This window comes from Amblyomma americanum, chromosome 10, assembly GCF_052857255.1.
Source record: "Amblyomma americanum isolate KBUSLIRL-KWMA chromosome 10, ASM5285725v1, whole genome shotgun sequence".
Lineage (NCBI taxonomy): Eukaryota > Metazoa > Arthropoda > Arachnida > Ixodida > Ixodidae > Amblyomma > Amblyomma americanum.
Genome location: NC_135506.1, coordinates 26,708,231 through 26,780,319, shown reverse-complemented (window position 1 = coordinate 26,780,319; position 72,089 = coordinate 26,708,231). Strand labels below are relative to the sequence as shown.

Here is a 72,089-nt window from a genome sequence, read left to right as displayed (position 1 = left end):
TAAAAGTAAACACTATAAATGCAAAATAAATATACTATATACATTATTTACACAAACAGTCAAAAAAGTCAGTTGTCTTCGCGGCGCGCGTGTGCTGATGACGGGAAACTCGGCAGTCAATGGTCACACGCGCGCCGCACTTTGCACGCAACAGCTGGTGTGGGGCGCCCAGCTGTTAGAAAGTTGAAAAATCTGGAACGTCGGCAGAACAGAGGAAGTGCGGGGGGGAGCGCAGAGGGGGAGACAGTTTAAAGCGAAAAAAAAAAGGTTGCCAAGAAAGCAATTAAAGCAAGTGAGTTTGGAGAGAGAAAGAGAGAGAGAGAGAGAGAGATAGAGACCGCGAGGATTTTGGGTAGATACGGTCACGAACATAGGCGCCGGCACCCTCTGCTCTTGTTGACTATCTTTTGGTTCTTAATTTTTCATACTTTCGGCGCAAATTTTGCTGGCGCACGCCTCGTCGTATGGCCGCTCCGCGCTGTTCACGAGTAGCGTGGAAGTGGAAAGAGCTTAGAAGGGGGCGAATATTAAACTCCTCCCCATTTTTTCGGCGCAACCATCAGACCCCACCCCCCGAAAACATGCCTCTAAAAAGATCTAGACGGGGAGCGAGGGAGAGAAAGTGAGAGAGGAAGAGAGACAGAGTGCGAGTGGAACAGCGGAGAGACATGCTCTCCTTTCTATCATCCTCTCCTACCGCTCACCTTTGCTTCGCGACTGCTCTCCCTCGCCGAAACGTCGCTGGGAGCGGTCCCCCTGTTCTAGTCGAGCTCGCTTCGGAAATTGAGGGGGGGGGGGGGGGTGTTCGGGGTGCCTTCTTGCGACAACGCAACGTGCAAAATCACGACTGAAACGCCGCCCGAAAAACACGTAAGCGTCCCGCGCGCCTCTGGCGGAGTGGAGGTTAGACGACGCATGGAAGTAGGGAGGGTTACGGAGAGAGGGAAAGTAAGTTGGTGTTCACGGGGACGGGAGAGCGTTGTTACTTAGAGCCTTATAAAGTGGAGAGGGCTGGGCTTAGTAAAAAATGTAGAAAAGAACGATGCCTGTATTCGTAGGTGGAGAGGGCTAGAGAGCAGCGAAAGGAAGGGAATTAAACCGTAACACTCTCTCCCACCTCTATTTCTCTCTGAGCAAGCCTGGGTTGTGAAATCAGAAGAAAATAGAAAGAAATGCTTCAACAAAGACGGCCGAATTGGGATGCTGTTGTAGAATTACGCCACGTGAGAGATGCGTGCGGAAAAAAGAAATACTAAGATTGAACGCCGGGCCGCTTCCCGGTTGGTCGTCACCGGATCGGGGCTGGATCTCCACCCGAGGCCCGAATCCGGCATTCCATTTTGAACCTCGGATTGGAACGGACGCTTGATAGCGTGGTGGGTGAAGTCGGCGGCTTGGGTGCTGGTTCTTCAACGGGTGCTGGGTTCGACTCACGCCCTGCTGGCTACTCTATGGTCGGCTGTCTTACGGCGACAGTTCCGGGACTGCCGTATCCTCGTCAAAGTCATCATTGTACTCTGCTCAGTGTCTGAAATCGGGCCAGCCAAGCGAAAGAAGGACGGAGTGTTTGACAAACCCGGATGATTCTACGTTGCTAATGCCGGCGCTAAACACCGATAAACCACTGACTGTTTCTAGCCATGTTAAGAAAATTGAGTGGACTGTGGCGGTGGTGAAGATTCGGTGCATCTTCTCGCTCATTCAGGATCGACGACTTCGGCGAATATGTCGTTGCAGGGACGCTTGAACTGTCGGACGCTGTCGCGAACATTGCTGAGGTTCAGACGCAAGACAAGCCGGGGATGCCAGCGACGTATCGCCAGTTGTGTTCAGCGCTGTCCGCTCATTGTACGTGCCAATGAGGTAAGCTTTGTCCACGTTTTTGCTTTGCTCACATCTCTTGCTGTGGTCGCGCTTCGTAATTTCTCCAGATCGTCACTTAAACTGTGTTAAAGCATCGCGACTATTTTTGTTTCCCCAAGGACATCGCGTGCTCTCGCGTTTTTTGTCTCGTCAGAACTGTGACCGCGAGAACCAAAGGAAGGTTCACCACGGTGCAATTTCTGTCCAGAAGTAAATAAGGACAAGTGTATATAATGTCTGTCTCATCACAATGGAAACTGTGATACGTGACACATGCTTTTCGGTCGACCATATCAGCTACATCATCTGTTCTATGCACACAGAACGTGTATTTTCTGAGTAATATTTACTCTTGTCTCGCGCGTATATTCGAGCACTGGGATTCTATTGTGCGCATGCTTCAGGAAGCGCCGTGCAAGGCAAAGGAAATGAATGAATTTATCGACAAATCGAGACAATGGTGTATTTGGCTACCGGTTTGTTCCTCGAATGTAACACTGAAGGAAAGAAAAAATAAGCCTGCCGAAATGATCAATGAGAAGAGAACATAGTAAAAAAAATAGGCCGTGTCATCGAATTGGTTAATTGCTTGTTCTCGATACTGCTGCGCCGCGCGGTTAATCTTTGCGGTAACAACGGCAGCAAAAATGTTTTACTCTGCGGTCCGCTTCATATATATAGCGGGTCGCAGGATGAAGCCATAGGAGAGATTTTATTGTTGGGTCCTCCTCCTTAGGCCTCCCAATAAAAACAGCTTCATCGTGTGACCCAGTATTCGTGGCAGCACAGCCTGGATAAATGACGTGACCCACCGGTGACCCACAAAGCAGTGAACGTGTTAGGGTGTGTTTGTGTACAGGCGTGAGGAATATGAGATGGAACGAAGCTTGACATTCATTTATTGATTACTTCATGATTATTAGTGACAGGCGCAGTTTTTTTTTCATTTTCTAGCTAATTTTCCTCTTGGTGTGGAATATCCAACAGTAATCCTCAAGTTTAGCGAAGAAAAAACAATAAAATATGAAATTTTGTGCAAAAAGTTCGTTCCCTCTTATATTGTTCACGACTGCACACGACAGCACAAGAGAGCCTATAACGCCGCACGCACCGATTTAATAAAAGCAGCACAGAGTATCGAAGAAGTTCATGGGTGGAAGATAAAAAAAAATTGTGTCAATGAAGAGCCAACATAACTTAATTCACGAAAAGCGCGGTCTCGTCTTCAAAAGTCGCCCAGTATATACGAGAGGTGTTCGCTGGTGTGCGAAGCATCAATTTGGGCTGCGAAGCTGAGCCGATCGTTGGCGGAAAAAGGAAGCGAATGAGATTGCCTGAACATTTCGTTCAACACCCCCCCCCCCCCCCCCCCCTCCTCAGCTCGCGCCCCCGTCTTCGTTAATGGAGCGGAGCTTCACTCAAGCGCGAAACTAAGTCAACAGGTGTTGACGCTTTGCTCGCTGTAATGGACCAGAAAAAAAACCGTCTGTTGCTCGCGCGAACTGAACCGGAAAGAGAGAGGTGGGAAAAAAAAAGTAAAGGATGTATTTATCGTGTGATGAGCCGACGCAGTGTTGTGATGCGGGACACGGTGAATTAATTGTTTGTTTACTTCGATATAGGACTACGGTCATGGCGCCAATGTTAAGTAAACCCTGCGCACTGCAGCAGCGTCTGGTTGGTAGAGCTTCTGGGATGAGCGCTTGAATGATCTTTCAGTGGCACCTCTTCACAATCATTCTAAACTTGTCGATGTGTACATTTCAGAATAAAATTTAGAAAACGACAAGGTTATTTTTTTTTTTGGGGGGGGGGGGGGGAGTAACCCGTAAGGATGTCAGCGTGGGCAAATACACAGACTACGACATAGGGTATTAGCGTAAACGGTGAAGTAACCAGCGTGCTGCGCGCAGTTCTTCAAATATGCCATCACGTACAAGCAGACGCAGCAAACAAATGTAGAGACAATTATAGCCCATACAGCGTCAGATTAGCCAAGCCACTCCAGTTTTCTTTCGTAAAAGCATTTTTTTTAGTTTTTTTTTTGCTAGATCCGGACTTTCGAAACTTATTCTCAAGAGGGCCTGTCGATCGGTTTCTGGTGATCAGCTGTCAGCTTTCCTTGAACTATATACTCGTTTCTTGGAGAGTTGATGAAGACTGATGTGAAACATGTTATAGTCGGATACAACGTAAGTCTGCAGTGAATCTCCGCCCACATTTAGCACCGGCGCACAATATTCCTCCACGATAAAAACGTCATCCGTTTTCGGAACTTCTCTTGTCACCTTAACAAGAAGCTAATCAGGAGAAAAAGCTTATAAGGTTTGCAATTTTGACATTTGGCTTGTTTAATAAAGTCAAACATTAAAAGATGATTTAGTTTAATTTTATAACTGGCTGGCGAGTAATAGAGTACGCCGCGGACCAAGCTCAGTGTTAACAACTGCAGACTTTTTTTAAAAGTTGTATCCTACTATAGTGCGAAAATAAGACGGACACAAAGACCAATGAGACAGGGCTGGCGCTACGCTTCCAACTGGCTAATGTAAGACCGCTGCCTGTAAATATAGGCTGCTAGAACGCATACGCAGCGTGCTTCCCGAAATATAAGAAGCTAATCCCTTAGCGTCATCTGATAGCGAAAAGTTTCGAAGTCTTAGTCCTACAGTCAACGCCTGTTCCCTAGAGAATGTGTTGAGTAGGCTCAGTATCTGAAGTTGCTGGAAACATTCTACATATGAGGCCGAGCAATCAGAGTCTAACATTCTAGTTGAGCATTCCGCAGACAAATATATGCCATATCGTCCTTATCGTCCATGTCATATATCGTCCTTGCTTTCTCATTATCATCTCTCGCAGTGAACGTTATTTTTGAATTTCGCGAAATATCAGGCTTTGTTTGGCGTGTGATAGCCCTAGCTTCTTATTCGGCAATAAAACTTGCAACTATCTAAACCTAACTTGCAAATGATAAATCTATATATAAGACAACACTAATATCCAAAACTTGCTATATGCAAAGTTTAAGATTATAACTCAACGCAGAAGTCAGTTGAATACAGGAACGGAGAATCGCATCTTGCCTTCAACGAATGAGTATTCTGTCTTAAGGAACTACTGGAGCTTCCCTGCCTAGAGCTAGTGCCCATGTCTGTCTAGTTATCTTGCAGTGTCATAAGGCCCCTGAGGAAAGTGCGAAATTCAATAACTATTACCTTAGCATTTGTCTGGGGAAAGATCGAGTGATGTTTGCATTAGACCATTTCATTCACAGTGAATTAATCTGGGCACACCGGCACGAGAAAAAACAGTCGTTCTCTAGAAAAAAAAATTACCTACTTTATTTATTTGTTCAATTATACAAAATACCCCTAAAGGCCCTCAATTGGAGGGTTTTACATGGGTGTTGGGGGGGGGGGGGGGGGGGGCGGTACAGGCAAGTAATCAAAAGAAAGAAATAAATAAGCCAAAAATTCAAGAAGCTACAAACCAAAAACATAAAAGCATATGGATCCTTGTAATAAAAATACAAAACCGACATAATTAATCATTGAAGCATGAACGGCAAGAAACAGAAACATTGACAGGGAAGCAGACAGTAAAGTTAATACAAGTTATACAATGTCTATCCACAACGGCATGAAAATAAAACAACGAGGATCATCAAGAACAGAAATAAAAGACAAAAACCTAATGCACTGGTAAGTTAACAATGTACTAGAAGATGTTACGCAGAAGTAGTGGCAGATATTAGTTTATAAAATTTCTCCGGATCAGTGGTGGCAGCAACATCTGAAGGGAGAGCGTTCCAGTTGGTTATAGTGCGTGGTAAGAATGAATGTGCATAGTTAGATGTACGGCATGACAAGCGCTTAACTTTTGAAAGTAATTTTGAAACGATTACCCCTGAGTGCCGCTCTCTTTTTCTTCGGGGAGAAAATAAACAAGGCATTAGGCTTAGTTTTGAGTTACGACTGTTATCTATGCTACAACACAGACAAAACTGAATATACGGAACACACACGCGCGCACCTACACGCACATAGTACACACAGGGGAAAAGAAAAAAAAAGTGCGTAGGAGTAACGAGCGCACTGTGATGCGGAAAGCGCGATGTTTTACGGGTCCGGATGAGTCGCTCCTGACAGCAACCCAAAACATTACAAACGATCGCACCAATTCGCAGAGACAGATGGTTTTAGAGGAGGGCACCCATCGGCGCCAGAGCGTGGCGGAAACCAGTTCATCTCTACCTCCGAACTGTTTGCGGCGCCGATTGAGCGCCCAGGGCTCTTCGCGCGTTGGATTACGGCTGCTGCATTTGAACAGGGCTGTCTCTCCGGTGCGTGTAAGTGTTGCTTGTGCGCGGAAGTGTGCGTTTTGCGAGCACGCTTTGTTTCCGGCTCTCATTACGAGTCACGCGCGAGCGCTCTTTTGTTCCGGCACGCGTTTTTTGTTTAGCCTTCAACATAGCGGTGTGTTAAAACTTAAACAAAGACAATAGGCAGCTGAAGAGATTCCGCGCACATGGTATGCGTTGAATATCAGGATGGAAAGGCGGCTAGGTCTTTGTCTATGTTGGACATCATTTTTCACCGTGCTGATGAAGAGCCTGAACTTCGGTGACAGATTATTCTTTTACTCTTCGAAAGTTTACAATCAAGGCAATTATATAGTTCTCAGATAACAGCGAACTTTAGAATAATGTTGTAAAATGTTTTCTTTAATTGCTGTAACGTTACTTGTTTCAATGGAACGTTGCGCTAATGTTACAAATAAACGGAGGACATTATATGTAGTATCGTAAACAATATATAGGTTCTAATCTAATGCTGAAATAAAACATATGCTGGCGCTCTGTTCTAAATGTTAATATACCGTTCAAAACTTAACTATGAAGCAGCGTTACAAATATACTTCCAGCGGTGGAGCACAGAACTTTTTTCACTGAATTTGCGCAATAATGGTGTTCTTCAATTAGCAGAATTTCGCAGTTAAATTTCTTAGATCGCCGCTGTTATAGATAGCATGCATAACAGCAAAGTTTCATTAGAAAACTTTGGGACACTCTTGGGACACTCTTGAAGCTATCTATGCAAGCTTGAGGCCATGAAATGTGAGTATATGAGATGCGTATATTAGCTAGGCTCTAATGTTACGCTCAGTTGTCACCCCCGTTGTCACTTGCCTTTTACAAAGCGTTGACTTGAGTTGTTTACTGCCACAACTGGCGGGTGTGGTCTTGCGAGGTCCCCTTACCATTTTATAGAAAGTTGCATATATACATAGTGTTAATGGTAACGTTGGGCGAATGTTTTTGAAACGTATATAGAAATCTTAAGAAAAAAACGATATTAAGACAGTAAAATTTGGCCAAAAGAAAAGGTAACATTGTTTTAAAGCTGATGTGTTACCTCGGTTTTGTTGAATTTTATGATGCATAAGCAATAGAGCTTTCCAACCACGAAACAGCGACCGCAAGTATTTTGTTTATTAATCAGAAGCTTTGTAGCAGACGATATTGTTTATTTAAAATGTTCGCTGGTTTCTTTACGAAACCTAGTAATAAGCGAAGGGCTTGCACGTGCACCAAAGAAAGACTCTGTTGGCAACATCGTGAGATTTCTTTTTGTCTAAAATTCTCATATGCTTGCCAGTAGTGCGCAAGCAGGTCTAAAGACAAAGAACATAGATTCTGTACGGTCGCTCTATTTTCCCACTTTTTTTTTTTCTCGCAGAATGGCTGAAAGAAACAGCCGGTTTTTCTATGCGAAGTGCTCGTATTTCATGTCTGCGTATGGTTAGTACAAGAGAAACACGCAGTACAGCGCATGAAGTGAATGAAAGATTTGCAAATGAATTTTCTTGATTACAGATACTATTCAATACACAACCAAATATCTACTTGGTTCTCGCGTATTCGGGGACACCAGCGTTAACTAATAGCGACTTGCTGTCAACAGAGCGTGCAGAGCTTGCACGATAGGCACTCGTCAATGAGAAGAATTAAAAATAAAAGAGAAAGAATATTTCAGTGAGGAAGAATAATTGTAAGCCAAGTTCATCACAGTCTCTTTCCTTGAAAGCCCACAGGTTTGGGCTGCTAGCAGTGCAATGAAGCTTATTTAGCTTCTATACTCTTTCCGTGGTTAAATTCGGAGATATCTGATGACTTTCTGCTGGTCCAAGTGGTATACCGAGTGATATGCGCCAGAAAGTTGCTAATTAGTTATATAACATTATATCTCCCAACACTGAACGCCATTCTCGTATTGTTTTGGTGTTCGTTCAGGCCTTTGCTTTATTCACGTAATTCTCTCTCGTAGGCTTCCTGGATATTTTTAATTGATATCTTTGACGTTAGCAAGGGTGGCTTGACGTAAAGTGTGGAGCAACCTTGCGCGCCCAAATGCAGTTTGACCTCGCTTTCGTAACTTACTGTCCGAATGCCTTTCAGCTTTTGCCTTTTTGAATGTCATAGCAACAATCCCGACTGTAATCGGAAACGAACACAAAGGAGACTCTTTTAATCATTGTATACCTTAAACGGGACGGTGCGGTGTACCCTAGTGGACGCCGAAAGTCTTAATACCCGAATATCATACAATTAAATCCCCGCTCAATAGCGAATAAACAACCAAGTAAAAGAAAAAAATAATGTCGTTTTTACCCGCGGATATTCATCTGAATAAACACTTTTTTTGTGGCTAATCACTTTCTCTATCCGTTGAAAAAGGTGAAAGTCATGCACGGTTTGTGCGTAACTAAGAGAAGCGCCAATGTTGTTTCAGATAACTGAATCAGTTTTTGTACGTGTTGTGGGTTATTCACCTTCAAATTGGCAGTGCGGAACGAGAATATAGCGAGGCGGGCATCCCGTATATTTAACTTTTATCACCGTCGCAACCAGGTAGCGTGAAAGGAACTGTTCGTGTGTACGATAAATACACAGGGCACCTAAAATTGCTCGTGGAGTGAGTAATAACGTATCTTTCAGGAAGTTATGCGGCATATTGACATTGCTGGGAGCTTAGCAATTGCTGCCATGGCGAACACTGGCCGCCGAGAAGATGAACCATCGCTGGAACCACACTTAAGCAGCGATTCACACTACGATCCAGCGAAAACAGGCCAAATTTCAAGGATAATATGTCCTAGAAAATACGCTTGAAACTCCAGCTTATATCATATCTATCAATTATGTATCCAAGTCAAGAAAACGAATCAAATGCAGCCGCTCTATTGAAATAGCAATATGCTTAGTAGATTTTGGCAGGGATCGTGTAAACTGTTCTACAAAGACTCCTAGAATATTCACTGTTTTTCAGTTCAATAGCGAAAGCGGCACTGCTTTTTACATACCCAATTCGACATGCCACTATAGTTTACAAAAGTATTAGAGAGTAAGAACAAATCAAACAGGCATAGAACTTATTGTTACCGTTGCGGATGTAGCTATTATCTGTCGGCTTACTTGAATTGAGTCTTGCGCCAGAACTGGCTGTCTAATAGAGCCAAAATCGTACGTTCACCTTCTTTATCCGTGGGCAACATCGGTGGGGATTTCATGAAACTCAGGTCAGCCCAGGGATAGGAAGAGGCGTGGATATCGCAAACACGTTACATTCGGTTTTACCCACGAAATAGCCTAAACCACATATATAAAGCGCAGGCTGAATGGTTGTTTGAGGGTTGTTGGAAATGCAAGTGCTTGGGCCTGTCCCTGTAGTAGAAAATGTGCGATTTGACAGAATATCTAAAGGGCCATTTAGGTGTATTAAAGATTCACCGACCTGCCTCGTTTGTCTATCATGCTGCAGGATTGGATATAACCCTCAGAGTTTTCGCTACTAATGTCTAGAAACAAAACGCGAAACTTCGTAGCACATAGCAACACATAACACACAATGTCCGAGTGTTCAATGAGCGGGCGTTCACTAACTCAGATAATATAAGAGGGAAGCAGGATATATATCCGTGTGTGTTGTTTGATTTGGAGAGATGCCGGCGTACATTATGTGATCACTGGTACTCGAGGCTTACATTCAAGGTCTGATAAGCCGGCTATCGTGCCCTGTCATAGAAGATAAGCAACGCTCCGCACGGCAGTGAGCCATTTTTCTATTAGCTGATTGTCCTTTGGGCTCAAGAGTGGGACCGGACGTCCCCCTTGGGCAGTGTGCATGTTGTTCGAGCAACCTACAGCTTAATCCCCTTGTCAGAATTCGGTAGGCAGAAGAAAAATTATTGTCATAATGTTTAGGAACACCGATTGTTGCATCCACTGTAGCAACATAACCAGCACAGAATGCTTCGGAGCTCCATAACAAACGGCGAGAAACGATGCAGCAACAAAAGGCGTTTAGGCCACTCTAGCAAGCTACGCAAAAAGAAAGCAGTGGGGAAAGACGGCGGTTCGTAACTGACGTCATTTCTGGTGCCTTGTTACTGCATATGAATTGCGCACGCTTGCAGCAGCGCCATCTATAATCGTCTTTTGTATTCATTTTTGTAGCCTATGAAGGACTTTTAACGAGCTGTAGCTGTAATCACACGTATCTGAACGCTCCTAAATGGCATTTTCCAGTAATTTGCGCGGAAACAATGCATGGGCTGAGCAAAACGTCAAGACACAGAAAGCGGATACCGAAGAAGCAACTTTATGATCGATGACATGCAAAATACGGTAGCAAAATGAACCATGCCAACTTGTATTGAAACCATAGAGTTTCTTACTATTACCCAGAGGGAAAGCTGGCGCCCCGCCTATGGCAGTTTGCATGGAGCTTCCTCGAGATCACCTGTACCACCATGGGCGCTCTAAGCATCATGGGGCGGAGAGCTGCTGACTGCAGAACTACAATTTTTGGCCAAAATAGAATGAAAACACAAGCGTTGTTCGATAATAAAGAATGTCCTATCATTCAATATCACGTCTATAAATCGCAACAAGTGAGCAGAAAAGCATGTAAATGCAAAGTTTGCTCAAAATAAGCGATGGCTTGCTCTCCTATTGGCCAAGCATAGCAGACCCCAAAAGCCAAAATTTTGTGCTTAACAGGCGCACTGTTAAAAAGAAATAAGTTTTTGAAAAAAAAATGTTGACTTCAACATTTTAAAAGGTTTTTCAACGGCATTTCGGAAAACAAAAACCTTTTATTGGCGTCGTGTGCTGTTGCGTTTTCGCTACTATGGCTCTTGCACACTACTTTTACGCCGAAGTCGTCTGCGCGGAGCGCGCCGTGGATACGGAATGGGACATCTCAGTAACGGCACTCTGTGTTCCTAAAAAAAACCTACTGTCCCGCACCAAGTAGCTCATCACCTCATGATGCTTTGCGCGCCCATGGAGGTTCAGGTGCAGCGCCGCCAGCTTTCCCTCTAGTTAATAGTAAGAAACTCTATGATTGAAACCAAATAATAAGCAAATAATGCACCTGGTGGTTAATTATTAGAAGGTAATAAATAACACGCTACACTTTGCCAGCCTGCAGGCGCGTTTTATTCATTAAGCTTAAGTGCAATGCTATGAAGCCAGCCGTTTTATAGAAGCCTAAGTGCTGGACAGAGAGGCTATTTAATACAACGCGGTCAATTTTAATCGTCAGCATTTGGTCAGTTTTGCCGAACTTTCAATTTTCTATCACTTTCAGTCGCGCTCGTTCAAATAAATGAAAATCCACTGGGGCCACGTTTGCGTCCATTCTGCCCAGCTTTTTCAGAAGAAAATAAATAGAAGTCACTGTGCCTTCTTTGCTCCTTATGAATACATCACCTGTGAAGTCTAAAGTCAACGCCAAGAAGCCGTGCCTACAACGTCACTGTGAGCGACAGAAAAAAAAGTCACAGCAGCTTGAAGCCCAGAAGACGGAGTGGACGTTAATTCGCGCCTGAATGCCCACGAAGCAGACTCAGGACACCCGATAGGAGAAAGATGTGGCGCACACCCTGCATAATCTGATGGACGTTTCGGCAAAGCCGCGCAAAGAGTACGAAAAAAAAAGGCCCTGTCATGCCATAACGCTTTGCTTTTACAACGCGAATCGAAAGGGAGGAGTGGACGGCTAAATGCCATGTCCACGCGGATCGGATATGCTTCAGGAAAGGAAAAGAAGGAATGAAGAGAAGGGCGTAGGAAAGAAGAGAAGAGTAGCCACTGTGGGTGGGTGCCCCCTGCATGAAAGTGAAAGGCAGGAGCTGACAGGTCGGCGAAATGGCCCCTTGTCGACATGTTGCCCCGTGGACATGAGGGGTTCGGGTAGCCCGCGGCTAGGCTGGCTTGGCGGGGGTGGGCTGGCTAGGGCGATGACGTCTTTGAATGGGCCGGCGACAACCCCTGGGGTCAGCGAGGGGTCAAGCGTGGGATGCGTTTTTTTTTTTTCCCCTGGATGGAACGGGAGGGTCTGCGGGGGTGGGGCGTAGGAGGATCCCTTTGTGAGCCGATCACTCATTCACCTGTTCGAGCGCCTTTGACCTCCACGCGATGGCTACTATTTCTGTTCATCTATTAAAAACTAGGTGTCGTGGTGGTCGTCGGCGACACTTCTTGCGCCATCTACCGTATACAAGTAGTATTAATAACGGGCACAGCGTCAAAATTGTCTCAGAAGATAGGGAAAGCGCTGAAGCAAGGCCAAAGGGGCAGTTGATGGAATAATAATAATAATAACAGCAAATTCGATTTTCTTTACAAACTTCATAGAACTTTTATATACTTTAGAGCTACACTGAAGCGTTCGCAAATGCCTCACCCCTTCTTCTGTTGTTGTTGTTGCCTGAAAAGATGATGGCACTTCTGTTATCTCCTGTCATGCTGTATGAAGAGCGCTAGCTTGCTACTGGCGACAGGACTAGATGCGAAGAACACATTAACAGACGACGAAGCGCTTCGTCCTGTGTTTGTGTGTACCAACTGTCCCCAGTTGTGCCGGTGTGTACCAACTGGGCCACGGACAGCTCGTGCCAATGGCTAAGCGTTTCCACATGCACGTGTACGGATGCATGTTGCACGTGCACCGGCGTCGTCTCTCGGCCGATCGGGCGCTTGACCACGCTGGTTCCTTTGCCATCTAGCCCGTGTGCTTGCTGCTTTGAGGCTTTAACTGCGGAAGACGCGTGGACTAAAGGGTCTGAACACTTAAAGCGTTCCGCTTGCAGCATTCACCGAGGACGTAACCCTTCGAATAAACATGTTAAAGGTCTACATCTCTATCCTCAGGCTTTCTGAGAATATTCTGAGCATACTTTTTAGTTTAGAGGCAGTGAAATCGGTTTATTTTTATCTGACGCGACAATGCTGTCTCAAAACAGTGAATGATATATATCCTTCGATGTATCTACATCAGCCATCAGTGTATATTTACATCGATTTTTCGACTAACTACCGGAATCTGCAATAACCGTTTTTCCACGCACAAAAAAACATTTTTTCGACAAGAAGTGGACGAGCAGTGGTTATGCACAAAGAAAAAAAATATTTATTATAACAAGTAACCTCTTTTGTTGTAAAAAGCGCGTAGAACTGGAAAAACGGCTGCATTATGTAACGCTTTCCAGAGAACCGCAAGTAGCATCCCTACTAAGCAGGGTAGCATCGATGCTACCCTGCTTAATATTTGTGAAATGATTATTACAGTACCGCTCTTTCGTGTGTCGCATCTTCGCTGAGAGGATCATGGTGGAACATCTCAATGTTTGCAACCGCCGTCCGGTTCAGTGCGCTATATCTTGCTAATAAAAACCTTACAGCCTCGAACGGTAGCCAAAGAAAACCTAGCTTCTTGCTTTCCACGCAGTTCTATGAACAGCTCTGGTCCACGAAAGCGCGCGCTTTTGTTGGAGACCCTCGAAAAGCATGCGGAAGAAAAAAAAAAACGACGTCACAGGCGTCAAGATTGGAAGCCGGGAGAGAAGCTTCAGCACCGCAGCCACCGCCGCGGTGTGCGCGTGATCCATAAAGCGCGCCACAAAGCGACGCAGACAACACGCCGCGAACGAAGCCATCCATCATGTTCCTTAGCGTTCGGGCGTTGCGGCGATCCCCGATTGCGCCGCCTGGATTGCGCCGCCTGAACTATAAGCGGGAACACACGCCGGCGTCGCTCGACAAGTCGGCTGTTCGTTGTTCGCCCCCTTGTCCGCCAGAGGGCAAAAAGAAGCTAAGGCCTAAATTTGGTTATACAGTACGTAGCACGCTGTATGCGCGCGGCGGCCGACCCAGAACTGTCGGTCGTCGTGTCAGCCAACCGCCGCCAGCGCCGTTGAGTCTCCGCAATGTGTCGTCAACGCTCTTCTGGGCCTACACCTCCCTCCCACCCCCCTCCCCTTCTTCTCGGTCTGCTACGGCTGGCTGGCTTGGTGTGCGCTCCGTTTCGACGACTTCTTTTTCTCCACGCTCGCGTGTGTTTAGGCGGGAACCTCATTTCAAGGACGATGAAGCAGACCGGGCGCTGTGAGCTGTATGCTTAGCTCTCAGCAGGAGGTCGCGGGCTTGATGCTACTGGTATTGCTGGGGCAGGAAGCCGGAGATGGCGGCTCTTCCATAGACTTGTCATCTGCTCACGTTAGAAGCGAAGAAATCAATCAACGAATGAAACAAACAGAAAATGAAAGTTTTAGTTGAAATAGGCCCGCAGAGCACACGGAACAAGAATCATGAAGTAGGTCGCCTGAAGTCCGGAAGCCGACGAGGAAGGGTAATGCATAATGTAAGCAGTAGAGGGTGAGAGCGGGGAAGGGAAGAAGACGTCAAGAGAAAGAATCTGCGTAGCGTTTGGAAGAGTTGCCGCACTCTTATTTTTACGTACACCGGTTCATTCATGAGACGCGACCTAGAATGTCGTGAGTAACTGAAGAAGACCGCATTCTTCGGTGGTCGAATATATGTTGCTAGAATGGAAGCGAAGCCACCGCCCATAGTTTCTGATGGGCTGTGTGAAAACCAGCTAGAATGTTGCCTTTGCTGCTTTTTTCATGCTGGTTCGATATTGAAGAAAAAAACGCATACACCAGCGTACGACTCGGGGGTTGCATTTCCCGCATATGCTTTCTTGTAGGTTAGCTTTTTGCTTGTGTATAGTTTCGGTTTATGAGGTTTAAAGTCCCAAAGCGACACAAGCTATAGGGGTCTTTCGATTTCTATGACTGCTAGCAGAACACGAAGTCGAATGATGAAGCTCTCTTTGATGAAGCGTGGTCTTTAACAGCTCGTTCGAGCGTAAATTAATTTTTTTAGTACACTACTTAACTCTGCATTCGTGGAGCCACTCTCTACATTATCCCACAAAGGCAAAATACTGGTGCGGAGCCACAGAGTGCATCATTTTAATTCAGAATTAATTGCTGCATCGTTCTCATGAAGTCGAGCCCTTAATTTAGTAATCGTTATCAGGAATTTGGGACGACTCCTGGCTAGCGCCGCTAATTAAGCCTTCCGATCTATGCCGGTTCAGTGGAAGAAGTCGTGTTTTTTGGTATAACCAATCGTATAAATAGTGGACTGGGTTGCGCCTTCTGTGGTAATGAGAGCCTCACATCAGAGCTCACATCAAAAGTGCACTCATGAATTTTTTTTTTTACAACAGTAACATTCCAAGTCTCAAGGTGGTGTGCACTTTCTGACCATGGAATAAGAAGTTGCCTATGCGATTTTCTTATAATTTCACTGTGGTTGTTAGAATTGGATGACAGCCCTTACGTTCTAAATATGCCTGACTATATCAGTTTTGGGCCATTAGACTGTGAACGAATTAAAAAATTACCTTCCTGAGAAAAACAGTGCTGGCAGCCAAGCAACATATCTTGCTAGAAACCTATAAAAACAACAGCCTGCAGAACAGTGAGGTTGCTGAGAACTGAAGCAGATAGTTTGGTTCCTGATACAGAAAACGAATAACAGGAGGAACTAAAAAAAAAGCCATCATGTGGCAACGGCAGTACCCTTCACTGATGTCGATCTCTTGGGGTCTTCGTTCCTGAAAAACTGAAAAATACTGTTGTTAATTCTGAATTACTGAACTAAAGTTCATATTCGCACGAAGTTGACCTCTGCGCCAGGCATTCCTTCGCTCATAACCTCTTCCTCCTGCTTTCAAAGCTTTTCGAAAGCAAACCTCAGCTAATTTCTCTTTCAGCTGCCGCGGTGTCTCACTGGCTATAGGCTGCTGGCCCGAAAGGCGCGGGTTCGATTCCGGTCGCGGTGGCCGAATGGAGGTGAAATTCTAGAGGCCCGTGTACTGTGCGATGTCAGTGCACGTTTAAAGAACCCCAGGTGGTCGAAATTTCCGGACCCTTTCACTATAGCGTCCCTCATAGCCTGAGTCGCTTTGGGACGTTAAACCACCGTGAGTCAGAATTTCTGTTCTAGGTTAAACCATTTTTATGGTTCTTTTTTAGCTACATTGATTTTTTCTCGGCATGAAAAGACGCATTTATTGTTCAGAAAATCGTATTCAAAAATTGAACATTCTACTTTCTGACACTCGCTTCAGTTCTCATGTCAAGACCGAACAGGATTCCGTGATCACAGTTTAAAAGAGAATGGCGGTGTAACTTACCCTCAGAGATCCGCGTTACAAACATGTTTTGTCGTGATCGCAGGTTACAAAAAGGACAATGGCAGCGGTTCCTGTAATTAAGTTTTTTACAGTGTTTAGCTTGCAAATCTACCGATAGTGGCTAACTTCAACTTGGCCACCATGTCTGTTCCAGACACGCCATGTCTCCAGACACGCCATGTTCCAGGCACGCCATGTAAGTGCGCCACGTCTGTTCCAGACGTGGCGCACTTAAAAGCTCGCGAAAGGCCTTCAGTACCTATCTATTTGTACTCACGGTATGATTTAACTGCAGCGAACCAGACGAAGAGCAGACGAGATTCCAGTGGGACTCCCGGCGTGCCTCGTGGAATCGACAACGACGCAGCGCAACGTCTTGATGGGTGCCGATCCTCCTTCTCAGCTTTTGATTGTTGCTCAGAAGGCGTGGTCTTTGACAAGCCTTCGAGTAACCATCAAACTTTGGGAAGTCGCAAATACGTCCGGCCTCCCATCTCCCATTACACCCAGCGTCGTTCGACGGTAAGTCTGCGGAGGACATACTGCTGGTGAGGCTCCCACGCTCTGCCTCATCGTCGAGTGAAAACATCGGTGGGTATTAGGAGCTTTACGAGGGCGAGATACAAGAAATAGTAAACACATTTAGATTGCTTTGGCATGGCTTCACTTAGTGCATGGTCGTTCATTAGTTTAAATGGACACTAAGGACAATTGCATGTAAGACACCTCTAGCATACTGTGCACCGTGTTACCGTTACCGGATTACCAGGAGCCCCATGCACCCCCTCCCCCTCCCGCCAGTGGTCACGCACTGATTGGTCCTCATACGGCAGGCTTGCGCGCAGCTGCCGGGTACCTGGCGCCATCTGGTGGCCTCAAGGCGATCTGCGCATGCGCATTGACGGCGCGCGGCCTCCCGGTACTCCTCTAGCGGTACCGGTAACACGGCAAACGGTATGCTAAACGTGTCTACTTATCACAGCAAAAATTGATTCTTTGGCGCTTTCTGGCTATGTTGGTGTTTGTCCGACAGCAATAAACGCATTACTCGCCGGGTAAATTCGATTTAAAAATCTTCCCGCCAGTTGATTCAAACTCGTGACGTCTTTGTCGAAAGGGACGAGCTGCCAACGCTTTGAATTCGATGTCAGTGTAGCGTGTCGACGCATGCATTTCACTCACGAATTCAGCCTGTGGTGGCGACATCTGTATTTTGCTTTTTGTTCTTTTTTAGCTTACAAAAGCTCTTTTTTTCATTGACAGTCGACCCAGGTCGACTTAATTGGCCCTCAGTGTCTCTTTAATTAAGCCATCTAGGCTTAAACTTTCTTATTAAGCTTTGCAACTGAGAGGCTTCACATTGAAATGAAAGTTGATGACGCTCTCTTTCCCAGGAGCGCGTCAATTTTCAGTACAGTTCCCACGAGCAACGACGCGCCAGTGTTGACGACATTAACGCCACACCATATTCACAGCTTCTTCGTCGGACGGAACGGGTGTTGCCTTCGGGTGTTCCCTATTTCGAGACACAACCAGTGGTGCATACGTATACGGTGAGTGCAGAAAAGCAGGACCCCTTGTTCCCCGACAGCCACGAGTGAAGTGTGCTCTAGGAAGCTCCACGAGTGACTGCTGCTGAAGAAGCATCCCGAGATTCAAAGCTATGTTTATTTATAAAAAAAATTGAGCTCATACGATTCTCCGTCTATTTTTATCCATTAAAGAAGCGTCGGCATATACTTGTTTTCATGTAATATGGCTGTTAGAAGTTTCTCCTAATCTCCTAGTAGCAATAAACTAACACACAAAACTAACACACCGCAAAAAACTAACACACAATAAACTAACACACAAACAAACGCAATGAAATAAATGAAATTATTTCAAATAATTTTCTCAGTACACAGACGTACAGAAGCAAAGAAACATTTTACTACAAATAAACGCGGCCGAATGTCTAAGAACCAATATAAGTTCTTTTTCTGGAAGGCAAAGCCTCACTGATCCCAGTTGCCTTCATTCCAATGGGCAGATGAGGTAGTAGAAAAACTAAACCTGAAGTGATGAAGGAACTATAAACAACTAGTACTTATGGCACAAATCAGAGGACACGCGTAACTAATAAGGAGAGAAATGACGGCACGAGAGGGCAGAAAAGTGCCTCGTCTTGTTTTCTCCTCGTTGGTTTGCGTTCTCATGGCTGCATGGAGCCACCAGTGATTTTTGGTGGCCGCTTCACTCATACGAGCTAAACTGTCCGTGCCTGTGCTCTGAGTTCACATTACGAGCCCAGGAAATCTGGAGAAACGCTTTTAGTTTGGATGGCTGCCACCGCGTGCTTCGTGGCGCTGAACACACAAAAACAGCAAAGCACTGAAAATTTTTCCAGCGACTAAAAAACAGAGCGCAAATTTGGGATATGTTCGGTATACACATCCTGCTGATTTTCTTTGTCCATCGGTACTAGTTGGTGTGAGCATAAAGTTTATTAATATAACTACACTTCGCTACTTCGCTATAACTTCGCTACACTTGATCCACCACAGATAAGCGCAGGAACGCCGGGAAGAGGAGGCTTCTTACTTGGCTTGGCTATTGTTGGGTAAGAAACCTGGATTCAGCCGTGAAAATATCACTCTCTCGAGGTAAACCTCGAAGAAAGGCTGTGAAAGTTTCCATGCCACCTTCACATCGAACTTTCACTTGTGTGAGCTTTCACATAATTAAAATTGACTGCAAATATTATATACAAGGCTTTTAAACTCGGACAGCAATCTGGACCATCGCAGAAGGCGCTGCACGCCGTCGCCGCAGTTCGACAGCAACCTGGTCGCGTCTACCATTGCCGACAAAGTGATAAATATAGATGGTGGTGGCTATCTATCAAAGAGCATGATAAATTTTAAACAAAGCTAAGCGTCTCTATTTACGCAGGTATGGTCTCATTCGCAACGAACCTGTAAAGTTTCGGTTCTGATACCGCGGTGTTTATTTCACTACCTTCAGCGTCGAGCAGACTTATAGAAGCGGTACTTATTTATTAGGCCTATTTACTAACCCTTATTGGGAGTATTGGCGCGGAATTTGTTTAATTTTTTTTTCGCTTAAAGCCAGTCGCAGCTTGCGCGGGAATATGAGAGGTACATTTCGACAGTGCTGATCCTACAGTGCGCTAACCCTGTATATCCGGTGATTCGCTCAATAAAAAAAAATGTCATATACCCGTTTGAACATTCTACTTCACGCATTTGCCAGGGAACTGTGAAACTGTGATGATGTCACAGACAGCACGTAATGCAGAACGTTCAGAATGAGTGCGACGCTTCTCACGGTATGCATTACAAGGGAACTTGCCGCTGCCGCTGTGCAAGACTGAATTTTCATTTTAATCGGAACTACAGTGCAACCTTGTTATAAAGAAACGGTTTATAACGAAATAATGGACATTGTGAAGGAATGACGATTACCCTTGGAAGCTCAGTCAACACGGGCTATAACGAAGCTACGGTTTTAACGAAGTAATAATTACCAGGCCCCTACAACCTCGTTATAACGAGGTTAAGCTTTATTCTAAAGTTTATTCTCAACATCGACAGTGTTTACAGCCGCCGTGGCAAGAACGGTGATGTTTGTACTCCAGCGAAGAGTGGAAGCAGCGATGCGCAAGGAAACTTAGCGCTACACAGATATACATGCAAGCGCAAGGCGGGTGACACGCACTTTTACATTTCTCTGCTGTGGTACGCTCTTTCAGCCGCACATCCCCAGCATTTCTTGTGATGATGATGATGATGATGATGATGATGATGATGATGATGCAGCTAGCGCCATCTCTTGGCCATCAGTGAGTACGCCGTGTAAGTCAAAGTGGATATTTTAACTTGCTCTTCTGAAAGAGCAAGAGAGTCCTTAGAGACTCGAACATGGCGATTACCATCTCCTACTCTTCCTCCTAGCCGCAAGATCTGACCTATAAAATTCTTCATGCGCCCACACCAAACTATTTCTGACGGCTATAGAAAATCAATGGGACCAGGAAAAAATTCAAAATTCCCGCGTTTGATTCTGAGTGGTCACCACCACGCGATACGCGGTGGTAGCCGTACGAACTAAAAGCGTTTGTCCAGATGTAACCTTCGGCGGCTGCGTTTTTATGGAGGAAAAACGCTAAGGCGCCCGTGTGCTGTGCGATGTCAGTGCACGTTAAAGATCCCCAGGTGGTCAAAATTATTCCGGAGCCCTCCACTACGGCGCCCCTTTCTTCCTTTCTTCTTTCACTCCCTCCTTTATCCCTTCCCTTACGGCGCGGTTCAGGTGTCCAACGATATATATGAGACAGATACTGCGGCATTTCCTTTCCCCCAAAACCAATTATTATTATTATTATGTAACCTTTGTGGCGCGGGAGGGACACTCGACCACATAATATGGGAATGCCCGTACACTCCCGCGAGACGGACAATATAGACAGTAGAGACACCTGGGAGACCCTGCTGCGCAGCTCGAACCCTGAGCTCCAGCACCAACTCGTCCAACTGGCTGCAGAGTCTGCTGGGACCCAAGACCTCCCAGCCTGCATCTGAGGCGGCGGCACCCGCCCCCCTGACCTGCGTGTCGGGGGGGTGGGTAGATTACCTTATTCGTTGGGCATTAAAGTTTATGCCATCCATCCATCCATCCATCCTGAGCTCGATAATGCACAGGCAGGTGCTGGGATTAAACCCGCTGCGGTGGCTCAGTGGCTGCGCGTTCGGCTACTGAGTGCAAGGCCAGGGGTCAGAATGCGGTCGTAATACGACGCTGGTGAAATATAAAAGAAAGCAGAAATGTGCACGCTCCCGTACTGAGCGTACGGTGCTCGATGAGCATCTGCGAGGGGCGCCCTTTAATCAGCAGCTCCTACTTCGTTATTTACCCGTAACAATAAATTTTTATTCTTAGATCGAATCAAAGGAGCTATAATGGGGGAAGGCAGATCAGACGTGAACCAGAGAAACACGCAGATTGAGTGAGTCTCCGAACTGCGCTCACTAATCGCTTAGGAGTAACGGACGCAGCGTAAAACCCTCCCCCCTTTTCCGTACCCCAGATCCTGCCTGTACAGGAGGGGAATAACGAATGTGTGTTGAAAACAAACAAGTTTCCGGAAGAGGAGAGGAGACTGAGTGAGAAGGGAGGGGGAAGAGTGCGCGGTAACAAACACGCGGCGCATTGGTAGAGGGGAAGGGAGAAAACGGTCCGCCAGGCGGCAGAGCGAGATGGTGGGTTTGGCGTGGGTTCGAGTGTTGGAAAGAACCCCAGTCGGAGTCTCGGGAACAGTCGCTGCTTGCGAGGAGGAAAGAGAGCAGAAGGAGAGAGGAGGGGTCGTAGGGGGTCGTAGGTCACCAGGGTTCAAGATGCGGCCTGACTTTGCCCACACCGTTTCCCCTCCTTCTTTAACTGCCCCCCCCCCCCCCCCGTCCTCCTTTCCCCGTTCCCGTTCGCTTCCACAAGCAGCTCCAGCTTGCGGGCCGGGCCGTCAAGGGGCACTCATGAACACAAAAAAAGGAAAAAGTAAGAGAAATTAGCGGGGCTGGGAGGGGAGGGGGGAGCGAAGGTGGTGGGGAGGCCCGGTTCCTTCTTAGATGATGTCGGATGGAAAAGAGGAAGCAGGCTTTTAAATTTTCTACGTGGGGCCCCTGTTTGAGCTACCGCACCCCCCCCCCCACCCCCTCTCCGCTTTTCTTCAGCGCTCCTTGCTTCTTTTTTGCTTTCTATTTTCTCTTTTTTCTCTTTTTCCGTCTGTATTTTCTTCTTTTTTTGGGTTTTGTTGTATTCTTTTCCCATCTTTCCGCGGGGACGTCGGCGTCTTCAGCTATAGGCGTTTTTTTTTTTTTGCGTTGATACTGCATGTGCGTTTCCTTGGTGGAGCGTTAGGATGGGTCACGCCGGCTTGTAAAGGAGGGGGGGGGCAAGACGGGGGAAGCCTTGAGGAAGAAGAATATACATCGGGGTGCAAAATGCGGCGACCCCCCCCCCCCCCCCCCCCCAGGGGTCCATCCAGCGTGCCTTTATGCGGCGCTTAACGTTTTGTAAAGTAGGGCACTAATGTTGATTCCGATTTAGAGTCTTCCCTCCTCTTCTCCCTCTGCCCCTTATGCAACTACGGCTAGGCTTTAGGGAAAGGAGGAAATGTTGGAGAGAAGGAAAATGAAAGGCAGCCGCCATTTTGTTGCCTGGAGTTTCATTTTTCCCACATGTGATGCCGGCGTTTGCGGAGGCAAATAGGTACCAAAAAAATCAAAGGGACGAAAAAAAAACCTCGCCGTCTCCCGAAGACGGTGGTACGCATTGTAGGGGGTGGGGAGGGGGAAGGAAGAGGGCTGTGGAAGAAAAGTGAGAGTCCTCTTTTGCCGGCGGCGGGAGCAGGGTGGTGGGTGTCGCCGTGCCTCACGTGACATCATGCGTAAAAATAGTTAAAAAACAAGAATAAAAATATGCTTTCACGTGTATGCGAATTAAACACAAAAATGAGGCCGTGGGAAAGAAAAGGACTCCTAGCGGTATTTTTCTTCCCTGCTCGCCCAATAACGCTGTCCTTTTTCTCCTTTTTATCTTTCATCAATCTCCCGTGATCTCGTCCTCGCGGGCTGCTGCCATCGTATGGACCACCACCATCTGACCTGAAGCTCTTTCCCTACAAGAAGAAAGAAAGACATGCGAGGGGAGAGAGGAAAAAAATAAGGTATGGTTTCTTGGCAAGGTCCCGTTTCTTGAGGAGCGGCGTTTGCGTTACGTTGCCCTGATCTTTTTATTCAGTCTTCACGATCAGTTTGCTAAGATTTTTGCAGTCTTTACAGCTTATATCCATAGCCCCCGCTTTTCGTTCTTGCCTTGACTGTGAGGTGGCGCCACTGAAAAGCGTGGAGGTGCGGTGTGGACGTATACGGCTGGGATGCGGCGGCGGCAGCAGCAGGCCAAGCCAGACCATTGTGCTGCGGGTGACAACGACGTTTCGCGCTATTACGTGACGCTTTTCACGTGAGCGGTCGCGACGCGGTCGCTGAAAATCCATCGATCACGGGGACGTCAAACCGAGGTGCCGGTGGCACATATAGATCGACGGCGACGGGCTCCTTTTTTAGAAAAAAAAAAAAGAGACAATATTACAGGATAGGTGCGAGCCGAGACTCGTGCGGCCAAGCAGAGGCTGCCTGCGCCGCCAGAGTTTGTAGAGGTCATCAAACTCAGCCGGTCTTGTACTCTGCCGGATGTGGGGATATGGATGCTGTTGCCAGAATGAAGAAAGCATGAGCCAGGTTTATGACATGGCGGGATTCAGGAATAGTACTCGATAACTGTGAATTTTTGTTAGAGAATAAACTCGAATTACTTATAGTCTACGCTATACTAGAGAACAACGTGGACTTGGGAATTACGTACAATGACGAGATTAGGTTAGATAATCGATGGACTGTTAGGCGGACAGAGTATTTGCTATGGCAAGGAAGGCGTAGCAGGGATTAGCAGAGTGTGCGAAGAAGTTTTGGGATTAGGAAGATTGCCGGCCAAGGAGGCAACGGTTCGCGCCATATTGTAATAATTGCAGACTAAAGGAACGAATTATTGTGTTACACTGGGACTAATCTTTCTGATCATGCAGACCATGATGACGGCGCTGTACTACGACGCCCATTGTGCAGTCACATTCATGAGGACCGGTACTCACGTATCGGGCAGAAACTTGAAGGCTAACAAAAAGTGTTCAGCTTAAGTTGAGGACAACGCAGCGAGCTATGGAAACGGAAATGATATGTGTAACGTTAAGAAACCGCAACCGGGCAGAGTGGGTGAGGGAACAAACGCGAGTTAACGCCATCCTTGTCGAAATCAAGGGGAAGGAATGGGTTTGGGCAGGGCCTGTAATGCGAAGGCAAGATAACCGCTGGTCTTTAAGGGTAACGGAGTGGATTCCAAGAGAAGGCAAGCGTAGCAGGGGGCGGCAGAAGGTTAGGTGGGGGGATGAGATTAAGAAGTTTGCGGGGATACGGTGGCCGCAGCTGGAAAGGGACAGGGTTAGTTGGAGATACACGGGAGGGGCCTTTGCCCTGTAATGGGTGTAGTCAGGCTTATGATGATGGTGGTAACGAAAATTACACAGACAACGAATCCTCTGTCTAAAAGAATTGTGTCATTTTTGTTCTGCGATTGAACACGTGTGCAACATTCTGCACAGAACCTATCCTTCTGCAGGGAACAAGCACCTCGAGAGTTATTTTGTTAGAGCACTAACTGCAATCTGTAGTTCGCCGATGATGTTCAGTCCACGAAGCTCAATTGGCATGAGAAAAATAAAATTTTACTCAATTTTCCCACTTGGCACACAATCCGCAGAGCCCATGTGAATGAATGTAACTGCGCGGTAGTCCCAACAAGCGCGCAGCTGAGGTCAGCACTCTTTTTATCGAAGTCAGTGCAACCACTTTTGTATACGGGCATGACTCTCTATTTTCCTGCCTACGAGGTGAAGCGCTGTTTTTTGTGCGCTATTTTGTCGCATGCTGTTTTGTCGTGTGGTGTTCTTTCGTGTCCCCCCATTAAAGACCAAATGCTTAGTGTATTTCAGCTAAGAACGCTAAATAAAAATTGTAGTTCAGCACACAAGTAAGCTACCTTCCGATGGCTCATCTTTCGCCTGTAGTAACGAAGGCCAGCCTGGTTCCCTGCTTACCGCGTACACGCTTTAATAGTATGTGGACTGCGGCGTTATATTGTTACGTAACGGCCAGCCGTAGAATGAGACGGGTTGACTGATGGCAATGAGGAGATTTGTTGCTGTTGTTGCCTTCGTGACATGGCACATGCCCACGACGGAGGATTGGCCAGGGTTCAGTGAGGAGAGCCCAAAGAAGAGGGTAAACTGGTGCTAAGCTAATGATTGTGCCTTGGGTGAAATATCAGAGTTGTTTAAAAGGAAAGGAAAAAAAACTAAATATCGACAGAGAATATCTGAGAATTGAATACATGAAAATTCTCAAACGATCTTTTAAATGCGGAAATCTTGGAAACAATTAGCGAGGGAATGTGCCGGTGGCTGTTATGTAATTGTGGACGTGATTATGTGGATGTGATTATGTAATTGTTAATCCAAAACCTCTGGCGCTCGCGCCGAAAGGGCGCAAAGGCTTCGTCCCACGCCACTGCCAGCTTCGTCTTCTTCGTGACAATATTTGCACTAATGTAGACCGTGGAACAATGAGCCGGTGCGACATTAGGCAAGGCTGAGACAGTTTTATCGGTCATATCTGTTGCTAAATAAGTTGCCAAGCGGCTGCGTGTATTGCGGTGCGGTACTACGTCGTCACCGAGTCACAGATGGAAATGCCACCAGGAAGGAAAAGGAAGAGGCCACAACCGCAGCAAAAGAAAAAAAAACAAAAGCAACAAACTAAACCGCGCCAAGATGGCGTCAGGCGGCGATGAAGATCTGTCCAAAGAGGAGAAGGCCCGAGTCCTGGCAGACTTCTGCAAACAAGCGTCAGCGGCCGAGGTGAGAGAAAATTTCGACCAGATCAGCCACATGCTCAGCGGTAGGTCACCCTCCAAAGGTCACAAGCCATCGCCCGCGTCCTTCGCTCGGGTCCGGGAGGTCAAGCGGGGGCCAATAGTGGACGCCGATGGTTGTGAGCACTACGAAGGCGTAGGCGAAGGACTCTGGCACGTGCCCGCTCTGCACCGCCACCTGACCCCTGTGCGTGGCCAGAACACCGCGGACGACTCCATCAGCGAAGGGTCGCTGCCGATGCTCTTCGCGGGGGCCTCGCCCGTGTCTGGCAAGTGGCCCTGGAGGCGGTTCGGTGAACCAAGCCCCCGTGCTCTGCCCCCGAGGGGCGTGAGGCGCCCCCCTCGTCGAGTTCAGCCTAAAAGCCCGGAAGGTGGACCCGACGGCCTTCCTCGTGGAACTCCGGACGAAGGCATAGAACTCGCTGGACTGTCGCTGGAAGAGCGCCTGGACCGTCAGCTCAACTTCGAAGGTTGATGTGAAAAGACTCGCACACGTTGGGGGTCCGCGACTACGAGGACGACCCCGGAAGACTGAAGAGAACTCCGAAGACATCGAGGCCATCTGCAAACAGTGAGTGGGCGGCGAATACCTCAGACACGGCCTTCAAGCTGACCTGCTGACTCCATTCATTGGCCCAAGAGACAACGCTGGACGTTCCAAAGCGGAGTGAACCGGACTGTTCAAGTGCCATTTGTGTTTCAGTACATCGCCTCGTAGCCACGGACTCACGCTCTTCCTCCCGGCATCACCTGTGAAGAATAAAGTGTCGCACACGCACTATTCTTCATATAGCGTTTTTATTTCACAACCTTGTGACCTGAAAACAATGTAATCGGTGTACACCTAGGAAATGACTGCACAAAGAAGCCTGTAGGATTTTGCAGACAATGATGCCGTGGCAAAGGGAAGGTAGGTGTCAACCGAAGATCAACATAACATTTGTCGGGAGCAGATAGCTGTAGCACCTTGATACGGTAAATGCGCTGACCACAGTGACTACAACCGTATGGCAAACGCGGCTAGGTAAGCATGTCAGCGGTAGTAACAGGGATTCATTACAGTTTAGTCCGTGCCAGCAGTTCAGCTGTGCTAAAACTCTCTAATATATCGTCACTCATCCGGAAGCCCCAGTCTTTCTTCCTTCTTGCTGGTGTCCAGCCTTAATGAGGCATTTGGCATGCCTGACCAGCTTTTTCGGCGCTCCTTGCATGTCGGAAAACAAAAATCTCTCTAAGGCATTTGATGCCAAAATAAATTTAGACGGGCTGCAGAGCTCGTCAAGAGATTAAAATATGGGCTTACAGTTTTTTTATGCAACGGCAGTTTTTACGGTGACTGTTACTTGCAGTGCTACAGTGACTGTTTAGAGTGACTCACCATGACTGTTACTTCGCCCAACACTCTGAGCAAGGGGCTCTCATCAAACACTAGATTTTGCACGTAGTGTTATAGCTAGTGTGAGCGGCATAAACGCAATTGACATCACATGCGCCTACCGAGAGTTACCAATAGTCAGCTGGCATCAGCGCTTCGCACCCCCCACCCCACTCCCCCAGCTTCCGCTGGCACTCGCATTACCCCCAAAGCAAAGGGCCAGTCACCAGGTGCGGCGAAATAGTAAAAATAAAAGCTTTTTTTCTCTATCTTTAAAGCCCTATGTTCAGAGCGTCTACTCTGACATCCTAGATTAGGCTACTGAGAAGGAAATGAAGTTGTCTTGTAAAAACAGATTACTGCATTTTAATAATAAAGAGGCTATTTCCACTCAAAATGGACCTTTCATAAACTGTAAAAGAGGCGTCATCATCGTCAACCGAATTCGCAAAGCAACCTGCGATTCGCCGACAACTTTGAGGGCGCAGATCACAGAGACTATATATAGGCTACATCACCATTCACTTCAAAGCATTAACCATGGAATCCTTTTCGACGTAAGAGTCGCGATATTCAGCCGAGAAATTGCATTCATACGTGCTTTTGCGCAAAAAAAAAAATCGCCGTTTAAAAAACCTGTGACACCAACCCGAAGGGGGAACTGCAAGTTACGGTACTGTGTTTTGAGAGCGGAATTACGTGGGACGGCATTGAGCATACGGTGGCCGCAGGAGGCAAATGACAAGGTTAATTGGAGAGACATGGGAGAGAGGCCCTTGCCCTGCAGTAAGCGCAGCCAGGCTGATGATGACGATGATGCTTTGAGCGCAACACCTCAAAATGGCTATTATTTCTGAGTACTTCAATAACGGCAACTCTGCAGTTGCAATGAGATATTACGTGGCGACACGGTCAACTTAACAACACAAAGTAATAAATGAAATATGGTATACCGTCCTCTAATCCTGGCGTAACCTCCCAATCCTCACTGTGGGTATGTGCCACTCCAACAAACAAAGAATAGCAACTACGTCCCCGCAGGGCTGTGCTGTAAGGGACGTCTCATTCAGTCCCTACTACAACTGCTTTTCGACGTTACAGTTAATCCCAAGGGTGCGCGCATGAAGACCGCAATGACTCTCTCTACGAAGCTCAAGGTTCGACTGTCCTGGACGCGTCAGCACTAGGAGCTAGGAGCCATAACAGCGCTGCCGCAGCGCCCTGGTCACCTGGTCCTCATCTCGTCAGAAGTAAGACAGAACAGGCTCGTTCTCCAAACAGACGCCACACCACCCGGAGACGAAGAAACTACAAGTGGCAAAGGTCAAGGCACCCCACCAGCCGCGACAAAGAGCGACTAAGGTGCTCTTTGTGTCATCCCTTTTTTTTCCTGTGTGTGTGCCTTTTGCGCCCTTCAGAACTTCTATCCCAGAAATGGCCCTTCTCCAGCTGGTACATAGAAGTGGAACTGATGAATCAAGCACATTGGTGGGAGCAAGGATGTCGGTGTCCGGGCGGATGGCGACGTCTACGCCGACACTTCGGAACGAGTTATGCATAGTTCGTTTGTGTATTCATGGATGGCACGTGCAGCCGGCAGAGAAAGTACATCACCTGCAACGGCTTCGCAGAGCTCGACGCAACTGCGTTGGACTCGCGATGACTGTTGGAGGCTCGCCACTTCGCCTGCATCACATGACTCGGACTCTGCATCCGACGCACCTGTGGCTGCGTCGTGCATTTATGGGCAGCATGAATATTCTGTTTAATATATTAACCGGCGACGGAGAGACCCTTCTACGAAGCTTCTTGCCAACTGCGGCTTCGATGTTTTGAGTCCTTACCCGTAACTTTTCCAAGCGGTGGAATTGAATAAACCCAACTTGTTAACCGTACTTGGCTCCGTGGGCCACGTGGACGGTTCTGATTACTAACTAATCTGTAAGGTACGCATTTGTCGTTAGATAGAGATGTCCCTCTGTTGTGTGCTGTTGTGAAGAGCCACAGTTAATTTCCGACGCCATGCATATACGTCCCATTCATATATGACAACAATTAAATTACTGCAATGAAATCGTAGCGAATAAATTATTTCTATGGGCGAGTAACTGAATAATGTAATGGATCGCTTGGGGCAGAAATTTCGCTGCAAAAGAAATTACCATCCGGAGCGCTTCTGTAAAAATTTCTCTTGGCGTCACTTGCAAACCAACTCATTTCCGAACCCGGGGTTGTGCTGCCTCTACAATCCGGGTGAGTACTCTAGCCAGTAAAAGCTATGTAAAGCCAGAGGTCATCTCTATCACATCCTCTGGGAAATGCCTCAGGCCCACTCTGAGGGAAGAAGCATAAAGACTTTAAGCCAATGGGAGACTTTACTCCTCAGCTCCGACCCGGAGGTTCAACTGAACGCCTTTCAACTGGCTGAAGCCGCCGCTAAGATCCAAGGACTCTTGGCTGTCTTTTAGGTGGGAGACTACATCTGTTGGGCAAATAAAGCTTTCCAACCCAATCCATTGCTTGTAATTGTGTCGACCAAGCTGTGTGCTAGCGTTTTGAAGACTACTGGGTGTCTCGAAATCAGGAAACACGCACTACGTATAAGCCAGGAATCCATTAAAGCGGCACATATGAACGAGCGGTTATGTGCGCGCGTGCGTCAGCCACAGCCTTGACGCAGAGTGTAAAAAAGACACCGGGGTGCATCTTCAAGCACCGCAGACGCTCGTATAAACCAATAAAAAACATCAAAAACAAAGAAAGCAATAATTAGATAATCACATTAATTACACAATTTAAACAACGCCGGCGTACTTAACCAACATGAGCAGTGGCGCGTAAGGGAACAGTGTATTTCTGTGATTGAAGCCGAGTGAAATCACCCGCTGATTCAAAGGCGAGGAATGTGTTCACATGCATGCGCAGTTCTTCCTTGCCATCGTGTGCATTTTTATTCCGATTTTTTTTTTATCGGGTACCGCGATATTTGTCAGTTTTTTCTAATTTAGCAACAAATGGGAGCGACCATACACTGTGAGAGATACAGGTTGCGTCCTCGTCAACGCCTCATAATCCATGTACTTGACGCGTCGTCGCGATAACGGCATTCTATTGTTTTTGGTAAGGCGTAGTTCCGATAGTTCATCGGCCGAGATTAACAGGGCGACTCCTCGGAGCTCTCTCATCAGTGCGCAGTACTTACAGCTCATAGTAATGTTTCAAATAAATAAAATACATAAGCAAGGTGTTTTTCATAAGGACGCTGCATGGCACAACGATGAAGAGGAATTTCTGTGACATTGTCCAGCGCCTTTAGCAGCAACTGCAGACCAATGTGACTGACAGTTCGCTGGCTTAGTTACTGGCCAAGAAGGAAGACGGCTGAGGGTACATGGGCTACAGCACTCAGAATATGCAGACATTCTACGCAGTCAGACTCCGTGGACCAGTGAGAAGTTGCATACTTATACTATGTAATTGAAGGCTCGCATTCAGACATGAATTTTTTTAACGGTTACTATTAATATATTAGTATTCTGCTTGGGTACGTACTCTTCCTTTGCTCCCTGAAGGGTCACCGAGTTGAGAGAGAGAGAAAAAGCAACAAAACTTCGATAAACTCCCCAGGTCCGAGTGACTGTTTCAGAAGGTTAGCTGAGCATGGAGTACGGCGTGAAATGACGAAGTCGAAATGACGAAGCACACCACTCAAAGAGTGGTTGGTGAGGATCACCAAGAGTTTTGGGCAGGGTGCAGCTGGTGAAGCCGTCCTACTCTCCTAGTTATAACGTATACGTATTTGGGGTGCAGTTTGCGTGCGAAGATGTAGGTAGCCAAGCTACCCCTGGCGTTTTTAGAGAATACCGGTCTTGTGGGAGAGTGGTAGGAGTTACGCCATACCTTCTTTCATCGCGGATAACAGACGAGGCAACCACCGCCACGAAGCGACTGTCAAGGCCAGGAAAAAATTTGTTGGCCATTTTAGCCACAACAAATTTGACAACCTTCAAACCGAGCTTGTCCGAGGCTAGCCACAACCACTACACTGGGGGAGAGGAGTATGGATAATGGATATTTCTGGGAGCTATAGTTAAGGTTCCTGGCTGACAAAGCTAAGTGGAATTGTGGCGCCACCCAGTGTCGCGCGCCGTAACTGCTGGAAGGAAATGAGTTAGGGAGTTTTACGACATCAATCAGTACTGGTGACATATTTGCACACTCTTTCTCTTTCTGCCCAGTCAGTCGGTCAGTGCGTGAATGAATGAATGAATGAATGAATGAATGAATGAATGAATGAATGAATGAATGAATGAATGAACGGCCAATCTGACGAGGATGGATGACTGAAGCAAGGCTTTGCAGTTTGAGTATTGGCATCCGTTTTGCCATGTTCCCATTATTAAAAATCTAACTGTTCATTCGCTCTGAATTGTCAGGCGTGTCGATTTATAAAGCGCTGCCACTACATCAGAGAGGACTGGGAGGCGACACTGTCCGGCTGCTGCACCCTTGAGGCCCAGAGGGCCTGAACGCAGCGCGCCCTGGCTGCGGCAACCGCCAATGGGGTGCCTGACTAGGCATCCCACCTAGTGGTTGTAAGGGCGTGACCCTTCAGGTAACGACCCCCAATACTTCTCTCTATGATTAATAAATGTTTTCACCACCACCACCTACAGCTGATGGTTGCTGTTGCGGAAGCGGTGAATGTTGAGCGGAGGTTTTGATAGTGGCACAGTGAGCAATACTAGGGTTTGTGGCAGCAGTACAACCGAACGCATAAATGTACATATATGGAGACTCACCTTTACAGACCCGAATTTCAGTCTAAGCAGGCTCAATAAATATTATACTGAATCTTTAAACGCGAAAGCAGCGCTAATACAGCGCAATGGCGCCGTCCTTTCGTGCCGATATTCTAGAGATTGCATGTTGTTGGGTGTGTACTAGTGCGTTCACTTGTGCCGAAGGAATTTCCTTGATTGGTAATAATTTCTGTCATAGTCTCAACAGTCTATGCGCATGTTTTGCGGAGCAAAATTATCCCTTACGTTTATTGATTTGTGCCACACCGTAAGGCCACGAGGCCGGCGGTTAACGTTTTCATATCCCCCTGCCACACTTGAGCGCTCAATCCAATGTCAGACGCAAGCTGCGGAACGGGGAAGATTCGAGAATGCGACAGCCCCGCTCCTCGATCCGTACGGAGGAGATTGCCGCAGCCACGGCAAGTATCCACGGCCCGTGGTAAGGCACACCAACCTGGGTAACCTTAGCAGCCGGCTGCTGAGACTATGTAAACTGTGCGAACCATCAGTTTGCTTATTATTTTCAAACAACGAATCTATCTGCTCCTATGGCACGTCCGGATGAATCTCGCGGTTGGTAATATCCGTGATAAACAGCTCATTGCAGTAGATAACCACCTCATGGTGCAATTCATATAGGAAGCCTATGCGTAGCGGAACTGTTTTCGCCTTGTTTTGTAGGCAGAGGCAACAAATTATAATTGCACACCTACGCTGTCTTTTTCTGCATGGGACAGTGGCCTGTATGGAAACAAAAATAACCCGGACACCACATTAATCACAAATGAAAGACAGCGGTACCAAGTGTTTAAAGGGAAACTGAGGACAAATTGAAGCTGGTCCGTATCGGCAGGTTATTCCGTTGTGATAAACAAGCTGCTTTGAGCGGAAACAAGGCTTTACTAAGCAAGTCAAGGTCGAAAATGAAACACGTATTTCGGCACTACAGGGAGATTTCGCAAGCAGACTACGGTGAGTTTACGCAGCGTTTTTAGGAGCGGATCTCTGAGGGCAGGCTGCACCGCCATTCACTACCCCATTTTGGATCATTCATTCACCATTTTGGATCAAGCGGTGGAAAAAAAAAAAACGCTGGCTTTTTCAATCCGATTTTCTCAGCCATGAATGCGTGTTTTGCTGCCAGAAAAAACATCAACATGGCCATAACAGCGGTTTGATTGATACTTACTAATAAATAAAATAGTTTAGAGTTGTGCTCCATGTACTTTTAAAAGGCTGCAGCAGAATCTAAACCTGAGTAAGTTTGGAAAAAGCTTCTCGAGGAAACTAGCCAAAGGACGAAAGGCTAGAGAAAAAGAGCCCACAGGACGAGGCAGAGTAACTGCTAAGAACTAGTTTCCAGGCATTGCGATGCCTGGACGAGAGCCGGGTAACAAAGATTTGGCTTGTTATAATGGTCACTTAAAGCCATCAGACAATTACAAAATGCGCAGGTATTATTATTGCGTAAGGAAAAAGCGAGTAAGTTGGGCTTGCGGTGCTTCGATGCTATTTTTTCTCAAAGCCGCCCAAACTTTTTCTGTGTTACGTTGACCTCAGGTTTGTGAAAGCTCGGTGGCCCTGTCAAGGTAAAATGTTCTAGAGAGCTAAAGGGTACATTTGACTTTGGCTAATGGCAGCACATACCAGACCCTCCGGAAAATGATAGAACGTTACAAATTTCAGGACCACGCACCCATTTTACGTCTCAGAGGCGAGATCTTCTACAAAAGATTAGGGGAATAATAGCGGAAATAACATATTTCAAGGCAAGCTTTTTCCGTGTACGATCACACAAACGAATGAACTGCCACAAAATGTTAGCGAATTTCAGCATGGGATAACGTTCCGGACGCTGTTTTTAGATGTATCACGGCTTGTGCGGTTGCAATTTTTGTTTGCTTTTAATTATATTTTGAGAAAGTATGTTTATTTTCTTTTTGCACTGGTCTCACAGAAACATTTTCTAACCTCCCCCCCCCCCACACACACACACACACCACCAATCCCTAAGCCTACGGGCGTTGCAGGCATTTTAACGTAAATTAATGAATGAGTTGTAGACGTAGATGAATTACCTGCATTATATTTTTTTAAGTTAAAGGATCCTCACACTCCTATTTTTGATTTGCCCTCTTTTCCTTGGTGCAAAGGCTCTCCTGAAGCTAGTGCCTTGTCTGAAGTGCCTTGTCTAGTTGCCTGAAACTAGTGCATATACATATCCGGCACTCTAGGACACCTCCCCTTTATCACCAGCTCGATCTGCTGAGTAGGTCAATTGTACTTCAGTTTGGAAGATGAAATACGAGAAAAATGTTGCATTTTTAAGGGTTCAGGAATAGCTTATTTCATTCGAAAACTTACTGGTTTCAACAGATACCCAAGACAAAATTATTACAGCTTGAGCGCGGGTAAAAACAGTTAACTTGTCTTGCAGTTTCAAATCAGTTTGTTCGCAACACTATACGGTGAGCATGGGGTAAAGAGATGTTGTCACCCTCATAGGCGGCATTTTGCGATGAGTTGAAATCATAGAAGTCATATGCCGCTCTAGGCTAAACCAACGTGAACTTACTTCTAATTCAGAATCGATGCTGATTCATATACGGCATTCGTATACACCAAACGGGCGAAGCTTTCCAATTGGATGGACTCGAAGACTTTTTTTTTGTACCGTAGGACTTTCGTGGTTGCAGGTTTGGTCAACTTTCTTGACTTTGAAGGAAAAATTCCTCTTGCATAATCGGTTTTTTCGTCTATATCACGCGGAGTATGTTCTTGACTGAACAGACGGGTTGTGGCAAAAAAAAATTGGCGCTGGTTTAGCTCTGGTTAAACCTGGAGTGACGCGATAGCTACAGCTGGCCGAGTGGAACTCGCTTAGTCGAATTGCAAAGTCAGTCTTTCGCCGCTCCGTTTCGCTGGACGTTCCTCCTTCATCTTCGTCCCACTTGACACGGCGCATGCGCACAGCTGTGGCAGCTCGGTTTCGCCGGTGCGCCGCGAAGCCGCAGCAGCAGCTGCTCCGCACCACGTGGCTTGTCACGTGGCCATTCATGTGACAGCGTGGCGGCGCAGCCACGGGGTGGCGGCGCCGCCACGCTGAAGGCTCGAAATGCTACCGTAATGTGGCTATCGCTACAAAAGCTGCGCACAGACTGCTACGTGCGCTCTGCCTCTTACATCTCTCCATCTACAAACCTTCCACCCTTTAGCCACTGACACTATAAGCAACCATTCGCTCTAGTTTTCACACTGTCAGCGCACGCTTAGAGCCGAGGTCGTGTTTGTTTGTACTTGTCCTATAATGGTTACACAGGGAACTGAGGAATAAGAAATGTGGACGGCCAAGAGAAAGCCTTCAAAGATACGCGCCCCAATGTGGGATCCGAAGCGGAGCCAGTGTTTAACGTGTGGCAGACGTGATCTTCCCAAGGCCTCTCCATATTACCAATTGTTTATCACCCGCGGAAACTCGAACATATACACGTTAAAGTTTCTGATGTCCACACCGCTCGCATCGGACATACATATCATCTACAGATGAGCAGCCTTTCTCAGTCTCGGTCATGGCATTCGCAATTCACCACTCATTATCTCCACAGGATGTTGATGACTTCCTGATCCTAAACGTGCGCTATGCGAAAGGAGTCACTTTCTATTGAACGAATGTCACGCCTGATATTTTGGGCACAGATGGAAGGAAATGGATGGTTCGAGGCGATAAATCAAACCGATTTATTTGACGAAATAGCACAGACATGCAAGTATGCGCAAATATCGAATGGACTGCTTTACCTGATGGCATTGTGGCTATTAAGGAATCATCATCTTTCCGTTAATCGTTACTAACACCTCATGAATCAGGTGCAACACTGCAGTCTGTTAGAACTTGCCGCCTTGTGCCTGTGCATTGCCTTGTGCGTGTACATATTATTTTTGTTTATTGCACACTACACCATGCCCACGATGTATAACGCCGACCCAATTTGATTATTCAAGCTTTGTTCGTTCAAACTTGTTTTTTTTCTGTATTTGTTTTGTGCATAAATGAACCCTTGTGTATTTAAAGTAATGGCCAGCCGGGCCCTTAGGGTGCTTAAGTGAATGAATAATTAAATAAATAAATCAATAAATACTCCCTGGAAAGAAAACAAAAAGCAGTTTACCATGGGAACCACCATGCTAACGACAAGCGTTTCAGATTTGCAGCAGCATCGGCACTTCACTTTTGTGCCGAGGCCTTTGCTATCGCCTGAAACTACGTCTACGATGCCACAATGGGCTCCCGTCATTGAAGCTGGCGAGGTCCTGATAACGAGAGGATACGGGAATACTGAGCTTTTGCTTAAGCCAGTCGACATCAAGATGACGGATTATGTTGAGAAATAAAGCTGTGCACCTTATCAACCGCCTTTTGGAGTGGCAATTTCACCCTTTCGATTTGTTAGGTCTAGAGTTTCGGGTAAATGGTACCATTGTGGCTGCCCGAAGCCTCGTTGCATATTAGCGCCACTAGTCTCCACTGCCAAAAAAAGTAGTAACCGATGATAAAAGTCACAACAAGGACTCAGTGCATATAATCATGTATCCACGCTCAAGAGTTTAGTACAACTTTGTGTTTGCTTTTCTATACAACCAGCGAGGGTCAGAAGCAGCTACTCTGCCGCCGTGGTGTGCTGCCCTGCGGAGAATGCTTTTTTTCCCCATAGAATAACGAGCGGAGTAGTTTATTATGTGCATCTTTTTGTAACTTTTCGGTTATATAATACTTTTTAAGATTTCGTATTTGTATCCTGAAGTGAACTGTAAACGAATTAATAAACAAAATTACAACGATAACCATGTTTTGCAGTGGTCACACTCGCTGCACATTGTGTATTCAATTCATTTTTCACTTTTCCGTCAGCGTGAAGGACCTTCGTCGGTGCGGATACTAGGTTGACGAAATTGAGAAAATTGTGAAAACTTCTGCTTGATTCATACCCAGAAATTCTGAACCAGCGCATTTTTCCAACAGGAAGTTGTTTATGAAGCCCATTATTTTGCATATTGCGAGAGTGCACATAACAATCAATCTGTCCGCAGACAAACTCTCGGGACGCTTGTAGGTTTCTGCTATCTTTTTGTCAGAAAAACTCCCCATTGGTTTTATATGCCACTCCTAACTACTTGTTGCTAGCGATTGACAGTTTTAGAAGCAAGATTGAAAGGTTAGGCCATTCCCATCAATATGTTCATAATAACATCTTAGAACATTCGACAGTTACCTCACAAATAACTGTCCAAAAAGTCTGGACTTGCCACATAGGAGCATGCTAAAGCGTTCTTAGAGAAGTTTTGTGCAGATTTCAGCCAGAAGCGAAGGTTGATATTCCGTTGCAGAGAACAGGAGCCTAAAACCGTGCAGGCTCGAATTTGAGCATAGAAGTCTAAGAAGCGCTGTTGCGTTCATAGTTATGCCTGAAATGGGTTCCTAATATTCGAGTCAACGTTACGCACACGAGAATTCCAGAAAAATGGGCCAAGCCACCGTTGAACGTGTCGTTTCAGTGCTTAGTGCAAAACCAGTCGTTGATTATCCTAATGTCAAGGTTACTGTTGGAGAAGTGTAATCCTATGTATAACGAATGTGACACTGCCATATACTAGTGCGACGGTCTATCTGTAAGCGATTAACGCAACTTGATCCCCTCGCAGAGACGGTAGCCGGGCTAACTCTTCTACAGCACCTTGGAAATTGATCCGAGTCCCGGGCCTACTTGATACTTAAAACTCTTCGTGCTCCAGGTCTTAACTTTCGGAGAAGAAACCAGCGCTTAAATTCAACTTTGTCATTTGATAGTCTCGACTATACGTGAGCCAGTCCGGGCTGGGCAACTCTATTTTTATTTCTTTTTTCTTGCCACTTTCTCTCTATGTACGTCAACCATTCCACGCAGTCGCGCTAAGCTGAGTACTCCTCTGGCGCATTCGCTCGTGCTGAGAATAATAATTGGTTTTCGGGGAAAGGAAATGGCGCAGTATCTCTCTCATATATCGTTGAACACATGAACCGCGCCGTAAGGGAAGGGATAAAGGAGGGAGTGAAAGAAGAAAGGAAGAAAGAGGTGCCGTAGTGGAAGGCTCCGGAATAATTTCGACCACCTGGGGATCTTTAACGGTCACTGACATCGCACAGCACACGGGCGCCTTAGCGTTTTGCCTCCATAAAAACGCAGCCGCCGCGGTCGGGTTCGAACCCGGGAACTCCGGATCAGTAGCCGAGCGCCCTGACCACTGAGCTACCGCGGCGGATATCGCTCGTGCTGAGATTTCAGAAACAGAATATGCTCGTCATCTCCCTGTTTGTTTTCACCGATTGCTCAGTGGACAAGGTCAGCGGAGCTAGCGCAGTGGCATCCCATATTTCATTTTTCAATATTGCCTGGTATTTCGCCTCACTCGAGTCGTGTCCGCCCCAACGGCTGAAGCGTTACAATTGAGCGTTGCAATTGAAGACAGCAATACGCAAGCTGTCTTCACCGGCCCAATCTGTTGTTACCCTAACGAATTCGAAATCGTTCCTTCAAAGGTTACAGCGTGGGTTCCCCTCTGAAAGGCTTCCTCTCAGCTCTTCGCTTGGTGCATAATCTTCACAACAGAGGCTTCTCTATACGTTTCCAATAGGTACCCTCGCACACAGGTGTCTTGGGCAAGAACGTGCCGGACAACCTCGCCCATGAAGTGTTGTCTGGGAGTCCATCAAGAAAAGTCCCGCAAGATGTCAAGGAATTCTTGAAAGGAACGCTGCTCAGCCATTTGAGCTCACTGTAGTGGCTGCCCAACCATTCATATGGGACCAAGAGACTACACAGACCTCACGTCAATTTTACTACACCGCATTCGCACGCATTCTGCTCTTATCCCAGCGTGGATTCAGAAGAAGGGCCTGTAATCGCCTGCGCTATATTCTTTACATGGTGGGCGCGGTGTTGTAGAATATTATATTCTATGCTGCCCAGGTCTGAACGGGAAATGAATCTTGTTGGCTTCCCTCAAGAGGGAAGCAGCGCCACACTGTTCACTGTTCACTTTTTACCCCCTCGGGAACCGGGTATTTGGGATGGAGGCAGCCAAATTTTTCTTTAGTTCTTTCGAGGTTCTGATCTAGACTCCAGATGGTGACAGCAGAAATAGGTGAATATTACCGGGGATTGTGTGCATAGGACGTAGATCTGCCAGGCCATAGATTTTTTTTGAACGCTGAATCTTAGGGTCAGTAAGTAACGTTATGAAGCTTTGCAAAAAAAAAAAAAACATGCAGTCCGGTTATGTACAGTCTTCGTCAAAGTATGCAGCCCAAGGGATATACTTCTGAGCCCTACAGCGCGGGCTCCTCTTGCATACTGAGGGACCCCAATATCACAAAGGCGGGAGGAACTCAAGCCCTCAACCATCCCAAGCTTAGGACAGTGAAATATGCTTCAGTGCCCCGCTACCCGACTTTGAAGCAAACCCCTTGGGCTGTTTTTTTTAACAAAGGCTGTACAAAAAAGTCCCGCCAGGAGTCAAAAAGAGCGTGAAAAACTCTCAAGCGGTCAGCGCCCCGCTGCACTCTGGGTCCTGGTGAGCGGAGCCCGTGTTTCGAAAGCGAGGTCACAGATCTGCGCCCTAAATTCCCGATTTTATTTAACATCTACGACGGAGCAATTTCCAGCGGAATTATCTCAAGGCTAATGCCAACAATAGCTTACAACAACCTCAACCCCTCAACAAATGTGTACGTGGATGGGCACAGCCGCCATTTCGCGCTGATCCGTGGTGCTTCAAGGCGCTAAAAAATAACTGACTGCACACGCCCCGACTGGTTTGCCGTTAGCTACCCCGAGACTGCCGACAGAAACCTCCATGACGCGCTTCAACCCCATGCTGCCTTAGATCAACAGGCCTTTGACGACTGATGATCGTTTTGAAAATTTCTAGAAACTTCAACACTCAGGAAACGATGGCAATAAACGGAACACCACAAGTTTTTGGAATGTTTCGACTCACTTTCAGTATCGAAATGAGGACTTTTTAAGCTGCGATTCCGTTATTGCGGGAACCGGACGAAAAAAAAAATTCATTCCACGTCCATACAATCCGGCAATTGTCAAAGCTAGACTTGTTGCCGTAAAAGCGGCTGGAGGAGTAGTGCAACGTTTTGCCGTTATCAGAGGATGTCCTCAGTCCACTGATAACGTTATCATCGGTTTTGTTTCCCGCACGGTGTTAAGCATCCGGTGGTCGATTACTCACGCCCCCATTCATTTCCGCGGCATGTCAGCAGCGACCAACAAAATGTGTCCCAGGTGCAGATAATCTTCTAATGAATGTCATATAAGTCGCAAACAACGCAGGGGTCGCGGGTAAACGTCATCGTCTCGCCGCCGGGTACGGTGTCAACAGAGACCAGCGCTCGTTGCGTCAAAGTTTGGAGGCGCTCATCGTAACAAGAAATAACAGCAAAGCAGGTGTGTATATACGGTTCATTATTCGTAGCCGATACATGCTTCCAGCAACGTGCGACTATAATTAAGTGCAATTACCAGCTACGGGGGCTCAGTGGATTTGGCGTTCGGCTCCTGATCCCAAGGTCGAGGGTTCGACCCTGGCTGCGCAGTCTTTATTTCGATGAAGGCGGAATGGGGCGGAAACGTGGAGGCTAACGAAAAGGGTTCAGCTCAAGTTAAGGACAACGCAGCAAGCTATGGAAAGGAAAGAAAAATGATAGGCGTAACGTTAAGAGACCGAAAGCAGGCAGAGTGGGTGAGGGAACAAACGCGGGTTAATGACATCCTAGTCGAAATCAAGAGGAAGAAATGGGCTTGGGCTAGGCATCTAATGCGAAGGCAAGATAACCGCTGGTTCTTAAGGGTAACGGAATGGATTCCAAGAGAAGGCAAGCTTAGCAAGGGGCGGAAGAAACCTTGGTGGGCGTATGAGATTAAGAAGTTTGCAGGCAAAGGGGGGGGGGGGCGCAGCTGGCAAAGGACAGGGTTAATTGGAGAGACATGGGAGAGGCCCTTGCCCTGCAGTGGGCGTAGTCAGGCTGATTATGATGATGGCATCGAAAAGCGTCCGTGTGCTGTGCGATGTCAGTGCGCGTTAAAGAAGCTGAGGTGATCTATAATAAACCGAAGTACTCCACCACGGCGTCCCGCAGATCCAGCAAGTCGCTTCGGAACGGCAAACTAAAAAATTTACCATTTCAGTCAGCAGATGAAGCGTAATATGTGCGCTGTGAAATGCGTTGAAATCTTGTGCGTAGCGCAGCAGTGTAATGTGAGAAAATAGGACCGCTCTTCAATACAGTGGCTGCACGGCACCACAGCCTGATATAAATGGAGTCAAAATGACAAGAAATATATTGCAATAGTAAATATTTCAATGTTTCCTGAGCGCCGGATGTTCAAAGGTATCACACTGTTGTTCCCAGTAGGCGTGCACTCACAAACAAGGTGAAGTAGCCTTGAGAGGAGTACAGTGCATTAACTTTTGTTTGGTGCTTCTGCGAAAGCTAATAACTACCTGCGTTGCGCTAACATCAAGTTGCAAGGAAAAGAAAAGAAATGAAGAACTTTTAGCAACTGATGGTTTATTTCCACGATTATTTGTTTTCCACTCTTTGTGTTTATACTAAGACTACCATCCCGAATTCTCAGCTTCATTGTTTTAGTGGAAGTTAGTATTAATAAAAGCGGTATATTGTTTTTTGATCAGTTGGTACTGTACCAGCAGTTCCACCCATTCTTGTAGAGCCGTAGCCATTGATCAAACTTCGTTAGAATACTGAATTTGTCAGCCGGACACTCAGTTGACAGTAGTCACTCAGATATCGATATAGTAGGTTGTATAGACGCTCGTTAAAAATATTTGCACCATTTTAGTTATATCGCTACGAGTAGTATGCAATGTCCTCAAGAAAATTTACCGCAGTTTTCTAAAAAGAATGCCTAACGTCTGGTTTCCATTAGTCAGCCTTTAAGGAAGACGTTGGTGGGAGGCAGTACTTCAAAGTGTGTTCATCCAACGAGTTCCCTGCAAAAGGCCCTAGTGGGACGTCTTATCTGCAAGGTGGTAGATTCGGTTAACCTTTTGCTTGCCAGTGTTCGAAAATAGGAACCTGCGGAATTTATTTTTTTACTGTCCTTGAAAATAATCCCTCCTCTGAGGTGTTTTTTTCTTCGCATATTGTGGGAAGATTGTGGAGAACATAGAAACCATAATATTTTTTATCGACTCATTTAAAGACTGATCTATTACTGGGAAACGAACATGTTATTTTGGGACTTAGTCGAATTTAATAGAGCCCTTTCGCTGGAAAAAAAAACAATGTTAATAAAAAATTGTTGGGGATTTCGTGAAGGGAAAATACAGAACTGCGTGTCTTTCACTGGCAGCGAGTTTTATGCAAATGTTCTCTTCCTGGAACAATGGCGATTGCTAGCAGCAAAATTCAAACACAAAATTCCCCGCCCTAGAGTCCCTCATTACGCCGGCTGGCGTAAATTATGCCCCATTCTATCTTTCAAATCTCAAGGGAACACTTAAGTTCCGCCTTAAGGGTATCAAGCGATGGCATTAATTGGTCAATGCTCATATACGCGGAATTGGCCAATCTCGAATTGACATTCATAGATCCCTGGGAGTCCTCATGCCAGTCCTGGCAGTGCAACTGTTAGGCGCTATGCCACCGCTCTGCGATGGCAGGTGCTGCCACCGGTGGGGATTGTTAGACCCAGGTTGCACTTCCCGGTCAACCTGTAGAGCAACTAGGACAATCTGAGGACAATAGACTACCACTCTGAATAAATCTGTTGAGCTCCAGTACAGAAGTCGTGACTTCCTTTTCCTCTGTCGCTGAGAGTATTTGCCCACAGTTCGAGGACAGTCCCTGTGACCCTGGTTTTAGCGTGAAAAAAGTCGTTGTTCATCCCCCAGATTGTTTGCTTACTATGTTTGCAGGCCCGTCGAGGCCAAGACCAAAATGGAGAGAGGGCCTTGTTTCGCGGCCGCTCTGCTGTTTCTGTTAAGCACCGCGGCATCACTCAACATCGACACCTCGGATGGAGGTTACAGAGAAGTGTGGGTATCCATCAGTGAGAGCGTCCCTCCAAATCAGTCCATCATTGACAACATCAAGGTAAGCTTTTTCTGTCACTTCGTTTCTGGGTATCCACGCGCTGAATTCTCAAGGAACTTATTTTTACGGGTGCGTTGTTTTGAGAATACATCTGTATAGTCCCGTCCCGTTTATCTACCTTGTGGTCTGTCTGTTTTCGCGCCTGTAATCCAAAGATGTACCAACTTGCCCAGCAAGACGTTCTTTTAAGCTGTATAGTCATCAGAATACATGGCGAGGATTAAACTTGTACATCAGGATACATAATACCGTGTCAGTGCACTGTTCTGCGGCCCTCCAATCGACGAGCTTTAAGGCACCGCACGACGCTGACACTCCAAACAAAAATAAGCCTATGTGGGAATATAAAAAGAGAAATGTGTCCTCTTGCACATTCCCTTTTAGGGAAGGGTGTGCTGTCCAAATTTTGGAGCATATTTTTATCACTAAATATACGGAGTGCTTACTCTTGGCAACGGAGGTATATTCACACTGCAAAGCATAGTAACTCCGGTGCGCTGCACCGGAGGTCCTGATTTTAGTGATGAAGTTCACTGGTCATTGGAGGCACATGGGAGAGGCCTTTGCCCTGCAGCGGGCGCAGTCAGGCTGCTGCTTCTGCTGTTGTTGTTGATGATGATGATGATGATGGTTAGCGAATAGAGAGGATTGAAACCTAGATTGAAATCTTGGTAACTGCCAGAACTTTGCATGTTTTGAAAAGGGAATTTGTTTCAGTTGCCAACCGCAAGTATTCCGTAATTTTAGTGATGGAAATCTACCACAGGGCTTGGGCATCCTACGCTGCTAATAGACAGTATTGAAACTTCGATTAAAATCTTGGTAACTGCTAGAACTTCGCATGTTTTGAAAAAGGTATTTGTTTCGGCTGCCAACCGCAAGTATTCCGTAATTTTAGTGATGGAAATCTACCACAGGGCTTGGGCATCCTACCCTGCTAATAGACAGTATTGAAACTTCGATTAAAATCTTGGTAACTGCTAGAACTTTGCATGTTTTGAAAAAGGTATTTGTTTCGGCTGCCAACCGCAAGTATTCCGTAATTTTAGTGATGGAAATCTACCACAGGGCTTGGGCATCTTACCCTGCTAATAGACAGTATTGAAACTTCGATTAAAATCTTGGTAACTGCTAGAACTTTGCATGTTTTGAAAAAGGTATTTGTTTCGGCTGCCAACCGCAAGTATTCCGTAATTTTAGTGATGGAAATCTACCACAGGGCTTGGGCATCCTACCCTGCTAATAGACAGTATTGAAACTTCGATTAAAATCTTGGTAACTGCTAGAACTTTGCATGTTTTGAAAAAGGTATTTGTTTCGGCTGCCAACCGCAAGTATTCCGTAATTTTAGTGATGGAAATCTACCACAGGGCTTGGGCATCCTACTCCGCCCCTTAAAGAGAGTGCTCTAGAGAACATCTCACTCCCTTTTTACTAATTTTACTCCTAGAGTACGCATCGCTGCTTTTCAGCTGTAGCTACATGTTTGTTCCGCTGATCTGGTGCGTCGATTGGTCAGCGTTTCCGTTTGCTGTTCCGCCATGTTATAGATCTGAGGTGAGAATTATATCCTATAGTTTGAAGCTGCTGTTCACTCGCTACGTACTTGTATGAGCTCCGCAAAAAGAGTGCAACAATCGAGTGCATAACAATGTGGAATTCTTTCATCCAAGATAACGGCGACGCTTATCTCTTACTAACGCTCTGAAACCAGTGCGTTGGTGTTATGACTTCTGAAGTAATGTTGAATGGAACGCCGTTCTATGCGAGTCTGAAAAAGCGTCATCCGATATTTAACACATACTTTCGGTATCTATGTTCGGTCTCTATTGTTTCGGCGAAAAATAATGAAGGGCACCTCGGCTCAAGCTTTCGCACAAATGAGTTTCATTCATTGTTACGCGACATGCCACTAGCTCAAGCCCTGGTTTGGCTTCGGCAGGCCCGGAAAGTGTCCTTCATGCGAGAAAAAAGATATTATTTTATTATAAAGCCAGCAAGAATCGCAAGCTTCACACAGGATGCGAATAAAATACGCTGAAAATATTGCAACATGAAAGTTATTTTCTTTTGAAAGGCAAGGATTTGGCACTGGTTGCAGCGAAAAGCAAGTACATAAAACAGTAGAATGGTTACAAAATTTTCTACCTAACCACGGCGATACAGCTACGAACATATTGAGAATGCTTTCTAGTGACTCCTCAGAAGTATTTGTTTCACGTAGTTACTGCTCACTGTTCTGTATAGCTTATACTATACTGGGCGCCTTCCTGAAGCATACCGGTCGAAGGACTGCGCCTTAGTAGCCAGAGCACTGGTGAACAGGATCGACAGATTGATAAAAGGGGGCAAAAGAGGCGAAATGAAAATGCAGAGTCTAGGTGCATGCCACCCCGTTATAAGGCGGGAGATACTACAGAATATAGTGTGAGGTTATTGAAAACAACCTCTCCCGCTACAGTCGGATACAACTCAAGACAGAGGCGGCATATGCCCCTCATAGGAGGCTCTCCAGTCAATGGCATCACTCGATTTTCATGCTGCCACGGTTAGTTCGATTAAGCCGTTGTTAACCCATTTTAATCTGCACACCATGCGATATCACATTAGCAGTTCCAAGGGGATTGGCCACAACGCCTTGAAAATCGGTCACCGCCATTGACTGGAAGGCCTTCTTTGAGGGACATTCGCCGCCTCCGTCTTGAGTTGGGTCCGACTATGGGAGGCTACCTGCAAGGAAGGCTCACCGAATTATATCTTTCATTCCTTTTTTTTTTCATTTGCAGGCGCTATTCCGGTCCTCGTCCGAGTTCCTTCACAAGGCCACCAATGGACGCGTGTACTTCAAGCAGGTCACCATCGAGGTTCCCAAGACGTGGCCCAAGAGAAGTAGCGCCCGAGCGCTGTCGTCCAACGCCTTCGACAAGAGCGACGTTCGCATCGACATGCCCACGAAGCAGTACGGAGACAAGCCCTTCACCCACCAAGTGAAGCCGTGCGGCCAGCCCGGAGACTTCATCCAGCTCACTCCCGGATTCCTGGCCACGCTTACCAACTCCACGGCTAAGAGGTCTATTAACCCAGGTATAAGAGAGCTTCCCGCATTATACTTTAGCATTGTCCAAAATATACATTTACCCGCCGTGTTGGCTCAGCAGTTATGGCGCTCGGCTGCTAGCTGTCCTGAAAGACACGGGTTCCATCCCGACCGCGGCGGTCGAATTTCGATGGAGGTTAATTTCTACAGGCCCCTGTACTGTGCGACGTCAGTGCACATTAAAGAGTTGGTCAAATGTTTTATGGAAATCCCCCAACTGAAGCGGTGGTCCCGGGTTCGCACCCCGGACCCAGACGAATTTTTTTTTAACTGCAAAGTTTCTGAAAAAGCTGTTTAGCTTTCCTTTGTAGCCGTATGGCTGCTCTTGGGTGGATGTCAATGAGTAATTACTCCCTTATTGCAGGTTAAATAGCCGCAGGTGGTCGAAATTATCCGGAGCCCTTCAGTACAGCGTCCTTCATAGCCTGAGTTTGAAAAGCTTTCTTTTGGAAGAAAATGACATTGTTCCCAATTTTTTTCGGCAGTAGTGTTCAAGAAACGCATTGTGCAAATAAAATCCGCTCCCGCCGTGTGCTTAGTATACAATTAGAACATAGTAGTGGACGAGTACGAAGTGCATTTTGCTGAATAGGACATCTTCTTTTTGGGCCTGTGAGATGTGATCATAACCCTGGTAACCACCAGCAGTAGCAAGGGAGGCTTTGAGGCCGTGTTACGAGCAGTGAACTGTGCATAATGAGCGGCAACGTGGAGCAACTTTCGGCTCCTTTAGCTTCATATAAGGGCAAGAGCATATATTTCTTCGACATTGTTATTGCGCTACTCAAAGTTTACACAGACAAGAACGACACATACAGACAGGGCCCTGTCTGTATGTGTCGTTCTTGTCTGTGTAAACCTTGAGTAGCGCAATAACAATGCCGAAGATTACAAACCAACTAAGCCCATTTGAAGCTCTTCTTAGATGCATATATTTCGTTTGTTACGATATTTTTTAGAAGATTTTGAGGTTGTAAATGAGATCCTTGTTTCCAGCGTATGTCTTCGTGCACGAGTGGGCCCACTTCAGGTACGGCGTGTTCGACGAGTACGGCAGTCAAGGCGACAGCAGGTACCCACTCACCTACTGCCACAGGGAAAAGGTGAGCAGCACGGGAAACTGAGTCGGATACAATTCATTTTCTGTCACGTTGACACGGAGATGGTTAAGCGAAAAAAGCTACGAAATTCAACTTGACGTGCGCCTCGGGTCTTTCAAAAGAAAACAACCCGCAACAAGCAAGGTACAAAACAGGAAAACGCCAACAGAACCCACCCGCGAAGCATATAAACGATAATCGTCGAATAGCGGACGTATCCCACAGAAGCTAAAAGCAGAAAACTTATGAAAAATACTGAAATAAAAAATACCCGACGCATTACCAGGAATTCGGAACAGCACCCAGCCAGTTCCGCTAAGCCTAGCACTTCAATGGCAGCCATTCGGTCATCCATTTCTTACGTGACGAATAATAGACGTTTTTAGCATACCGAAGACGTACTACCGGAGACGTATACCGGTTTACCGGACCCCTCTCGTTCATGCGCAGAGGCATTGTTGGGGTCAGGGGGAGCCACTGCGCATGAGCAGTAGGGGTCCGTTAAACCGGTATACGTCTCCGGTATGCTAAAAACGTCTAATGTCACGTCATGCGCCACGTGATGGCAGCCAAAGGAACTAGAAGCTTTTGTCACTAGTTCTGCTAATGTTACCACGACTGTGATCAGAGAGATTCTTCCACAACAGTATGCGGAATCTTCACCGTCCCGCCTCCGCAATCGCGGCACGGAGACCGGATTTTTATCGCTTTCTCTGCTTTGCCTCTGCGATTTGCGCGCAACTGCGCGCCGAGGACGCCACGAATCCTAGCAGTGGCAGTCTGCGCAAGCGCTACTTTGGTCTGCTGCGCACAGATGGCGCCACTGATCGGACGGATCCAGACTTGCCACTCTGCCGGGTCAACAACGCAGTGCCGCTTCTTCTTCTTCTTCTTCTTCTTCTTCTTCTTCTTCTTCTTCTTCTTCTTCTTCTTCTTCTTCTTCTTCTTCTTCTTCTTCTTCTTCTTCTTCTTCTTCTTCTCCTTCTTATCGTCCTCTTAAGGCACGGAACATACCAACATGGGGGGATTGGCCAAGGTGTAGTAGCATAAACAAGTGCCGCTCACCTTCCGGCTTCTCTCACATTCCTTCGTTTTCTGCTCCATGCTGCCAACGGTACAGAAGCGAGAAGCGGGCCCTTATGTGCTGTGACATTTAAGCTCCACACCCCAAAAGTCACGGTGTAAATATTATAAACGGGTAAAGTGCAAAAAAAAAATGTCTACTGTTATTCTTACCGGCTTAGCGCATGAATCGACGAATGCTGTTACAGTTTTTATTTATAATTAACCATATAGGCCTGAATTCTGCCGTGGAACCAATCTGGGGTTGCGCATTCTTCCCCCTAACCTCCTGCCTCCACAATAGCCACCCTCTGGGTTCTTCCCATGACAACCACCATCCGGTTGCGCAATCCTTTGCAGTCTTCATAACCACCCAATCCACAGGTCCACCCGTCGCTTCACCCCCTCTCTCTCTATTTCCTCTCCCTCCTGTCTGTTCGATGCGTGAACCTCACTCTCTTCCCACGTGAGCGTTGCTTTTCGAGAGAGCCAAGGTCGGCAAAAGAATGTTTCTTTTCTAGATAAATGATAAATGTAGACAGCTGACAATAGCTAATTGGGGCTGTTGATACCTGCGAGTACAATATATAGTTCGCTGCTCCTTTGTCACACTTTGGGACGAATTCTTTTGTTTCTTTAAATCAGCAAAAGTTATGAAATAGTTCAGCAGCTAAGCTCAATACATCGGACATTCAACCCGAATAGCAGGCTTAGTGTTCAAAAGTAATAAAAAAAAAGGGGGCAGCAGTACACAGACATCAATTTGGCTTGCTCGTTTATGAGGATTCTTTCTGCTACCTAATTGGCCAAGTGCAGATCTGTAAAATTCTCATTAAGGGATAACAAGAAAAAGAAAAACTGTCGCAGTAACTTTTTATCCTGATTGCATTTTTGTAGTGGACACATTATTGCGAATATTTGTCCTTAAATCTGTTTTATTTGAATCCCGCACCTGCACTTCAGGCTGACTGTGTTATGATGGTCTGCTCATACTAAGTTGGTTGTATTTGTTTTGTATGAAGTATATTTCTGGCCCTATGCACTTGTTGAATTGTATGTATCTCCGTTCACCTTGTAATGGCCTTACGGCTGCCAGCATAAATAAATAAATAAACAAACAAACAAACAAATAAATAAATAAATAAATAAATAAATAAATACTGCCTGAATTATTTCTTTAGGTGCGGCTGAATGCTTGCTCGAGCAAAATCGCCTTCGTCGCGAGAACGGCGGACGGAGGAACCTGCTCAATGCACTCCAATTGTCGCTTCCTGAATGACTGCGTGGTTACTTTCTACCAGCCGCCAAAAGATAACCCCGTCGAGTCTTCCATCATGTTCATGCCGTACATCGCCAATGTAAGGGCCTCTTTCGATCTTCACTTGCTGCTGAGCAGAACAGCAGTATCACTTGCTCTCAATTGTTCCGGTTGAAAGGGCTGAACGCTCGAATCAGTTGGCTCAGCCATACCCAGTAATTTTAGACAAAAAGAATTTTTTAGCTGCATACCGCTGCTGAAAGCAATTTTTTCATGTAATGCAAGATTTCAGTACAACGATCAATATATCCGCAGAACACCCGTCAGCAGTCATGATTTTTATGTCTATTAACGTTTTTGCTATCAAAAAAGCGTTCCCCGTTGGTTGTCATGACAGTCTTAACTTTTCGATGCGATTGATGGAAACACTTTAGAAGAAAGATCTTGCTATATATGAGATGAACGGACCATTACCTTCAATATTATCGTAAGCTATCATACAATTTTCCGATTTTCAAAATTTTTATCCGAAAATGTTGGACATGATCAGAGACGAAGTGTTGAGGATGGCAATGAGGGCAACTTGACAAAAAGATAGGACCTGGCGGTAGTCCTAACGTCTTTCGTGCGTTGTGCCTTAACCTATTGAAATGCAAAAGAAAGTGCGCCAAAATTTCCTATAACCGGCAATTCGATTACTGACCTGCCAGGGATTATCTCTCCCCGCTTGTCCAGAACGGAAGTTGATGACTTATCGCACAACATCCGCTGTGCATTCATGCACTCTCTCCCGTGACAGGTGAGCCAATTCTGCGATAGCAGTGATGGACCTCGTCGCCACAACCCGTTCGCCCCGAACAAGCAGAACGACAAGTGCAAGCAACGGTCCACCTGGGATGTTATCAGCGAAAATGACGACTTTAAAAAGTGAGTAAGTCTGCTCTCAGCAGCTGTCTGACAGAAGCAGTGCTAACAATAATAGTTATTTCTACTTTCAAGATATGCCCGAGCTCCACAAGCAGTGTTGTTAGACTGCGTTGTTAGTCTGTTAGTTGCAATCTAACAACCAGTTAGTCGTTAAAGTTTGTATGCGTATTTGCCTCCTCGATGTCCGTGTCTCGTTCACGCAGTTCTTTATTCGTAGTGTAACAACCATGTCACATTGTAAGATTTGATGCGATTTGACGTAAGTGAGATTCAGTATATGTGTCAGTTCTATTTCAGCGCTACAGTAACTTTTAGCACCATTAGAGAATGATAGTGATAGCATTTAGAAGAGAAAAATTTGAGAGGCGAATAAAAAAAAAAAAACTAAAGCACGGTTATACATCGTGTTACACCTATTGCGCCAAAATTCCTAAGCTTTCGAGAAGCTTGCAGGCAAAGGAACCACTCCAGTGCACGAAACGCGTTGAAACAGCCAAAATTTTTTGGGACACAGGGCCGAGGGTAACAACGTTTTCGAAATTCTAAATACTGATACTACTCAGTATTAGTTCATCAGCCTGCTAGTTAACACGTCTTGGCTGTATTCTGATGCACTACACTGCTGACTATGCTGCGCCAAAAAAATCGCTATTCTAACTCGAAAAGCGTATTCTTAAAATTGTTTAAAGTCTTAGGTGAAACACTATGTATATGTATACACTCGCATAAAGGGAATCGCCGGAATGAAAAACATAACAAGGTTTATTGCAATGTTTCGGCCGGTCGACCAGCCTTATTCAAGTGTGCATCTGTAACTACAGGTTAATATTCTGACTCGAAAGTAAAAACGAACACTGCATTCCTATGCGCATTACCTGCCGAAGCCCGTTTTGCCTGGTGTGTGCTATGATTACGTACCACGAGACGAGAACTTGTAGAATTTAGGAGCGCAACAGACAGAATTTTTGAGCCCTCGTCAGATCCACTTTTGATCTGTGACTGCGAACATTTTTAGTGGCTTCTGAAGAAAGCCTCGCCACAAATTAATTTCCTCATTACATGCCTTCCACGTTCCAGCCTGCCGAGTCCCGATGTCTCCAAGCGAATCCAGGTTACCTTCCAAGAAGCACAGCAGAAAGAAGACCTCGCCCAGCGAGTGGTGCTAGTGCTAGACGTTTCAGGAAGCATGGACGTGAGCACAAACTTTTACTCGCAATTTTCGCTGCTTTACTAGGTTTAAGATATGCCTAATCATGAAAGCCTCTGAACCCACCGACAGAACAGAACTGGCAGAGCTGTTAAAGCTAAGAAATAAGTTCAGTGTAACTGACACAAGGAAGTTTAATATTGAGAGAACAGAGAATGTTCTAAAAAACGGAGGCCTAAAAGCGCTGGAGAGAACACTAGGCACATGTAAAAATCAGATGCGTTTTTTAAGAGGCAAGGAGGGCCATGTCATTAGCAACGTGCCTAAGATAGTTAAAGTAGCCAAAGAGTTCTACACAAATCTATACATTAGCCAATGTATTCTGGACGTGGTTGAAATAGGCGATATCACACAGCAATGGGGCATCCCACCAGTAACGAAATAGAAAGTAAAGAAAGTCTTAGGAGCAATGCAAAGGGTTAAAGCAGCTGGTGAGGATCAGGTAACCGCAGATCTGTAGAACGATGGAGGGGAGATTGTGCTAGTAAAACTAGCCAGTCTGTATACGCAATGCCTCATAACTTTGAGTGTACCGGAAACTTGGAAGAACACTAACGTCATTTAATCCATAAGAAATGGGACGTCAAGGACTTGAAAAATTACAGACCGATAAATTTAATATATTTTTTCTGCAGGGCATTTACTAAGGTAATCTCTAATAAATGCATGGCAACGTTAATCTGCAGTCAACGAAATGATAAGGCAGGTTTCTTAAAGGCTACGCGACAATATACCATATTATCGCTATCAATAAGGTAATAGAGGAATGCGCAGAATATAACCAACCTCTATATATAGCCTTCATTGATTACGAGAAAGCATTTGACTCAGTGGAAACCTCAGCAGTCACACAGGCATTGCGGAATCAGGGTGTAGATGAGTCTTATGTCAAAATACCGCACGAAATATAGATGAACTGTACAGCTACCATAACACTCCATAAACTCAGCAATAAAATTTCAGTAAGGAAGGGCGTCAGCCAAGGAGACACGATCTCTCTAATGCTGTCCACCGTCTGTTTACAGGAGGTATTCCGAGGCCTGAATTGGGAACAGTTGGGGATAAGAGTTAATGGAGAATATCCAAATAATCTGCGATTCGCAGATTACATTGCCTTGCTGAGTCACTGAGTAGATAAACTTCAAATTATGATCAATGAGTTAGACAGACAGACAGAACAGAACGCTGGGTCTAAAAATTAACATGCAGAAAACCAAAGTAATGCTCTAGCAAGGAAAGAGGAGTTCACAATTGGCAGCGAGGCGCTGGAAATGGTAAAGGAATACTTAGGGCACGTATTGACCGCTGATCCGGATCATGAGAGGGAAATAACTACAAGGATAAGACTGGGGTGGAGAGCATATGGCAGGCTCTCTCAGATGATGAATGACAGTTTACCGATATCCCTCGAAAGAAAGGTATACCACACTTGTTTGTAGCTTACCAGTACTCACCTACAGGGGCAGAAACGTGGAGGCTAACGAAAAGGGTTCAGCTCAAGTTAAGGACAGCGCAGCGAGCTATGGAAAGAAAAAAATGATAGGTGTAAGGTTAAGAGACCGGAAGCGGGCAGAGTGGGTGAGGGAAGAAACGCGGGTAATGACATCCTAGTTGAAATCAAGAGGAACAAATGGGCTTGGACAGGGCATGTGATGCGAAGGCAAGATAACCGCTGGTCCTTAAGGGTAACGGAGTGGATTCCAAGAGAAAGTAAGCGTAGCAGGGGGCGGCAGAAGGTTAGGTGGGCGGACGATATAAAACAGTTTGCGGGGATATGATGTCCGCAGTTAGCGCTGGAGAGGGTTAATTGGAGAGACATGGGAGAGGCCTTTGTCCTGCAGTGGGCGTAGTCAGGCTGAGGATGAAGGAATCCAAAAACGTCCGTGTGCGGTGACATGCCAGTGCGCGTTGAAGAACCCCAGATTATATCAAATATTCCGAAGTCCTGCACTACGGCGTCCTCCAGATCCCAGCCTCGCGTCGGGACGGCAAACTCAACAATTTACAATTTCAGTGAGCAGATCAAGTGATGTTGATGATGATGACTTGGTTTCGAACACCTATCTCATACATTTAACGATGGCTGTGCACATATCGGACCCGCTTGCCGTCAATCGGCGAGCCTTTCAATTGAGCCAACGTTAAGGAGATGTGATACATTCTTTTTCACACAGCGCTAATAACAAAGTGCAGTCTGGCCGAAGAAAGAATATGCCAGTAAATGACATCTTAGCTGAAATGAGTAAGACGGAACTGATATTGCTATGTCGCGTATAGAGCGTAAAACAGAAGCCGAATGTTTTTTTTTGGGAGGGAGCGAAAGTATGGATTCGTCCGCCGAAGGCTTTGGAACACATGCATTTTTTTTTAATGACGGACCATGATCTATTAAGGTTTAAATAGGGACATTCATGTTATTTGTTTAGACAGAACTAAATTAAATGGCTACAGCATTTTTATGATTCATAAGCTAGAAATATTCTGCTGCATCTCATGCTATTGATTCGCTGCGACTCATGCATTAGCCACAACGACGTGGCTTAGTTTTAAGATTTAACAGGCTATTGTTTCCTACTTCGAATGCTTTTAACAAAGCAGCAGGTGACAACAAAACCTGCAAATTTTAAATACACTACACGACTTGGCGCAACACGGCCCATGTAATAAAACGTCAAACACCGTCCTGAGGAATGATCTTTAAACTCCTTCTCACAAGTAGTTTTCAGAAGTGTGGAACTTACAGCTCTGCCGTGCAGTGAGGGCTGCAGGAACGCAGCAGACAGTGCTTCGATTGTCTTTACAGTGTAGAACTGTACGCGAACAACGATACACCTATTGGATAAATAGTTCGGGCTGCAGTGTTTAAAATACAGCCAGCGTTTCGATCACTGCTTGAATTAATTTAGAAAGCCTGAAACGACACAGTTTTGTGGAGGCCTGCTGAAAAGTGGTGCACCTGCCATTCGCAAACATAACGTCCCCAGATTCGGTCGGGCCTCCTGCGAGGTTAAGGGACACCGAACACAATTTGCTGCAAGGATAGATCAACTTACTAGTGGTACTCTTTGCTCCTCAGAGATGGAGCCACCAGTCGCCGAATACGGAAGTGGAGGAGCACATTTATACACCGCGCGCCATCTTGATTGACTCGTGTCGCTGTAGTATGTACGCTACTACTGACTACTTGTGAGTTGAAGTACAGGATAACAAAATCGACTCTAAAGCAGCGGGACCGTAACTGTGGGCAGCTCAATATTATATGGGGGGAACCTCGTTGTTTGTAAATCTTGGAAGAACTCGTTCTCGCATTTTGCAGGACCACAACCGCATCGGCTTTCTGAAAGAAGCGGCAAAGCGATACTTGGGAGATATTGAGGACGGCTCCCGAAGATTGGCCATCGTTTCCTTCAGTTCCCACGCCCAGGTGGTGCACACGCTGATGCCTGTGAACGTGAACACAAGGCACAGATTCTTGGGCGCTATCGAGAAGCTTAGTGCCTATGGAGGCACCTGCATCGGATGCGGCCTGGATACTGCTCTCAAGGCAGGCAGATTCTTTTGAATTTTGCATCGTACAGATGTTCTTCTGTGCCCTCAAAATATGCCTACAGTGCACTGAAACTTCCGCATGATGCGTCTTTATATGACACTGGCAAAGTATTGACATTAATTTTATGTCGTCATGTGCATCCAATGCGATGAATTGTGATCGAGATTTTTTTTTTATGGGGACACCCGTTTTACTTACAAATCTTGTTCTATATGTGTTTTGCTGCTTTCCCACATTACGTTAGTTTCCTACTTCTTTTTCGGGTGATAATAAATAGGGGCTCTAGTTGGCACCAGAGGCGAGAAAGCCATGTGAAAAACCACACTGACTTCTATTTTTGTGCAAAAGGAACTCAAGATGCCTCATGCCTCCAAGTCTGTCACGGCTGTAGCCCCGTCTGCAATGTCAAAGCCTACGTTGCAAGAAATAGATTCGCCGTATCTACCTCGTTTCAGCAGTAACGGGCTGCAGCCTCGTGGTTGGTTAGCGAAGCTTAGTGTTGTAGTTGAACGTACCTTCCGCTGATTCAGCCAATTGGCGATCACCTTGAGGGATCGATCCTCCGAGGAATCAAAATTTTATTATGCTGCAGTGTCATTTTAGGCAGAAACGTTGAACTAACTTTAATGAGACAAGTCCGGGAACGCAGTGGCGCTAATGGCTTATCTAGTAGAGCAAAGTTCAAGCAGCCCACCCTTGGGCAAAGCGACAGCTGATGCCCTCAGTCACAGCAGAATTTTACTTGTCGTCCATCGATTAGAACCCTTTTTGTTGTTGTTGTTGTTTCTAGATCCTCAAAGGCAGCGTTGAAACTACAGAGGGTGCTTTCATAGTCCTCATGACGGATGGGGATGAGAACGAGTACCCGTATATCAGCGAAGTGCTGCCGCAAGTCATCGCGTCAAAGGTGGTCGTCAGCACCCTGGCCCTGGGGGCCGCGGCCGACCCCAAGCTGGAGGAACTGGCCACCAAGACACGCGGGAAGGCGTTCGTCTTCAGCGACCTCCGGGGGAACGTGGCGCTCGAACTCGAGAGCGCCTTCGTTTCTTCAACTACGACACAGGCCGACAGCACTGCGCGAGCACACACGGTACGTACGATCCTGTGGTCGTTGCTGTTTGGTGATGGTTTCAACCGTAGGAATTATATACAGTGTAGGAAAAAACTCTCTGGGACGCATGCTCCGTGAGGGAAACCGATAGCTCTATTATTAGCCACCGGCTGAGGACCGCGCTTCTACAAATGAAAGTCAAAGTCTTGTCTTTCAACTCCACAAGTGAGTAATCGGCTTCGTTTAGGGAGAACGCGATCCAGAGACTTTTGTCCCCGACTGTACATGTTCGATCAGTGTTAAAGGGAACACTTAGCTCATTCACGCAAGAACAATATTTATATTGGCATCAGTAAAAACCTTGAAACAGGATAAAAGAGGTCATGGTCCTAAAGTAAAACTATATGAAAAGCTTTCAGTTTCAATCACTCTATTCTAAACCACCCTACTGTATCTGATGCTGCTGAGTATTCCTCTATGTAATAGGTACCTCATCGCCGCGTTTGCCTCGAAGAAGCTACCACTGAGGCGAATGTGTTCTTCGAATCTATAACCCCACATGTAAATTTATAGGTGTGCCCTGCCTTTTAATGAGCTTCGACATGCGCTTTGGACATATGCTTCTCCTGAAACCAGTGTATTGAGGGACAAGTTGTAGGCACAAGAAACGTCAGCCCGCTTGACAATGGCGCTCGTACAGGTGCGGACGAAGGGACAAATTGTGCGCACACTGGAGCCCGCACATAGAAATTATCAGTGTGTAAAAGTGCACTAAATTTCAGGAATTAAAAACAAAATAGAATAGGGTTCTGATTCGTACTTTGTGAAAGAAAATAGCGCAAAAAATGGGACAAGAGGTAGAAAGGCCACCCATGAGCGCTGATTTTTCGGCGCGTTTTTTCGGATGTTTTCTTTCACAATGTTCAATCACCAACTCTCCCACCGACGTCGATTAATTACTCTTGTGCGTGCTATTAAAGTGTTCGCTTGCAGGATACCTAGGCCTGTAGGCATTAGGAGAATTTGTTTCTGAGATAGTTGGTGCATGATCTAAGACGACTACAGCCAGCAAATAGGCGCCACACAGGAAATATTACATGTACACGAGGACGAGCCCTCGCACATTACATGGCTTGAGAACTTTTATGAGGGCCTGTAGATTGCTAGCTATACCTTATCTCGAAGATAAGTGTGTTGTGCACGCGTGTTTTTCCCTCTGTGGCATCGATTTGTTGTCTGTAGTTCTTTTGGACTTTACGCAGTGATGTCCCATTGCCCAGTGCGCTAATGAACCAGAACGGCTGTAGAACGATGCGCTGGAATATGTTAATACTTCTGATATGCTTTGAAAGCAGAGTTCTCCTTGCCTATCGCAGATTCGAACATGCAAAAGGAGTGCCAGGCAGCAGCCTATCTGCACTACTCGGTGGTCGCACCGCACGTGGCTTGAGAATGGCCTGTAATTGGCTAAATATAAATGGCCAACACTGTGGGACAAAAATTATGAATATTGAAAAATTGCAAGGTACTGTTACAAAAATATTGAAGGTAAAGATCCATTCTCTGACGTATAGCAAGAACTTTCTTTAAAAGTGTTTCCAACGCTCGCAACGAGCAGTTAAGAGTGCCATAAGAAACCAAAGGGGAACGCTTTTTATGATAGCAAAAATGTTAATAGCAAAAAAATGCAAGCCTGCCGACGGGAAATCTGTGCATATATTGATTGCTATAGTGAAATCTCACAATTAAAAAAAAATTGCACCCAGAATCTCTTCCCCGTTCAAAAATGCTTTTGTCCAGAATTTTTGGCTATGTCCTCACACATAAGGCCAGTCTGTTGTCGTTCCCGTTATTCTTTTTAATTTTAGTTTCCTACTAATTTAACGAAGATAAGCCTACTTGGAACGTAACTATACGTTGTGAAAACGGTTTTATTATCTCTGATCGTTATTTCACAGCAACGCATCAAAAACTTCATTTCGCAGTGATTTTTCATTTGTTAACATAGACGAAATTGCTCAGGCCCCTAGTGGCGTCTGCAGCCTGTGGGCATTTGGTGTACCGTGTACTGCCACACGTGCCTCAGCACGAGTGGGTTGGACGAATACGCGCCAAATACTGTGCATAAATTTACCGAGTCTGAATGAAATGAAATACTGATCATTTAGGCGAAATCAAACGCACTGTCTTTTTTGCCCCCCCCCCCCCCCCCCCCCTCGACAGGGGTAACGTAGAGCAATGGTACCTGTTCCTCATTGTGGGCTTTCTCGGCCAAGCAGAACGCTAAACACGACCATCCTGAACCTAAACAGTGTGCTGTTCTTTTCAGCCTTCAATTAGTCTCCGCGCTCTGAACGCTGAGGCGTAAGAGCCGGCCTAATAAATGTAGACCAGAACACAGAGTTCCCAGCTCAGACTCAGTCAGCGAAAAAGCTTAAACATGTGCAAGACATACTCAGGTTTAAACACTCTTTAAGCGACCCGCCGCGGTGGCTCAGTGGTTAGGGCGCTCTGCTACTGTTCCGGAGTTCCCGGGTCGAACCCGACCGCGGCGGCTGCGTTTTTACGGAGGCAAAACGCTAAGGGCCCCGTGTGCTGTGCGACGTCAGTGCACGTTAAAGATCACCAGGCGGTCGAAATTATTCCAGAGCCCTCCACTACGGCACCTCTTTCTTCCTTTCTTCTATCACCCCTCCTTTATCCCTTCCCTTACGACGTGGTGCAGGTGTCCAACGATATATGAGACAGATACTGCGCCATATCCTTTCCACAAAAACCAGTTATAACTATAAGCAGCGCAGCTCACCAAAATTTACGCTGCGTCCAGCTTCTAAGGAGCCAGTGAACTTAATTTGATTTAAACACTAGATATCTTTTTTAACTCATTAACTAATACAGCACCAGCACGTTTTCGGAGAAGGGGGAAAAGGGCTGACGGGGCGCACGCTGCTAGTCGAATTACTACGAAAATTCTCGCGCGTTTCGCTCCTACAAAGTGCAATCATATCAACGGCCAAGCATCGGACAAGCTCAGTGAAAGCCAATCTCTTCACGCACGTTTCTTTCCTCTTCTGTTTTTTTTTCGTGATTAATTCATTAGTCCTACTTCCACTTACAAGACGGGTTGTATTAAATTATCTCATCGCAACTTTCGCGTCTCTCGACAGTTGGTGCAGGACGAGGAAGAGTTCACAAAAGTGCTGGAGAAGAAGTTTCGAGTGGACGCCGACGTCGGCAACTCGACGGTGGTCTACGTCAAGAGGAACAGCCCCGGGACAGCGCGAATTCAAGCTCGACTCATCGACCCTAACGGGCGGCCATGCCAGGCCTGTCAGCAAAGTAGGAGCGGGGAGGACATAGCGATCTCCATCCCGAGTCCCGCAGCGGTAAGCCACCCCCTAATTTAATACGACGCTCCTGACCTCTTTGCACATTTCGTAGAAGACTTTCAATGGTTCAAGATGCTCGTCGCTACTGGACGGATGCGGGCATTCTCACTGATACAAGGCTGCACAGGGGGGGGGGGGGTATATAATTTTCTGCTTTATGCCCACCTCAGTGCAACATTCACACCGCCTTGTTGTTCTAAATATCAGATGCTTTTCGTTTATAACTATTATGATAATGAATTTTTACGGAGAAATAACGGCTTTTGACTAACAGCACCATGCACTCTAAACACAAATACGCCTATAATGGGGGACCTCTCATCCATTCTTCTTTCGCTCCCTCCTTTATCCCTTCCCTTACGGCGCGGTTCAGGTGTCCAACGATATTTGAGAAATACTGCGCCATTTCCTTTCCCCCAAAGCCAATTATTAATATTATTATTATTATTATTATTATTATTATTATTATTATTATTATTATTATTATTATTATTATTATTATTATTATTATTATTATTATTATTGGTAAAAAGTAAGTAAGCTTTTTACTCCTTTTTGTTTAGAGTGTGGCGCGAGGCATTTTTGTTTACACCAATCGAGGTCGAAGACCCTGTTACGGAGCACTTAACCCCAAATAACCCAAACAGTAGGCCAAGGAAAAGGTTGTACCCATTATATCACCTGTAGCAAACCGGCGGCCCTAGGTATTAAACCTCACACCTACCGCATGTGAGGCGGATGCTCAAACAACTAGGCCACCGTTGCTTAATTTTTTTTCATTATTGCCTGAATTCGGTAGGCCACCGTTGTGGTGGAGATTTTTGTTTATTACATGCCACTTGATGACTGGCATCTAACGGTTTCCGCCATCACAAATACTCATTCCTGCCGCTCTGGTGTCCACAAGGTTGGAAACTGGACACTTCACGTGACAAGCTCCACCTCAGACACAGTGGAGGTCAGCGTCCGGGTCAAGTCCGAACCCAGAACAAAAGACGACGAGCCGATACGTGTCTCGTGCGAGATGAGCAACATGCTCGTGGACAAGTTCGACAAAGCGATCGTCTACGCCAAGGTCACCAAGGGCAAGAAGGTGGTTCTGGACGCCGTGGTCTTCGCCACAGTTTACCGTCCGAAGATGCAGGACGCTCCACAAGCGATAACCATTCCACTTCACGACGACGGAAAAGGTGAGACGCATCGCTGATTAGGTTAATACTCACTAGGCTCTCTCACAGCACAACACTAATACCGGCGAAGAATAGGGACAATATACGAGTGCTTTTCTTAGAACTTGTCCAGCCTCTTTTTCTTTCGTCCTTATTTGAGGTGTAATATAGAAGACAGAAGATACGAGATTATAGGATTTTTTTTTTTTTGATGGGAACCTCTCTGTCAATCACTTCATAACTTACCCTCTAGAAGCCTTGGACGAGCCAGACACGTCATAAACCGACTTTCGTGTGCTTTCTGGTGCTCCATGTCTGGTTTAGAGGTGACCAGGGACCAGTACACCTCTTCACCATGATTCCTGACCAGAAGGTATGCCGTCCAGCCCTTGATTACATCATGTCTGGCGTAATTTGAATTGGGTTCGTTCAAAACATTCTGTTTTGTTTGCCGACAGATGGCAGGACGGGAACTAAATGATTATTTGGTTTCATTCTCGAAAACGAATGTGTCTGTTGGGGAGTTAACGGTACTCACTTTAATAAAGCTTTTCTTCCTCCTCCTCCTTTGATACTTTTGAAACCTGAGGCATATGAAGAGGATTTTTTCATATTATCAAAATTGATTAATAAATCCTTCGAATAACCAACAAAGCACTGCGCCTTACTTGAAGCTTTCCTTTTGTTTCCGCATTTTTTTCTTTTTTCTTTTTCTTTCCTCTTTTATTCCTACTCTTCAATATTACTTTCATTCCTTTCTTTTCTTTTTCCTCTCTTTCTCTGTTCAATTTATATTTCCTTCCTTTTTTCTTCCTGTATAGTCCTTGTAAAAACTACACAGTCCAAGGGGTCTGCTTCTGAGCCCTGCAGCACGGCTCCTCTTGGATGCTCAGCGACACCAATCACACGAAGGCGGGACTAATTCAAGTCCTCAACCCTCGGAAAGTTAAGACTGTCAAATGTGCTAAAGATCCCCGCTACACGGCTTGGAAGCAGATACCTTGGGCTGCATATTTTTGACGAAGACTGTACATTCCCTGAACTTTTTCCCAGATCCCGATGTTCACCCAGACGACGGCACCTACAGCGGCTACTTCACGCAGTTCACTGGCAAGGGTCGGTACGCCGTGGCGGCGCACGTCTCTAACCAGAAAACGACTCGCCTGGCCGAACCGTTGAGTGGCTCGGGAAGCTTTTTCACGACGGCTTTGCTTTCTGCGACGACGGGTTAGTCTCCATCTCTTAAAAAATGGCCTATAGATCAGTATACAGACTCCTTATAGACTATATCGCCTTCCTGTAGGTATTTTTGTCTATTCGTAGTCTATAGAAAGTCTACGGACAAAAGTCTGCTAAAGTGTATGGCCTTAAGTCTATAGATTGTCTATGGACTGTCTGTAGGATATGTATTGCCTATAGTCCGTTCTCTAGGGATTGTCTACAGAGTCTATAGACTTTATAGACAAGTGTATGGTCAGTCTGTAGACTGTCTAACGAATTTTTTGTAAGAAAGACTGGACATATATTCTCCGACTTTGGCATTCAGGCGCCCTAAACTTATGCCGAAAAAAGAAGCTTCTTCCTGTGATCGCGTGGGCTGCACCTCACTGGAAAGAGTGCTAGTGTCATCAGGGCGTTATTGAATTCCGAGCGGACGCCGGCTTTGCTGGCGCTTGAATGCAGGGGCATACCGGGAACTGAAACATCAAGGCTTGCGTAAAATATCGATGCTTTTGATTCTCTTCTATCCGTCTTTATTGTCTTCCTTACCAAATGATCATGGTGATGCATCTGCATGATACATTTGCAGGCACCTGCACGAGGCAGGTGAGTCCTCAGCAGGCCGAGACATGGCCTGGGTGTCGATGATGCGTACGTTATCCGGGAGAGCAGTCTAGTTCACTTGTTTTGCCAGCGCGGGGTTGGTGCATGACAAGAAACTAACAGATGTATTTTTTCTTTAAAAGTTTACACGGCGGTGGTAATAATAATAATAATAATAATAATTGGTTTTTGTGGAAAGGAAATGGCGCAGTATCTGTCTCATATATCGTTGGACACCTGAACCGCGCCGTAAGGGAAGGGATAAGAGAGGGAGTGAAAGAAGAAAGGAAGAATTAGGTGCCATAGTGGAGGGCTCCGGAATGATTTCGACCACCTGGGGATCTTTAACGTGCACTGACATCGCACAGCACACGGGCGCATTAGCGTTTTTCCTCCATAAAAACGCAGCCGCCGCGGTCGGGTTCGAACCCGGGAACTCCGGATCAGTAGTCGAGCGCCCTAACCACTGAGCCACCGCGGCGGGTACACGGCGGTGGTAAAGATTCAGTCTGAGGGTGTCTTTATCCGGACTATGCAGCATTATACCGCTCAGAGGGTGCCAAGTATAGTAGCGTATGGACGCAATGGTTTTTAGCCCTAAAACAGTATATAGGGCAACTAAGTTATAAAAATATCGATTTTGGACAATTTTTTGTACCCGCCGCGGTGGCTCAGTGGTTAGGGCGCTCGACTACTGATAAGGAGTTCCCGGGTTCGAACCCGACCGCGGCGGCTGCGTTTTTATGGAGGAAAAACGCTAAGACGCCCGTGTGCTGTGCGATGTCAGTGCACGTTAAAGATCCCCAGGTGGTCGAAATTATTCCGGAGACCTCCACTACGGCACCTCTCTCTTCGTTTCTTCTTTCACTACCTCCTTTATCCTTTCCCTTACGGCGCGGTTCAGGTGTCCAACGATATATGAGACAGATACTGCGCCATTTCCTTTCCCCCAAAACCAATTATTATTATTAACAATTTTTTGTTACCCGTGTTCGAACCCGACCGCGGCGGCTGCGTTTTTATGGAGGCAAAACGCTAAGGCGCCCGTGTGCAGTGCGGTGTCAGTGGACGTTCAAGATACCCGGGTGGTCGAAATTATTCCGGAGCCCTCCACTACGGCACCTCTCTCTTCCTTTGTTCTTTCACTCCCTCCTTTATTTTTTTCCTTAAGGCGCGGTTCAGGTGTCCAGCAATATATGAGACAGATACTGAGCCATTTCCTTTCCCCCAATACCAATCATATTATATATACAATTTTTGTATGTTTCGACAAGCTTTGTAGTCAACAACAGAGTGCAGTTCCTGTTCCGTTAAAGAGTATAAAAGAATGCGATTGGATCTACAGATCGTTCAAAAATCATGTTTTTGTTAGCTAAAAGGGCTCTAAATTTTAATCTTTTCCATAGGCATTCATTGTTTAAACTTTCAATGATTTTGGAGCAAAGGTATGGCAGGGCATAGAGAAGCCGCTGCCTTTGGCGTGTGCGGCAGATGACCAGGGACCTATATCTTGTGGGAAAACCCGGTCGGTATTTATACTATTACTCATAACAATCCTGCTTCTAGCCGCCGCGGCGAATCAGTGGTTATGGTGCTCGGCAGTTGACCCGAAAGACGCGAATTCTGTCCCAGCCGCGGCGGTCGAATTTCGGTGGAGGCGGAATTCTAGAGGCCCGTGTACTGTGCGATGTCAGTGCACGTGAAAGAACCCCAGGTGGTCGAAATATCCGGAGCCCTTCACTACGGCGTCCCTCATAGCCTCAGTCGCTTTGGGACGTTAAGCTCCGTAAGCCCAACAATAAACGGAACCAATTCTATTTCTCCCACTGAAGCGCAATAGGCCGCGAGGCTTAACGGCACTGGACAGACGCTCTCCCAAATTCCTGACAACGCGCATTGGTTACTGGCGGTCGTGGCACGTGGCGGAGGTAGCAATACGCACAACAAGAAAACTATCGGATAGACATTTTTCTGAACATCCATTTTACTGCAGCAGCCCGATTTTGCTGACGTCATTCGACAGTTCCTTCTTCAGAATGTAATCCCGAATCCTTTATCCACCCGTTTTTTGAATACGACCAACGCCAGAAGTACCTGCCGGGACGAGCTTCGAGCCGGCGTCCGAGTACCCGATACACGACTTCGTCGTGGTCAACACAACCACCGAAACGAGGAACACCACCGGCGCACCCGTGCAGACGGTGGACCCGTTCGAGCGGGTGGCGTCCGGAGGGTCCTTCCAGGTCACGGTAGAAATTCTGGAGAAGCAAGTCCCTCCGGGAGACATCCGGGACCTGGCCGTGACGGACGTGCTCCCGGGAGACAACGACACGCTCATGGTACAGCTAACGTGGACGTGGCCAGGAGCTCACCTGACGTCTGGAAACGGTAAGCGCTTTAAGAAGAGACTTGTATTGTCGAGCTTATAGTCGATTAATCTGCATATTACGTGTGGTGTTCCTGGAAGAAAAAGTGGGGAAGTTCGCAACAAATCACAGGGAAATTCTGACCAAATGCTTGACGACAGCAGAGCAAAGATAAAGAAGAGCCCTCGCGGCGTTTTCTTGTTTTTTCTTTTATTTTAATGTGATAGCAATAGAGCACATTCCGTAGTAAAGGCGGCGTGTCTCACAAAATTTGCTGAGTGGCCCAGAAAGGTCACGTTACCTTATGACATCTTCACAACCTGCCAAGCAGAGCAGGTGGCAAAAGGCCCTCCGGACTGTGAGCAAACTGCCCAACCTAGCAGATGGGAATAAAGTTATTATTGGTAGAGAGAGGTCCCGTGACCTGGTGACGTCATCACAACCTGTCAAAAAAGAGAAAGCTGAAAAAGAGAGAAAAGAAGAGAAGGAGAAGGAAGAAAAAATGGCAGGAAAATTTGGTTAGGACCAGTTCTTGGATTCTGGAAATTGGATCTCTAAACCCGTCGTATTAACATCTTAAGGTGCATAAAGTGTGGCCCAAGTTTTTGGACATCGTTCTGTTCGTGCTGCTTTACGGACTGCAATCGGGAACTCTCCAGTAATTCATGTTTCTTGCAGCGTACGCAGCAATAATTTGATTACTGCTATATACCGTCAAAATAACTCCTCGGAATGCAACTGATTCTCTAAGATAAAACTAGCTGTGCATTTCACTTATGAACTAGCAGCAATGTGGGGAAAGATGAATACAGTGCATGTCACCTACAGTGCAAGTGTACGAGATAATAATAATAATTGGTTTTTGGGGAAAGGAAATGGCACATAATCTGTCTCATATATCATTGGACACCTGAACCGTGCCGTAAGGGAATGGATAAAGGAGGGAGTGAAAGAAGAAAGCAAGAAAGAGGTGCCGTAGTGGAGGGCTCCGGAATAATTTCGACCACCTGGGGATCTTTAGCGTGCACTGTCATCGCACAGCACACGGGCGCCTTAGCATTTTTCCTCACACCCACCGCGGTGGCTCAGTGGTTAGGGAGCTCGGCTACTGATCCGGAGTTCCCGGGTTCAAACCCGGCCGCGGCGGCTTCGTTTTTATGGAGGCAAAACGCTAAGGCGCCCGTGTGCTGTGCGATGTCAGTGCACGTTAAAGATCCCCAGGTGGTCGAAATTATTCCGGAGCCCTCCACTACGGCCCCTTTTTCTTCCTTTCTTCTTTAACTCCCTCCTTTATCCCTTCCCCTACGGCTCGGTTCAGGTGTCAAACGATATATGAGACAGATACTGCGCCATTTCCTTTCCACAAAAACCAATTATTATATTTTTGATCTATAAAAACGCAGCCGCCGCGGTCGGGTTCGAACCCGGGAACTCCGGATCAGTAGTCGAGCGGCCTAACCACTGAGCCACCGCGGCGGGTGCAACTGTACGAGATTTTTAAATCTTCTCGCAAGTGTACTAGAAGATTTAAAAAACCGCATGCAACCTGCGAACAAGTCTGTCAGCTTCCTACTGACATTTCAATTGAATACGATAGTCAATCCAAAATTTCACGGGCCTTTCAACGACAAGATCGAGAGCTTATATAGATAACATAATGCCAACAAAGAACATTGTTGAATACAAAGTATCACTCAAGGCAAGAGTGATAAACAAAAAGGAAAAAAGAACAAAAGGTGCTGCACATCTCACTCAAACAGAGCCAGGCCTTGTACAAGAATGATACGCCCAATGTGCGCATTGAAGATTATTACGTTTCGAAATATTGCATTGCGTTATTTTACATTATACTACATTGCAAAATAATCCTTTACAAGTATTTCTCATTACTTTCTCTCTGGTTCATATATGGACTCATTTAGTTTTATGAGACCAGATATATAATTATGCGAATCTCATGTGCACTGTGAAACGAAAACCCTACGAGTAAAGCACCCATGCCCGTGGCTTTTACACCTTGCCACAATCTTTAGGCTATGAGGCAGATGGTGTGGGAGACGGCTAATATAGGGTTCACGTATTAATATTCCTGAATATGTAGAACAAATTTTAACTTCATTCAATCTCACGCTCCACTAAAATAGGCGTGCCTTTAGCAATGACACCAGCTCAAACGTGCTCGGCATTAGGGATGAATCAGGGATGTTATAACCAGTCATCTCTACCTGCAACGTTTCTACGCATGATCCGGCTAAATTCAAGTTCAATGTATAGAAAATTTATGATTCGATGTGAGCGTCGAGCGGATATGCGGCATGCTACCAAGCGCAGCGTTTTTCCTCGGCATATGCGTACATTACTGATGTCAAGTGAAACTCTGCCAGAAAAAGTTAGATCAGGACACCTGAACCGCGCCGTAAGGAAAGGGATAAAGGAGGGAGTGAAAGAAGAAATGAAGGAAGAGGTGCCGTTATTCCGGAGCCCTCCACTACGGCACCTATTCCTTCATTTCATCTTTCACTCCCTCCCTTATCCCTTCCCTTACGGCGCGGTTCAGGTGTCCAACGATATATGAGACAGATACTGCGCCATTTCCTTTCCCCCAAAACCAATTATTATTATTAATTATTATTATTATTATTATTATTATTATTATTATTATTATTATTATTATTATTATTATTATTATTATTATTATTATTATTATTTAACAAGCGCCAGTACATTTTTCATCAGCAGCCTTCCTAATTCGCAGCTTCTGCCGTGGAAATCCGAGCCGGAAAACACTACGCCGACCTGTACGCCAGCTTCGAAAACCAAACCGAGATCACGGGGGCGCACGTCGTGCAAGGTAACTTGGACCCACTGCCATCTGGCGCCCAGCACGTCGTCACTGTCTCTCTACCCAGTACTCTGTCATCGCCTCGACAAGACGGCACCTTCAACTGGAACGTCTTCCTGGCAGCCCGAGTAGCCAATAGTGATGGGCTCAAGTCCAAGCCTTCGAACATAGTGCCAGTGTCTTACGTTCCTCCACCTGTTACGACAACAGTGGCTACGACCACGGACGCTACGACGGAGGCAACCACGACAAAGGTTACGACAGAGGTTACCACGATAGAGGTTACGACGACAGAGGTTACCACAACAGAGGTTACCACAACAGAGGTCACAACCACAGACCCGACGACAACCGAACCTCCCACGACGACCGGAACACTTGATGCAACCAAAGGAAACAGCCAGGAGTCGCGTTTTGTCGGGTCCCCCTTGTTCTCGGTTCTACTTGCCTGCATATCATTGGTGATTTCGATTGCAATCGTGATCACAGTTTGCGTAATGATGAACCCGAAGAAGCGCAGGATCTACCACGTTATCATGAACCGACGCAGGCCACAAACTTCTGTTTAGCGCTTATATAGCAGCTCCTGCCAAACAGAACTGCCATCATCGCCTCATTGCACCTGTAAAGCCCATGGTTCTCTCCGAAAATCAATTAAAGCCCATCGTTGTTCGTACGAAAGATTCCCATAGTAACTACACGGCAATGTTTTTATTTATACCATGCTCCCTTTTTCAACTTCTGCCCTATAGTACGTATAACGAAGTTCTGTTCATTCTTTTTCGAAAATTTTCTAGGACTGCAAGCCTCTTTCAAAGCGAAAAAAACGAACATCCAAAAGCTTTGTGTCTGTCCCCATTTAATGCCTCGACTCGCACAATCTCCTGAATAAGCCGCCTTCTCCGTACTCCGCAAACAGCCGCTGCCGTCTTTAGCAACCGGCCCTATTCATCCATTCGCTACTATTTCCACATGACCAGAATGCATATACGGGAGAAACGACCCCTGGACATCTACTTGACGGTGCTTCCTCTCAGTAAAAGGGGTCAATGTAAAAGATATCCTAACGTCAGCTTTTATTTTCCTGGCCACGTGCCTTTTTTTTCGCACTTAACACTCGGACTATGTTCACAGGAAGAAACTTTTGGCAGTGAAACGAATATGCTCTTAAACGGGCAGCATTTGCCACAGGAGGGTACTGCGAAAACGATAATATAATAATAATTGGTTTTGGGGGGAAAGGAAAAGGCGCAGTATCTGTCTCATATATCGTTGGACACCTGAACCGCGCCGTAAGGGAAGGGATAAAGGAGGGAGTGAAAGAAGAAAGGAAGAAGAGGTGCCGTAGGGGAGGGCTCAGGAATAATTTCGACCACCTGGGGATCTTTAACGTGCACTTACATCGCACAGCACACGGGCGCCTTAGCGTTTTTCCTCCATAAAAACGCAGCCGCCGTGATCGGGTTAGAGCCCGGGAACTCCGGATCAGTAGCCGAGCGCTCTAACCACAGAGCCACCGCGGCCCCCCGTATATTTTCTATCGATATCCACTGGATCAAGTTGGCAAAGTAATTGCTGAGGTTCTATTGATTGGCGAGTACCCGATATGTTTTAAACGAGAGAGATATGTCCATACTGTCATTCTAAGAATTGATGCGTTATTAACGCAGAAATGCTTTTTTGGCTATCGCATCATACATTGTGAGTTGGCAAAAATCAGCCCGTTTAATGTTCTTCGACTGAAATCGTTGTCATCAGGGGCGACGTGCGGTCGCAAGTTGCCAAAAAGCGCTTTGAGACGCCTTTAGAACTCTTTGTGAGCGTCGGTACGTGTAGGGGTTATATTTGGAAAAGATGTGATAACAGCCCGCCTTATATTGGTTGGTTCGCTATACTGAAACGACTAAAGAATTGATGAAAGAGGTAAATAGAAAAGATAAAATGCTTTGTTACGCTTGCTCTCACCGAGTTTCATTAAGTATAGCGTAAACGTAATCAATTATTCTTCATTGTCATTTCTCGACAATTGCCGCCGCGGTAGCTCAGTGATTATGCTACTCGTTCGATGACCCGAAAGATGCGGGTTTGATCTAGGCCGCAGCGGTAGCATTTCAATGGAGGCGAAACTCTAAAGGCCTGTGTACTGTGCTGTGGCAGGGCACGTTAAAAACCCCCGTTGGTTGAAATTATCCCGATCTCTTCACTACGGCGTACCTCATAGCCTTAGTCGCTTTGGAACGTTAAACGCCATGAACCGAACCATAAACCATTTGTCGACAGTCTTGCAGCAGGATGTGCCCACACTGCATATCTGCATCAGTAGGTTCAGTGGAGCCAAGAGCGGGTGAACATTTATACCGCGTGAAATTTTTGTGACTTTATCACAGCAATTTTGGCATAACCTGATTATCTGCTCTAAGTTAACGATTAAATAAACGAAATTACCCACACCTTGAAACCTAACAGTAGTTCGCGCCCACAGCACGAAAGAAAGATTGGCCGCTTGCAATTGATACGGCAGATTTTTATCAAGCGCAAAGTAACTTCGCCAGTGCTGCCTCTAGGCTACGATGACGGGGAAAAACTATCGATACTTCGGCGTGATACCACTGGAGAATGCCAGCGAACCCTTCATAAATGACGATGTATATGGAAGATCTCCTGCGGATTTAACCAAAACGCAATGCTTGCAATTACATAACGGAAGTGTGAAACCGTAACCCCCGGCATACTTTAATTTGATCGCACAACTTACGCAAGCTGTTCACGTTCACATTCCTTCCTTACGGAGCGACTCGGGTGTCCACAGAGATATGTGAGATAGTCAATGCGTCATTTCCTTTCCTCAAAGAACCAATTTTCAGTTTTTTTCCTCCTTTATCTCTTCCCTTACGGCGCGGTTCAGGTGTCCAATGATATATGAGACAGATCTGCGCTATTTCCTTTTCCCAAAAACCAATTATTATTATTATTATTATTATTATTATTATTATTATTATTATTATTATTATTATTATTATTATTATTATTTCATAGGTCGTCGGCGTGCACTGTGTTCATTGGTGTCGGTGTCGACAGCGTTCTACACTGCGATGATTTTGAGGAAAAGAATGCATAACTGGTTCACTGGGTCAGTGGACACCTCAATCGCGGTTTGATATACGTGGCGGTGGTATGAGAGAGAGAGAGATGTGGGCTACATGCGTTAGCGCTGACAACACTGTGCAACGCCACCTTTACTAAACTGTCTGTCAGTTCCGACGCCACACAATAGTACCGCCGCGGGCGTCGCGGTTCACGTGCCGCTCGCAACGCGGCGCTGCTAGCTGCATTACGCTGTCGCACTACATTTAATTCAGTTCGTCGATTATGCTAACGAAACGCTGTTCAAGAGCTTTTATCGCGAATATTTAAAGTGATACAAGCGATATGATTGCATGGCATGGCTGCCGCGTTTCTAGCGGTTTGGAAATGGATTTCCTGTGACACACTATTATGTCGACAAACCGCTTGAGGTCCAATACCTATCAAAACAGACGCCATAAATCTTTGATTGGATTTTTTAGTTCATCATGCACGTCCTTAGTTTGCAATCAGCTCATCAAAAGCGGCACTGCCCTTTGGTTTTTCCACAAGTTGAATGCAGCTCTCGCAGCTGAGCCTTTCTGACAAGACCCCTACCAGATATCCCCCAATAACTGCATACACTCGCCACTTCGGAGTTGGGGATTCATGGTGTAGCGCAAAGATGTCGCGATCTGTTCTTTGCTGCTGATGGGAAAAAGCCCTTGCTTGTACGGCTGCGTTAGTTTCAGAGTGTCTTTATTGGAAACCGCTGCATCAGTACAGAATGAGGCTGAGCTGCTGATATTGCTTCGAACTGGTGCAGACACAATACCGGTCTTCAACATCTTCTCAAGTCTCCAGAGTACAGTC

At 46.1% G+C, this 72,089-nt stretch overlaps 1 protein-coding gene across 2 annotated transcripts; it reads left to right on the top strand.

Annotated features, from left to right (window-relative positions):
- Positions 1-40,487: 40,487 nt before the first annotated feature.
- On the top strand, positions 40,488-69,402 carry LOC144106456 (calcium-activated chloride channel regulator 1-like). Of its 2 annotated transcripts, none has more exons than XM_077639275.1 (14): positions 40,488-40,639; positions 43,134-43,311; positions 46,098-46,395; positions 47,405-47,511; positions 49,752-49,928; positions 50,628-50,755; positions 51,833-51,947; positions 55,279-55,506; positions 56,303-56,602; positions 59,731-59,949; positions 60,860-61,142; positions 62,175-62,348; positions 65,037-65,333; positions 68,067-69,402. In XM_077639275.1, exons 2-14 carry the CDS (start codon positions 43,156-43,158, stop codon positions 68,720-68,722), a joined length of 3,138 nt encoding a protein of 1,045 aa, XP_077495401.1. In that variant the 5' UTR covers positions 40,488-40,639; positions 43,134-43,155; the 3' UTR covers positions 68,723-69,402. The 2 variants fall into 2 exon arrangements, with proteins under 2 accessions (XP_077495401.1, XP_077495400.1); XM_077639274.1 differs by having other exon boundaries at positions 65,034-65,333; positions 68,067-69,399.
- Positions 69,403-72,089: the final 2,687 nt, after the last annotated feature.

Bases quoted from the DNA above. Each gene is read 5' to 3' on its own strand.
- LOC144106456 (XM_077639274.1), top strand. From the start codon at position 43,156: ATGGAGAGAGGGCCTTGTTTCGCGGCCGCTCTGCTGTTTCTGTTAAGC. The intron at 55,507-56,302 runs GCAGGCAGATTC...TGTTGTTTCTAG, and splicing joins GCCTGGATACTGCTCTCAAG to ATCCTCAAAGGCAGCGTTGA. The intron at 62,349-65,033 runs GTTAGTCTCCAT...GACCAACGCCAG, and splicing joins TTTGCTTTCTGCGACGACGG to AAGTACCTGCCGGGACGAGC.